At 42.8% G+C, this 71936-nt stretch overlaps 3 protein-coding genes and 1 long non-coding RNA gene across 10 annotated transcripts; 1 reads left to right on the top strand and 3 right to left on the bottom strand.

The window, feature by feature from the left end:
* Window positions 1-14979: 14979 nt before the first annotated feature.
* On the top strand, window positions 14980-17789 carry aqp10b (aquaporin 10b). Its single transcript, XM_014142217.2, has 6 exons — window positions 14980-15199; window positions 16120-16246; window positions 16357-16494; window positions 16585-16703; window positions 16918-17135; window positions 17343-17789. Exons 1-6 carry the CDS (start codon window positions 15062-15064, stop codon window positions 17560-17562), a joined length of 960 nt encoding a protein of 319 aa, XP_013997692.1. The 5' UTR covers window positions 14980-15061; the 3' UTR covers window positions 17563-17789.
* Window positions 17790-27316: 9527 nt separating this feature from the next.
* LOC106570115 (zinc finger protein 687b) lies at window positions 27317-39594 on the bottom strand. Of its 4 annotated transcripts, none has more exons than XM_014142140.2 (10): window positions 39295-39593; window positions 36235-38532; window positions 35707-36005; window positions 35090-35274; window positions 34481-34657; window positions 34017-34179; window positions 33505-33840; window positions 29406-29518; window positions 28994-29090; window positions 27317-28823 (listed from the first exon to the last, which is right to left on the bottom strand). In XM_014142140.2, the coding sequence occupies exons 2-10, from the start codon at window positions 38516-38518 to the stop codon at window positions 28248-28250; spliced, it is 4230 nt and encodes a 1409-aa protein (XP_013997615.1). In that variant the 5' UTR covers window positions 38519-38532; window positions 39295-39593; the 3' UTR covers window positions 27317-28247. The 4 variants fall into 4 exon arrangements, with proteins under 4 accessions (XP_013997615.1, XP_013997619.1, XP_013997616.1 ...); XM_014142144.2 differs by having other exon boundaries at window positions 35707-35969; XM_014142141.2 differs by lacking the exon at window positions 39295-39593 and adding an exon at window positions 39101-39204.
* Window positions 39595-39637: 43 nt separating this feature from the next.
* On the bottom strand, window positions 39638-57570 carry LOC106570116 (26S proteasome non-ATPase regulatory subunit 4). Of its 4 annotated transcripts, none has more exons than XM_045694605.1 (10): window positions 57501-57570; window positions 51700-51840; window positions 51354-51480; window positions 51126-51212; window positions 50785-50853; window positions 41610-41825; window positions 41340-41451; window positions 40908-41042; window positions 40567-40619; window positions 39638-40268 (listed from the first exon to the last, which is right to left on the bottom strand). In XM_045694605.1, the coding sequence occupies exons 1-10, from the start codon at window positions 57524-57526 to the stop codon at window positions 40095-40097; spliced, it is 1140 nt and encodes a 379-aa protein (XP_045550561.1). In that variant the 5' UTR covers window positions 57527-57570; the 3' UTR covers window positions 39638-40094. The 4 variants fall into 4 exon arrangements, with proteins under 4 accessions (XP_045550561.1, XP_045550562.1, XP_013997620.1 ...); XM_045694606.1 differs by having other exon boundaries at window positions 41355-41451; XM_014142145.1 differs by having other exon boundaries at window positions 51354-51468.
* An 854-nt stretch (window positions 57571-58424) lies between these two features.
* On the bottom strand, window positions 58425-61309 carry LOC123726737 (uncharacterized). The gene is made up of 4 exons (XR_006758858.1): window positions 61124-61309; window positions 60907-60969; window positions 60718-60818; window positions 58425-59881 (listed from the first exon to the last, which is right to left on the bottom strand). It is a non-coding gene; the product is annotated as an uncharacterized lncRNA (long non-coding RNA).
* Between the last annotated feature and the right edge of the window lie 10627 nt (window positions 61310-71936).

Genomic DNA, 71936 nt, shown 5'->3' with positions numbered 1-71936 from the left:
GAGGGCCATTACTACTATGACGCAGGCGCCCGTGGGTACCATTTCGTTCCGAAACATTTAGTAAGACAATGCAATCGTCCGCCTTGAATATTATTGAAGCTCTGATTGAAAAAGGCCCTAAAGATTTATGTTTGACATGTTTGAACGAACGTAAATATATTTTTTTTGCACATTCGTGACGACAAGTCCCGCGCGCCTCGTACATTATGAGTAGCCTTCGGAACGCGCTAACAAGAAGGAGCTATTGGGACATAAATTATTAACTTTTTAGAACAAAACTACATTTGCTGTGGACCTGGGATTCCTGGAAGTGCCTTCTGATGAAGATAATCAAAGGTAAGGGAATATTTACAATAGTATATTTGATTTTAGATGGTTCCAAGATGGCGCTAACCTGTATCGCCTAGGCTATTTTTCTGAGCATAGCACCTCGTTTATTGCAAAGTGTGATTTCCCAGTAAAGTTATTTTTAAATCTGGCAATGCGGTTGCATTCACGAGATGTTAATCTATAATTCTTTGAATGACAATATTACATTTGAACAATGTTTTCAAATAGTAATTTTGTAAATTGTAGCACTGATTCACCGGAAGCATTTCAGGGAAAATATTTTCTGAACGTCACGCGCCAATGTAAAATGCTGTTTTTATATATAAATATGAACTTTATCGAACAAAAAATGCATGTATTGTGTAACATGATGTCCTAGGAGTGTCATCTGATGAAGATTGTCAAAGGTTAGTGCTGCATTTAGCTGTGTTTTGGGTATTTGTGATGCATGCTAGTTGCTTTGAAAATGGCAGTGTGATTTTTTTGGCAGGGTACTCTCCTAACATAATCTAATGTTTTGCTTTTGCTGTAAAGCCTTTTTGAAATCGGACAACGTGGTTCGATTCAGGAGAGGTGTATCTATAAAATGGTGTAAAATAGAAGTTATAGCATTTATGAGGTATTTGTATTTCGCGCGACACGATTCCACTGGCTGTTGACTAGGGTGGGACGCAAGCGTCCCAGGTTCCCAGACAGGTTAAGGTGTTTGAGCCAATCAGTTGTGTTGTGTTAAGGTAGGGGTAGTATACAGAAGATAGCCCTGTTTGCTAAAATACCAAGTCCATATTATGGCAAGAACAGCTCAAATAAGCAAAGAGAAACGACAGTCCATTACTTGAAGACATGAAGGTCAGTCAATGCAGAAAGTTTCAAGAACTTTGAAAGTTTGTTCAAGTGCAGTCACAAAACCCATCAAGCACTATTGTAACAGTATAGCTTCTGTCCCTCTCCTCGCCCCTACCTGGGCTCCAACCAGGGACCATCTGCACGCATAGACAACAGCCACCCTCGAAGCATCGTTACCCATCGCTCCACAAAAGCCTCGGCCCTTGCAGAGCAAGGGGAATAACTACTTCAAGGTCTCAGAGCGAGTGACGTCACCGATTGAAACGCTATTAGCGCGCACCCCGCTAACTAGCTAGCCATTTCACATCGGTTACACTATGATAAAACTGACTCTCATGAGGACCGCCATAGGAAAGGAATACCCAGTTATCTCTGCTGCAGAGGATAAGTTCATTAGAGTTACCAGCTTCAGAAATTGCAGCCCAAATAAATGCTTCACAGAGTTCAAGTAACACACCTCAACTGTTCAGAGGAGACTTCGTGAATCAGGCCTTCATGGTTGAATTTCTGCAAATAAACCACTACTAAAGGACACCGATAAGAATAGACTTGCTTGGGCCAAGAACCATGAGCAATGGACATTAGACCGGTGGAAATCTGTCCTTTTGGTCAGACGAGTCCAAATTTGAGATATTTGGTTCCAACCGCCATGTCTTTGTGAGACGCAGATTAGGTGATCTCTGCATGTGTAGTTCCCACCGTGAAGCATGGAGGTGGTGTGGGGGGGCTTTGCTGGTGACACTGTCTGAATTATTTAGAATTCAAGGCACACATAACCAGAATGTTTACCACAGCATTCTGCAGCAATACGCCATCCCATCTGGTTTGGGCTTAGTGGGACTGTCATTTGTTTTTCAACAGGACAATGACCCACCACACTTCCAGGCTGTATAAGGGCTATTTGACCAAGAAGGAGAGTGATGGAGTGCTGCATCAGATTACCTGGCCTCCACAATCACCTGACCTCAACCCAATTGAAATAGTTTGGGATGAGTTGAACCGCAGAGTGAAGGAAAAGCAGCCAACAAGTGCTCAGCATATGTGGGAACACTTTCAAGACTGTTGGAAAAGCATTCCAGGTAAAGCTGGTTGAGAGAATGTCAAGACTGTGCAAAGCTGTCATCAAGGCAAAGGGTGGCTACTTTGAAGAATATATTTTGATTTGTTTAACCTCAATGGGATCGGTGTCCCTATAGCGGGACAGTTGAGCTAATGTGATTAGCATGACAGTTGGAAGTAACAGCAAACTTTCCAGGACATAGACATGTCTTATATGGGCAGAAAGCTTAAATTCTTGTTAATATAACTGCACTGTCAAATTTACAGTAGCTATTACAGTGAAAAAATACCATGCTATTGTTTGAGGAGAGTGCACAACAACAATAAAAATGATCATGGCAACTGGTTTGATACATTCACCTCTGATGGTAAATAATGTACTTACACTCAGTAATCTTGCTCTGATTTGTCATTCTGAGGGTACCAGAGATAAAATGTAGCATAGTTTAATAAAATCTATTTTTATATTGAAATGTAGGAACTGGCTTCTACAATTTGAACCCCTGCTGTCTCTGGCTCCACACCCACCCCGCCCAGCCATCTAGATGTGTGAAAGTTAGTGTATAAGTTAATGATCCATCATGTATGACATTCCTGAGAGTGTGTAAACTTCATTTTGTATTACCATATCATTTTTGTATGTTCTCTATAGTTATGTATAAACAATCCACCCAAGGTTTCTTGGTGGAGTGGCATGCCTTAGCTAACCGTTGTTTAATGGATTGGTTAGCTCTCTCGGTATCCCCATTACTCTGGGGCTGGTAGATGGACACAAACCTCTGGTCCACTCCCATCATTATGACTACCTGCTTCACCACATCACCAGTGAAGTGGGTACAATTGTCTGCAGTTAAACCTCAGGAACACCAAATCTAGGTATTATCTCCCTCACTAGGAGCTTTGCTACTGTCTTAGCATCACAGTGTGTGGTTGGAAATGCCTCCACCCACCTGGTGAACCTGTCAATAAGGACTAAACAGTACCTTTTCCTTTGCTTTCTTTTTGCAAGATCTATAAAATCCATGGCAAGATGGACAAATGGTCCTCTTGGCGCAGGGAAATTACCTGGTTTCAGGGGTGTTCCTTTGGCAATGTTAAATTGCATGCACATAGCACATCGAAACAGAAACTGTTTCACATGCTGAGTCAAATTTGGACAAAACCAATCCAAATAAATTGCCTCTATCATATCCCCCCTCAACAAATTGGCCATACCATGGGCCACTTGGCAAACAGAGGCGATAAGACAAGCTGGCAGACACGGTCTGCCAGACAGTCTGTCTCCAAATTTTAGAAACGGGGTCACGTTTACAACCCCGCTGTTGCCATGCCTAATGAGAACCAACATCCAAAGCCTGTTTAGATGCCAAATCATCAGTGTCTTTCCCAACAGTAGCAGAGAAGGACATGGAGTAGCTATGACACTTTGAGGCAGCCAATTTAGCAGCCTCATCTGCCATGGCGTTACCCATACTCACAAAATCTTTCCCCAAGTGTGAGCAGCAACCTTCACAATAGCCAAAGCAGAGGGCAGCATCATAGCCTCCAAGAGATCTAAAACCATAGTTCTAATACGAATAGGAATTCCACAAGCATTGTGAAAACCCATACTCCTCCAGACACCACACCAGGAGAGACTAACCCCTATTGCATAAGCAGAATCAGAGAAAATTGTAACCCTTTCCCTTTTCCCATTTTACAGGCAGTCGTTAGTGCCAAAAATTCAGAGTGTTGAGCTGAGAAATGATCTGGTAATGGTTGTTGTATGTGAGTGGTTCTATCAATTGTCACAATACCAAACCCTGCATGTTTCTTCCCTGTAGTTTGATCTATATATGCAGAACTGTCAACGAAAAGCTCCAAGTCAGCATTAGTCAGGGCAGTGTCAGAGAGGTCAGGCCCAGCCTTCATTGGTGTGGGAGCCACAGTCTCTGCACTGCCTTTGGTTGAATCTGTCACGGTGCCCCGTGATTTTGTTTTAATCAGGTTCTATGTAATGTGGACTGAGTGACTTATCTGTATGGTACTGTAGAAAAACCCAGTTCTATCCCCGTATACGGGTAGTAGAACGTAACATAGGATGATATACCCAACGCAGTTCTATTTTCTATAACCCCTCTTCTTTAGTTTCACTACATTTATTCACTAACCACGCTAATGGCTAAATGGTTCCACATATGTTTGGTAAATAAACACAATTGGTTTCAATTGTATTTTAACTTCAGTACAGGGGCTTCCCTGTCTCCTCTCTTGCGGATGTAATGGAAGAGTAAACTCACAACATGTCTTTCCCAATACACAATTCGCAAATGTATCCCTTCTTGTACTAGTCTTAAAGACTTGTTGTCTGTACTAGTCTAGATTTATTTCAGTACATAGAAATGCTTGATATTGACTAGCATATATCCATTCACTTTTATCAAATACACTCACCTCATACAACAATTGTCCCACATCAAATCTGTTACACATATATCAAAACAAAACCAATGCCTTCCCTCAGGTAAGGTCACCACACATAAATCCAGTGTCTTCCCTCAGGTAAGAACACTACACATAAATCCAGATACTTCCCTCAGGTAAGAACACTACACATAAATCCAGTGTCTTCCCTCAGGTAAGAACACTATACATAAATCCAGTGTCTTCCCTCAGGTAAGAACACTATACATAAATCCAGTGTCTTCCCTCAGGTAAGAACACTACACATAAATCCAGTGTCTTCCCTCAGGTAAGAACACCATACATAAAACCAGTGTATTCCCTCAGGTAAGAACACCAATCAAGCTAGTCATCTTGACTACTTTCTTGTCTCTTTCTCTCTTGCATCAAAGGTTAAAAAAGTTTTAATAGGAGACAGAATGCGATCGGATCATCATCTAATTGGCATTCACATAACTCTTATAGATTTTCCACGTGGATGGGGATATTGGAAATGTAATCAAAGTTTACTGGAAGACAACTTATTTTTAACTAAGACAAAATAATTTATAACTGAATTTTTACAGTATAATATAGGCTCAGCAAATCCCCTTATTGTTTGGGATACCTTTGCAAAATAGTTGGGAAGAGATTTTTGATGTACCGATTCCATGGTACAGGGTGTATGAGTTGATATATAAAACAACGCAAGATTCAAGACTTCATGCTTTTCAGCTAAAATTATTATATAGAATTCTTGCCACCAACAAAATGTTGAATATTTGGGGCATAAAATCATCGACGCTCTGCAGATTTTGTTATGAAGATACAGAATCAATAGACCATTTATTTTGGTATTGCCCTCAGGTACCCTGTTTCTGGTCTCAGGTTCAGGAATGGCTGAAAATGCATAGCATTAATCTAAAATTGACCCTAGAAATAGTACTGTTAGGAGATCTGGAGAGACCGGGTCAGTCAATTACTAATATACTAATACTCTTAGTAAAAGTATTTATCTTCAACACACAATCTGTAGATTCTATTCGATTAGATAGATTGAAATTGCACGTTAAACATCATAGGATAGTTGAAAGATATGTGTTGCGTAGAAACACGAAGTGGGTGGCCAGCAGAGATAGATGGGATGGGCTGAGGGAAGCTGAGGGTTGGTATATGGAATTGGAGACAAGTGGGATTGGAGTTGCTGTGTGAGAGAGAGAATGATTGTCACGTCCTGACCAGTATTAGGGATTATTTGTAATTGTAGTTTGGTCAGGACGTGGCAGAGGGTATTTTGTTTATGTGGTTCGGGGTGGTGGTTTATTTAGTAGGGTGTTTGGTTAGTTAGTTCCGGGTTTTGGGGTTATGTTCTGTGTTAGTATTTCTATGTTCTTTCTGGTTAGTTGTATATCTATGTCTAGTTAATTGGGGTTGGACTCTCAATTGGAGGCAGGTGTTTTCTAGTTGCCTCTGATTGAGAGTCCTATATATGGGTATGTGTTTGGTTTAGTGTTTGTGGGAGATTGTTTCTTGTTTTGCTGTGTGTGCCTGACAAGACTGTCTAGTTCGTTTGTGTTTTTTGTATACGTGTTTATTTTGGTTTTTCCTTCTTTGTCCTAATAAAGAAGATGAGTATACAATTCCCTGCTGCATTTTGGTCCTCTCCTTACGACAACCGTGACAATGATGGTCAAAAGATAAAGGAAAAAAAAGTCCAAATAAAACACAATAAAAAGTACATTTGAATAACACTAAGTGGCAGTGTTTTTACAACTAATGCCGGTTTGCCTTAGGCTGATGCCGTGCAGGTGTTTGTACACATGCATATACACACACTCTCATTCAAATAACACATACGAGAACACACACATACATGTAATAGTGCCAGACATGCACACAAACATATACAGTTGGCATTGCTGTTATGATTTCAGTTGTCCTTGATGTCCTTTGTTTTAAATGTATTATTATTATTTTTTGCATTGTTGTTTTCTGTTTTCTTTTCTCTTTAGTTCATTCTCTTGGTTGTTGGTGCATTGGGGGGTTCTTGGGGGTGGAGAATGGAATGAATTGTATTTTTCTTTTTTTTTCTTCCGGGGGGGACTGTGGGAGGTGTCTCGAATGGTTGAGGGACAGCTATTGGGGAACTGTGGGGGGATCTTGGAGGGTTCGGGTTTCACAAGGTTGTGATCATGAAAAAGGAAACTATGGCATCTATTTTATATCACTATCATGCACACGCACCCTCACACATAAGGATGGCTCTGTTGCGGAAAGACTGATACATGTTTGATAGTGTCTTGATGCTGAATTGTTTGTCCTTCATGTTCTAATACTTTAATGTTACCCCCTCCTTGTGTTTTTTGTAATAAATAATTATTTTTAAAAAAATGTAAAAAAAGAACCCCATACATAAATCCAGTGTCTTCCCTCAGGTAAGAACACCATACATAAATCCAGTGTCTTCCCTCAGGTAAGAACACAACCCCAACCATGAAGCACGGGGGTGGCAGCATTGTGTTGTGGGGTGCTTTGCAGCAGGAGGGACTGGTGCACTTCACAAAATAGATGGCATCATGTTGAAGGAAAATTATGTGGATATATTGAAGCAACATCTCAAGACATCAATCAGGAAGTTAAAGCTTGGTTGCAAATGGGTCTTCCAAATGGATAATGACCCCAAGCATACTTCCAAAGTTGTGGCAAAATGGATTAAGGACAACAAGGTCAAGGTATTGGAGTGGCCATCACAAAGCCCCAACCTCAATCCCATAGAAAATGTGTGGCCAGAACTTGAAAAGTGTGTGCAAGCAAGGAGGCCTACAAAACTGACTCAGTTACACCAGCTCTGTCAGAAGGAATGGGCCAAAATTCACCCAACTTATTGTGGGAAGCTTGTGGAAGGCTACCCGAAATGTTTGATCCAAGTTAAACAATTTAAAGGCAATGCTACCAAATACTAATTGAGTGTATGTAAACTTCTGATCCACTGGGAATGTGATGAAATAAATAATTATCTCTACTATTATTCTGACATTTCACATTCTTAAAATAAAGTGGTGATCCTAACTGACCTAAAACAGGGAATTTTAACTAGGATTAAATGTCAGGAGTTGTGAAAAACTGAGTTTAAATGTATTTGGCTAAGGTGTATGTAAACTTCTGACTCTATAGTAACCCTAGGTGTAAAATAATAAATAATGTTTACTTCTCAAAGTATTAAACTGTCAAGAGGAGTAAAACAATGTTTTCCACTATCGGCATATCTATTATTGCCATCGAAATGTTGGCTATTAAAATCACATCAAACTATAATATCAAGGGGCTAGAAATCCAGGGCTTAAAAACAAAGGTGTCATTGTACGCTGATGATACATGTTTTCTTTTGGATCCCTCCATAGCCTCAGAGGATCTAGATTTTTTTCATAACCGCTCTGGATTACAACCAAATTATGATAAGTGTACCATAATACCTATTGGATCACTAAAAAAATACAACTTTTACATTACCGTGTAGTTTACCAATACAATTGTCTGGCGGCGAAGTGGACATAACTCAGTATTCATATCCCAAAGAGAGAAATTCTCACAACAATACATTTTTATACAAAGTTAGATAAGATCTGGCTACCATGGTGTTGGGGTTCATTTCCTTGTTCATTGTCAATCATTGGCTGAAATTAGCATTATGACAATATCTTTAATTAAATAATTCAAAAACCTTTATTAATGCAATTGCAGACAGAAATTGACAACAGGAACATAACTCATTTTTCCGAGTAAGTTCTGCATAAAAGAAAAGGTCCCAAGTTATTTTATTAAACCCAAAGTCCAGCCCTAGTGATGTCACTGCCTACGTCATTATCTTCTACTTATGAGACCAAAACCATGCCTACTCAACACTAAAACTCTTGTTTATATAGCTATCTAAATGGTTAGCAGTAAATGTCCAAATTGATTTATAGTGGAATGTCTGACTTATCTCTTACTCTCCCCTGCAGAGTTCTGTCTTCACAGTCACACATTTCTCAGACAGTTTCTTCATAAGAAGCAGAGAGACTATAAAAGTACTGTGGAACAATATTAAACCGTAGTCTAGGACCCTATACATGTAAGGAGGGAGGGGTCTTATAACCCCTCCCCTTCTATTAATACAGTATAAGCATAATCAATTATTATAATACATCCAACATTTGGTACAGCCCCTATCATGACCCCCTAGGTGAACCCCTTTCATTTCCCCCTTTGAGACTAATTAGTCTCACAGCTTCAATCATAATATTCTCCTCTGAAATCAAACAAATTTGGCAAATCCCCCGGATCCATTTGATCACAGGGATGGCCTTCTAAAGGGAGAAACAACTCCTGAGGCTCCTGGAATGCTGGTGGGGGTGGGGTGAGTCTGGCTATACTCCCATTTCCTCTTGAGTCCTGGGAAGAACCACACAATTTGAAAAAACAATGGGATTAAGAGAAACCAGAAATGCACCAGTATCACCTTCAGCACAATTTGCATCAGCTTCCACCAATACCATCATTCCAGCATGTTCAAGAGCAGTTACTGTCATTTTCTTACAAATATAAACAGTAACCAAAATCACAAAACCTCCTACAAGCATAGGAGTAAACAATGAAAACAAAGTCAACATAACTTTTCCCATCACATTTCCAAAATTAGCATTAAACCAGTCACCAATTTTGTCAAAAACTGATTTTTCAGATTTTGAGAGCGTTTTACTAAGATCAGCAATCTTATCAATTATTGCAGTCATATTCTCAGAGGAGTCGGGGAGGAGCATAACAACATTTTCAGGATCAATAAAACCTAGTACGTTACAGTGTTCTCCTTCCTTCGCCAAAAGATCATCTAAAGCCAACTCATGGTTGCCGACGACAGCTTTCAAATTTTGGACATCTAATGAGAGTTGGCTAAATCCTCAGATCGTTAAACTCATATGGGCCTGTAAAGAATAGGTTCAATTATTCACCCACTTTCCTAGGACAGCCACACCCCAGGAGGGTATGACTGACATACTAAAAATATCACCCGGGTGTAGGACATGACCATAGGCTTCCTGATTGTCTGGTATGAGTCTTTTTGCACGCTTCAGTTCCCCAGAGTTGGTTTTACCTGTCTCATTGAAAAGATCGGTGACCAAAATTCTTAACATGTACATTTCTGTTCTCCCAAAATAACATCCCCCCCATCCAGGAGGTAAAGTGAGATACCCCTTGTCTCACTGCATACCCACATCCATCCAAAAGTTGCTCCCATGCCTTCCTCTATCCTGTAAATGTTTACACCTGTCACTGTAAGTCTAACACACTAAAATCCCCTTTAGCATAGTTTCTCCAATCACTATACTCTTCTCTCAGTTGACCCATATATTCATGACAAGCTCTAGTATCTCCCATATCTTCCCTCTGCCACATTAGGTAAGTTTGCTCCCTTCTTGTAACCACCCCAACATACATGTGTCCCATAATCCCCAAATGTTCAACAGTCCTTTTAGCAAAGCACTTTATTATACATAAAGCAACAGCATTGTTCCTACCAGAAGTGGAACAATCATGGCAGACAAGAACATCATTACCTTACCCATCATGTTTCCAAATACACCAGTAAACCAGTGTCCAATTTGCTCAAAGATGGTGTTGTCAACTTTTCACAGAGTACCTCCTAATTTATCCAGGTCATTTATAATAGCTGTCATGTTGTCAGAAGAGTCAGGAAGCAACATGACACAGTAATCCTCATCGTCTATTCCAAGGGACCTGTAAGCCCAAGGGACCTGGCCAATATGTGCCATTTCGTCTCTGGTCACTACTGCCTTCAAATTCTGCACATTTAGTGACAACTAAGTAAAACCCTGTACTTTAAAACTAGTAAGGGCCTGCATGGAGTATGTCAAATTGTTAACCCCCTTATCCTTTACTACAACTCCTACACCTAGAAAGATTACTAGGCCTGCCATCTCTACCTGAGACAGCACATGTCCATTAGCTTCATTATTTTGAGCCATTGCTCTTTTAGCTCTGCCATTCGATCTGAAACTAATTTGCAAAGAACTGTTCAACAACTCAGAAGCAGGTAATGTTGCTACTGTCAGTTCAGTTTTCCCCAGATAATAACACCCTTTCCATCCCATGGGGAGGAACATCCTGGTTCTCTGGAACATCCAGAGATGATCTGGAGGTGTCCCCATGCCTTTGCTTGACATATTTACCCTATTTAACAATTGTTGCCCATCCAGTACATCAAGTACATGTTTTTAGGCTTGTGTAAGACAGGCAATTAGTGGTGTTTCCTACATCCACATTCCCTGAGTTGCAGATACAAACAGGGGGAGTTATTGTGGGTTTTAGTCTTGCCAACACAACATCTCCTTTATCATTTAGGGGCTTTACACTACCAGTCAGATACTCTCCCCATTGTACTTTTGGAGGTCCTATGCGTTTAATCAGCTGGGAATTGTTACCTGGTTGTACGCTAGGAACCTTCTTCTACCTTGGCCATTTAGTCTCAATGGGCCCACCCTCCTTAAATTCCTTAGCTGCATCTGAACTATTGGATAATCCACATTCCCATGCTGCGTCTTTTCCCCTAGTGACCAACATCAGAATAGTATAATTGCTGTTTCTTTGTCTAACCCTGGTATTGTTCCTTTGCATAAAATGGAGTAATTAACATCCAAAATCATTCATTCCAATTGGGACTACCTGGGTTTCCCACAGAAAGGCTGTGGAGGTGGGTTTATGGAAAATCATTACCCGTGTGCCAGATGTGTTCCCCTTCCCCTGTAATCCTATGTATGTCACTGCTTTCACCCATTTATTATTCTCCACATCCCCTTCCACAAAGGGAACAGGTTGGATTTGGAGAGCAATAAATACCCTGCATGTGTGTTTCCATGTTTGCGATTTTCTTGTTTCACAACCATAGTGTGTATGTATGATGGTTTCCTCGACATCTGATGACTCTTCAGGTTCTGTGGCTGAACCGTCTTGTTGGTTCTTCTGACCTTTGGTCTTGGCCCTCTGGCTGTGGTCTTCCCCTTTTCTCCTCCGGCCCTCCTCATCGGTGGATCTCAGCCTCTTTCCTCCTCTGTGTCCTAAAGCAGGATGGTTGCCAACCTGGGAGAAACCTGGAATGGGAGAGATGGTGCCATCCGGACCTCTGGGATTGATTCTGCTACTTTCCTAGTGTGAGATTGGAGAAAATTTACAACAAAAGTTAGTTCCTTCGTGTAATCAAGATGGTCACACTATGTCTCAGTTATGTCTATCTGTCCGTCAGTCATAGGTCTCACCCCTGGGGTGTTCATTGGTTGTCTTGTTAACATTTCATAAGGTGTACACCCAATACCTTTGTTAAGGCTGCTGCGCATTTTCATAAGGACAAGAGGTAATCCAATGGAAACAAAAATGCCTGTCTATTTGTGGAAAAATCACTAAGCTAATGACTTGTTTTTAAAATTATATAAGCAAAAATTATTCAATTCTATTTGGATTGGCAAGCCTGACAAAATTAAATGGGCCTATTTATATAATGAATTTGAATTCAGAGGGCAGAAATTATTAAATACTAAAGCATTAGACCTCACTAAAGGCTTCAGTCATACAAAAGCTTTACTTAAATCCAAACTGGTTCTCTAGCAGATTAGTAAAGAATGGCCTTTTTCCCTTTATTCAGATTACAACCTCTGACTTTCGCTTATTTGAAAATGAAATAATCTCCAAAGTATTGCTATTTTTAAAACAACCCATAGAAAGTTGGTTGCAATTTCTGTTTAATCCACCAGAAAAGACAGAACTTAATATTACAACAAATATTATGGTGAAACTCAAATGCAAACTTAGCGCCGACAGATACGGCAGCTCTGCTTCTAGCTCCTAAGCAACTTTACAGTATTTTGTTTTTTATTAGCCCAGGAAATGTTTTGTGTTATTACATAAAGCCGGAAAGAACTTTTGGATATCAGAGCGGCAGTAACTCACCAGCAATATGACTTTCCCAAGTTGGATCCTTTGTTCGTACCCTCCAGGGCAATTGAACTGATTCCAGAGGCTTATCCAAAACACCCCCAGCGGAGAAGAGGTATTCGTAGTGGTCTTCTAGTCCGACTCAGCAGGCGCACACACCATCCACTGCTTCTGAGTATATTACTCGCTTATGTTCAGTCTCTGGATAATAAAGTAAACGAGCTCAGGGCGAGAATCCCCTTCCAGAGAAACATCAGGGATTGTAACATACTGTTTCACAGAAACATGGCACTCTCTGGATATACTGTCTTTGTCCATACAGCCAGCTGGGTTCTTAGTATATCGCACAGACAGGAAAAAAAAAACTCTCCGGGAAGAAAGGTGGGGGTTTATGTTTCGTGATAACATACAGAAACTCAAGTCCTTTTGTTCACCCAACCTAGAATACCTCACAATCAAATGCCAACCGTATTACCTCCCAAGAGAATTCTCTTCGGTTATAGTCACAGCCGTGTATATTCCCCCTCAAGCCGATACCACGGCGGCCCTCAAAGAACTTCACTGGACTTTATGCAAACTGGAAACCACATATCCTGAGGCTGCATTTATTGTAGCTGGGGATTTTAACAAAGCAAATTTGAGGAAAACGTTACCGAAGTTTTATCAACACATTGACTGTAGTGCTCGCGCTGCTAAAACACTCAACCACTCCATCTTCCAGGATGCCTACAAGGCCCTCCCCCACCTTCCCTTCGGCATATCAGATCGACTACATTTTGCTCCTCTCTTCCTATTGGCAGAAAATCAAAACAGGAAGTAACCGTGCTAAGGACTATTCAATGCTGGTCTGACCAATCGGAATGCACGCTTCAATATTGTTTTGATCACGCGGACTGGGATATGTTCTGGGTAGCCTCAGAATAACATTGACAAATACACTGTTACGGTGACTGAGTTTATCAGGAAGTGTATAGGGGATGCTGTACCCACTCTGACTATTAAAACCTAGCCTAACCAGAAACCGTGGATAGATAGCAGCATTCGCGCAAAACTGAAAGTGTGAACCACCGCAAGGTGACTGGGAATATGGCTGAATACAAAGTGTAGTTATCCCTTCCGTAAGGGAATCAAACAGGCAAAACGTCAGTATAGAGACAAAGTGGAGTTGCAATTCAATGGCTTCGACATGAGATGTACAGTGAGGGAAAAAAGTATTCGATCCCCTGCTGATTTTGTACGTTTGCCCACTGACAAAGAAATGATCAGTCTATAATTTGAATGGTAGGTTTATTTGAACAGTGAGACACAGAATAACAACAAAAAAATCCAGAAAAACACATGGCAAAAATGTTATAAATTGATTTGCATTTTAATGAGGGAAAGGCCAAAAAGATCATCAAGGACAACAACCACCCGAGCCACTGCCTGTTCAAACCACTATCATCCAGAAGGCGAGGTCAGTACAGGTGCATCAAAGGTGGGACCGAGAGACTGAAAAACAGCTTCTATCTCAAGGCCATCAGACTGTTAAATAGCCATCACTAGCACCTTAGAGGCTGCTGCCCCATATACATAGGCTTGAAATCACTGGCCACTTGAATAATGGAACACTAGTCATTCCAATAATGTTTACATATTTTTGCTTTACTCATCTCATATGTATATACTGTATTTTAGTCTATGCCACTCTGACATTGGTCATCCTAATATTTATATATTCCTTAGTTCCATTATTTTACTTGTGTGTATTGTTGGGAATGGTTAGATATTACTGCACTGTTGGAGCTAGACCAACAAATTTACAGCTGTGCCATACAGATTGCAAAATAGTCGGGAAAATATTTTCGATGTACCAATTCCAAGGAACTGATATACAAAACAGCGCTGGATTCAAAACGTAGAGTTTTTCTACTTAAATTATGCAAAATTCTTGCAACCAATAGAATGTTAGGGGAAAGTGTTAGGGAAAAATATATTTCAAATAATATATATTTATACAATAAATATGGGGGATTGGAAATGATGCAGACAATTACATTGATAGAAGCCACAATCTAGTTGCAATATTAAAGCTGATTCTTTCCCCCCCCCAAAAAAATAAAAAAAATATTGGGGTTTCCTAAAAACAACTTGACGAGGGACATCAAGATTTATTGAATTTACCATGTGTTCTATATTAAAGGGCTCTTCATTTAATATAACAAACAAATATAATATTGGTGCACAATTCCTACTTAAAAAGGACACAGAAACTACTCTATTCGTTGAACGACCCACAGAGTGATAACCCTTCTACATACACAAGCCTCAGTCATGCCATAAAACAAGTGACGCAGAGGATTGCGTGCAAGCCTTCTCAGTCTGTGTGAACTTGTTAATAGTCAGCCGGAGAGTTCACTGTCCAAGTTACGTAGTACTACTGATGAGGACATTACATAAGCTTCCTTTTTGGTGTCCAAAACACGCTACAGGGATGGACCGACTGCTGAATAAATTTCGAATCAGGAGTAGTCTTGTCAGAGAGTGTTTGGCTGAGTGCCTGGGGGTCTACATCATGATTGTGAGTGCCTTTCTGATACTGGGCAGAATAGTACATGGTGCTCTGTAGGAATGGTTGGAGAGACTTGTCCTTCTGTACCTCAGTTGTAAGAATTGAGGTTAGGCAGAGGGAGATGATTGTAGTATTTCAAGGATTGTAAATGAGTGTTGGTGTGCATCCTTCAGGTTAGGCAGAGCCTTATCCCTTAAGACATCTGTCCATTGGTCGGTCTGTCAAAGTACAGTGAATGGTGGACGGGACAGCGCAGGTGATATCCAACTAAGGATAACTTTGGCATTTAATGTTATTATTCTAATTTGAATCTCCAGTTCTTCCACACGCTATCTCGCTCTCATCTTGTTTTAAATTGTAAGTGCTTGCAAAACCCCATTTGTGCCATTGGTGGATCGTCACAATGGCTAACCAAGGACTTTGACCCCTGAGAGAGAGCAAAAGAGAGCATGAGTGGAAGGAGAGGTGTGGGAGGGAATTCCTAAATCAGTAGAGTGTGAGTCATTTGGAAAAGAGAAAGTTTTCAATATTATAAACGTTCTGCCATATTGAACATGCCCCAAGCCTTGAGATTAATGCCTTGTTGCTCTTGCCCAGGTCAATAAAAATTATAGCGCACAACAAAATCATAAAGCAATACACTTCCTCAGAACAGAGGACTGTAAAGACTGTCCTTGGCTTATCAGCCAAACATGCCTAATCTTGAATGGTACTCTGAAGTTACCCCACTATTTGAGTAGACGACAATGGGGAACCACTTTCAACTGATATTTGATATAGGCCTTCCTGGTTACCTGATTTATTACCCATGACAGTAAATTCTGAGATTATTTGACATCTCAATTCAAGCAGTAGTTAAAAAAAATGGGGATATGATGCATTAGGGATGTAACTCCCCTGATACAGGCCTTGTTTTGTTGTGACTGCAGCTGTTTGGATGTGGCTCCGTTGCCCAGGTAACGACATCTGAAAACAGTAATGGTCACTACCTGTCAATCAATCTGGGATTCGCTCTGGGAACCACCTTTGGAGTCTATGTTTCCCGTGGGGTGTCAGGTAAAGTCTATGAGTGTAAATCTATACATGTGGATGAGGACAGAGAGAGGCCATATCTTGATAAAATAGTTGATACATTATCAAATAATGGTTGTTTTGTTCTCTCAAAGGTGCTCACCTAAACCCTGCAGTGTCTCTCAGCCTCTGCTTTCTGGGCAGGCATCCTTGGACACGCCTGCCTTTCTACGTCTTGTTCCAGATTCTGGGGGCCTTTATGGCTGCTGCCACCGTAGCCCTGCAGTACTATGGTAAGGGGAAAATGTAGAATATCAATCTTGAATACTAGAATCAAAAGTTATGGCTGGAGCATGATAGTGTGTGTGTGTTTTTATTCACAGATGCTATACAGTTCTACAGTGGTGGTCACCTGACCGTGAGCGGTCCCAAAGCCACAGCAGGCATCTTCTCCACATACCCTGCTGACTACCTGAGCCTGTGGGGTGGCATCATGGACCAGGTCGGAACCCCCTTCTTGGTTTACATGAATATAAGATAACTAACATAAACACATTGGAAATGTATTTGTACCTGGAAGACTCAATCAGGTCTTTTTACTAAGGGCTGTTTTCTAATCAATAATTTGGGAGAGGTTGAATGGCGCCTCAGCCTTCATAGTTAGTCTTATCATGGTGTCACTGCTCTGTAGTGGTTAACCGGCTCACCACCTCCAGGTGGTGGGCACGGCTGCTCTCATGGTGTGTATCCTGGCTCTGGGGGACAGCAGGAACAGCCCGGCGCCTGCAGGTCTGCAGCCGGTGCTGGTGGGGGCTGTGGTGTTGGTGATCGGAGTCTCCATGGGCTCCAACAGCGGCTACGCCCTGAACCCAGCCAGAGACATTGGGCCTAGACTGTTCACATACATTGCTGGCTGGGGGGATGAGGTGTTTAGGTAAGTCAGTTCTGCTACATATTTTGACACTCTTAATGCCCTTGTTTAAGTAAACCAAACAAGTACTTTAATATGTTAGGCATTTTTAGGGGGATCTTGAAATTCACATGAGGATCTTAAGCGGAACGCAAAGTATTGTACTTTGACATTGTGTATACGCTGATACAGATAGCAGGTAAGAGATGTTACTGTTTCTTTCCCTCTCAGGGCGGGACGTAGTTGGTGGTGGGTGCCTTTAGTGGCCACTTGTGCCGGTGCTCTGGTAGGCACACTGATCTACGAGCTCCTCATTGAGGTCCACCATCCAGAGAAGGGGCTCATCTCGGAGTCCTCAGCCCAAGGACAGGCCACTGAGAACAGGCAGGCAGTGGAGCTACATCCAGAAAAAAACGACCCTAAGGATGGACTGGATGGGACCCTCATGTGAAATGGGAGAATCTAATAGTGGGATTTTAAACGGTTATATCCTAAAGGGCTATATGATTACACTCTTTGCAAGACACTAGTGTATGTGTCACAATTATAAACAGAGGAATGATTATCAATCTGTATAAAATACTGTAGTTGTACATAATGTAAATGTGCCTAAATTAAAAATGTCATATAATGCTTCTTCAATGACTGGACAGAAGTAAAGACTTGATAAAAAGTAAAGTTCTCCCTTACACATTTATTTTGAAACGGCACATAAAATGTATGGCAATTCAGCACACAGACCACAATACAGATGGAAAATAAAAGCGGAATCATTATTTATCTATAGTACCTTCGGAAAGTATTCAGACCCCTTCCTTTTTCCACATTTTATGTTACAGCCTTATTCTAAAATGGATTAAATAAAAACTTTTCCTCAATCTACACACATTTTTGCTAATATATAAAAAATAAACATACCTTAGTTACATAAGTATTCAGACCCTTTGCTATGAGACTTGAAATTGAGCTCAGGTGCATCCTGTTTCCAATGGTCATCCTTGATGTTTCTACAACTTGGAGTCCATCTGTGGTCAATTAAATTGATTGGACATGATTTTGAAAGGAACACACCTGTCTATATAATGGTCCCACAGCTGACAGTGCATGTCAGAGCAAAAACCAAGCCATGAGGCCGAATGAATTGTCCGTAGAGCCTTGGTCAGGGAGGTGACCAAGAACCCGGTGGTCACCCTGACAGAGCTCCAGAGTTCCTCTGTGGAAATGGGAAAACCTTCCAGAAGGACAACCATCTCTGCAGCACCCCACCAATTAGGGCTTTATGGTAGTAGCCAGATGGAAGCCACTCCTCAGTAAAAGGCACATGACAGCCTGCATGGAGTTTGCCAAAAGGAACCTAAAGGACTCTGACCATGAGAAACAAAATGATGTGGTGTTATGAAACCACCATTGAACTCTGCAGTCTGAATACCAAGCGTCACATCTGAAGGAAACCTGCCACCATCCATACGGTGAAGCCTGGTGGTGGCGTTTTTTAGCGGCAGGGACTGGGAGACTAGTCAGGATCAAGGGAAAGATGAACAGAGCAAAGTACAGAGATCCTTAATGAAAATCTGCTTGCTTCAGAGCACTCAGGACCTCAGACTGGGGCGAAGTTCACCTTCCAACAGGACAACGACCCTAAGCACACAGCCAAGACAATGCAGGAGTGGCTTCGGGACAAGTCTCTGAATGTACTTGAGCCTGGCCTGAACCCGATCGAACATCTCTGGAGAGACCTGAAAATAGCAGTGCAGCAATGCTCCCCATCCAACCCGACAGACCTTGAGGATCTGCAGAGAAGAATGGGAGAAACTCGCTAAAATATATATATATTTTTTATTTAACCTATATTTGACTAGGTAAGTCAGTTAAGAACAAATTCTTATTTTACAATGACGGCCTACCCGGGCTAAATACAGGTGTGCCAAGCTTGTAGCGTGATACCCAAGAATACTTGAGGCTGTAATCACTGCCAAAGGTGCTTCAACAAAGTACTGAGTAAAGGGTCTGAATACTTAAATTAAATGTTTTTAATTTGTCATTATGGGTTATTATGTGTAGATTGATACATTTTAGAATACGGCTACAACGTAACAAAATGTAGAAAAATCAAGGGGTCTGAATACTTTATGAATACAGTACCAGTCAAAAGCTGACACCTACTATTTTCTACATTGTAGAATAATAGTTAAGACATCAAAACTACTGTATGAAATAACCCATATGGAATCATGTAGTGACCCAAAAAGTGTCAAACAAATCAAAATATATTTGCGATTCTTCAAAGTAGCCACCCTTTGCCTTGATAACAGCTTTGCACACTCTTGGCATTCTCTCAACCAGCTTCATGAGGTAGTCACCTGGAGGTGTTAAAAGTTAATTTGTGGAATTTCTTTCCTCGATGTATTTGTGACAAGGTAGGGGTGGTATACAGAAGATGGTCTTTTACCAAATAGGGATAAGTCCATATTGGCAAGAACAGCTCAAATAAGCAAAGAGAAATGACAGTCCATCATTACTTTAAGACATGGTCAGTCAATGTGGAAAATATATTTTAAAGTTTCTTCAAGTGCAGTCGCAAAAACCATCAAGCGCTATGATGAAACTGGCTCATGAGAACCGGCACTGGAAAGGAAGACCGAGTTACCTCTGTTGCAGAGGACAAGTTCATTTGACTTACCACCCTCAGAAATTGCAGCCCAAATAAATGCTTCAGTTAGATATTACTTGTTTGGTATTACTACACTGTTGGAGCTAGAAACAAGGATTTCACTACACCTGCAATAACATCTGCTAGACATGTATGTTACCAATAAAATTTGATTTGAAGATAAGTTCATTAGAGTAATAGACAACTCAACATCACCTGTTCAGAGACTCGGTGAACCAGACCTTCATGGTCGAATTGCTGCAAAGAAACCACTACTAAAGGACACCAATAAGAAGAAGAGACTTGCTTGGGTCAAGAAGCACAAGCAATGGACATTAGACCGGTGGAAATCTGTCCTTTGGTCGGGTGAGTCCAAATTTGAGATTTTTGGTTCCAACGCAGTGTCTTTGTGACGCAGAGTAGGTGAACGGATGATCTCCGCATGTGTGGTTCTCACCGTGAAGCATGGAGGAGTTGTGATGGTGTTAGAATTCAAGGCACACTTAACCAGCATGGCTACCACAGCATTTTGCAGCGATACGCCATCCAATCATTTGTTTTCAACAGGACAATGACCCAACAACTCCCAGACTGTGGAAGGGCTATTTGACCAAGAAGGAGAGTGATGGGAGTGCTGTATCAGTTGAACTGGCTTCCACAATCACCTGACCTCAACCCAATTAAGAAGGTTTGGGATGAGTTGAACCGCAGAGTGAAGGAAAAGCAGCCAACAAGTGCTCAGCCTTAGTGGGAACTCCTTCAAGACTGTTGGAAAAGCATTCCAGGTGAAGCTGGTTGAGAGAATACCAACAGGGTGCAAAGCTGTCAAGGCGAAGGGTGGCTACTTTGAAGAATCAAATATATTGTGATTTGTTTAACACTTTGGTTTACTACATTATTCCATGTGTTATTTCATAGTTTGTCTACACTATTATTCTACAATGTAGAAAATAGTAAAAGAAAAACCCTGGAATGAGGTGTGTCCAAACTTGACTGGTACTGTATATACAGTGCATTCGGAAAGTATTCAGACCCCTTGACTTTGTTACGTTACATCCTTATTCTAAAATTGAATAAATTGTTTTTTCCCCCCTTCAAATATACACACAATACCCCATAATGACAAAGAAAATACATGTTTTTATAAATGACAAATAAACTTAAGACATTTACATAAGTATTCAGACCCTTTACTCAGTACTTTGTTGAAGCACCTTTGGCAGCGATTACAGCCTCACGTCTTCTTGGGTATGATGCTACAAGCTTGGCACACCTGTATGAGGAGTTTCTCCCATTCCTCTCTGCAAATCGTCTCAAGAGCTGTCAGGTTGAATGGGGAGCCTCGCTGCACACATTTTCAAGTTTCTCCAGAGATGTTCGATCGGGTTCAAGTCCGGGCTCTGACAGGGCCAACCTAGACATTGAGACTCCTGTGTTGTCTCGGCTGTGTGCTTAGGGTCATTGTCCTGTTGGAAGGGGAACCTTCATCCCAGTCTGAGGTCCTGAGCACTCCACAGCAGGTTTTCATCAAGGACCTCTCTGTACTTTGCTATGTTCATCTTTCCCTCGATCCTGACTAGTCTCCCAGTCCGTGCCGCTGTAAAACAACCCCACAGCATGATGCTGCCACCACCATGCTTCACCATAGGGATGGTGCCAGGTTTCCTCCAGACCTGGCGCTTGGCATTCAGGCCAAAGAGGTCAATCTTGGTTTCATCAGACCAGAGAATGTTGTTTCTTATGATCTGAGAGTCCGTTAGGAGCCTTTAGGCAAACTCCAAGCGGGCTGTTATGTGCCTTCTACTGAGGAGTGGCTTCCGTCTGGCCGCTCTACCATAAAGACCTGATTGGTTGAGTGCTGCAGAGATGGTTGTCCTACCATCTCCACAGAGGAACTCTGGATCTTTTTTCAGTGACCATCAGGTTCTTGGTCACCTCCCTGACCAAAGCCCTTCTCCTGCGATTGCTCAGTTTGGCTGGACGGCCAGCTCTAGGAAGAGTCTTGGTGGTTAAGAAAAATGGAGGCCACTGTGTTCGTGGGGACCTTCCATGCTGCAGAAATGTTTTGGTACCCCCTCCCCAAATTTGTGCCTCGACACAATCCTGTCTGGAACCTCTACGGATAATTTATTCGACCTCATTGGTTTGTGCTCTGACATGCACTGTCAACTGTGGGACCTTATATAGACAGGTGTGCCTTTCCTAATCTTGTCCAATCAATTGAATTTACCACAGGTGGACTCCAAGTTGTAGTAACAGAATGCACCTGAGCTCAATTTTGAGTTTCATAGCAAAGCATCTAAATACTTATGTATAAGTACTAAGGTATGATTAATTTTTTATAAATTTGTTAACCTGTTTTCGCTTTGTCATTATGGGATATTGACCGTAGATTTATTTAATCCATTTTAGAATAAGGCTAAATATAAAATGTGGAAAAAGGGTAGGGGTCTGAATATTTTCCATATATATATAGTATTTCATAGCAGGTGACAAAAGGAAACCAAAAAAACAAATAGGTCAAGCACTGATTCTGCAGTTAGAAAACAATTCAGAGAAATTTCCATACACATTAAAAACACAAATACAACCCCTCGCACTCTCCCTCTGCTTAGTTGAGAGTGACAATCTATAGCTAGCCTACCTACCATACAAATCCAGTTCTTTTTGATTCAAATTGGTAGAACAAAACATTTGAGTACAAATATTATACTTAAATTCACATTTTCATAACAAGTAACAAAACCCGAACGCTTTCTTTTAGTATATGATATGGTCTGTGCAACATATACCCATGTGCACCACTGGTAAAATCTTGGAACTCACTTATCTTGGCTAAAAGTTATGACAATGTACCACTCGAAACAAGACGGGTTACAATAATCTACACTGAACTAATATATAAACTAAATAAACTAAACTAATATATAATCGGTTCCGGAACTCCAATTTGAGCAGCAGCAGCTGAAAAATGAGCTCCTACAAATATTGAAATTTACATGGTTTTTAGAGTGAAGTACATCGGAAAAAAGCAAAAGAAAACTGCAAGACTGAAGAGGAGAAAAAACAAGCAACAAACAAAGAAGATAGGCTTTTGAAAAATAACTATTTTTCATAAAATTGTAGTTATCTTAGCTAGCTGAATTGTTTACCAGTTGCTAAGCAGTTGCTAGGGACTCTTTTGGAAGAAGCTAGCTAGCTAACGAAGAACAACAAAGAATATCTAGTTAACAGAAGAAAAGAAAGAGAAAATCAGGACAGAAGAAAAAGGATATCAAAGTGAAACAGTTCTCTAAAGACACAAGAGACAATAATACAAGAAACAACACTTCTGTAGCTTGTCAACTATGTGTCTGTCTATCCCTGTTCTCTCCCCTCTGCACAGGCCATACAAACGCTTCACACCGCGTGGCCGCTGCCACTCTAACCTGGTGGTCCCAGCGCGCACGACCCACGTGGAGTTCCAGGTCTCCGGCAGCCTCTGGAACTGCCGGTCTGCAGCCAACAAGGCTGAGTTCATCTCAGCCTATGCTACCCTCCAGTCCCTCGACTTCCTGGCGCTGACGGAAACATGGATTACCACACATAACACTGCTATTCCTACTGCTCTCTCTTCGTCTGCCCACGTGTTCTCGCATACCCCTAGAGCATCGAGCCAGCGGGGTGGTGGCACTGGAATCCTCATCTCTCCCAAGTGGACATTCTCTCTTTCTCCCCTGACCCATCTGTCTATCTCCTCATTTGAATTCCATGCTGTCACAGTTACCAGCCCTTTCAAGCTTAACATCCTTATCATTTATCGCCCTCCAGGTTCCCTTGGAGAGTTCATCAATGAGCTTGACGCCTTGATAAGTTCCTTTCCTGAAGATGGCTCACCTCTCACAGTTCTGGGTGACTTTAACCTCCCCACGTCTACCTTTGACTCATTCCTCTCTGCCTCCTTCTTTCCACTCCTCTCCTCTTTTGACCTCACCCTCTCACCTTCCCCCCCTACTCACAAGGCAGGCAATACGCTTGACCTCATCTTTACTAGATGCTGTTCTTCCACTAATCTCATTGCAACTCCCCTCCAAATCTCCGACCACTACCTTGTATCCTTTTCCCTCTTGCTCTCATCCAACACTTCTCACTCTGCCCCTACTCGGATGGTATTGCGCCGTCCCAACCTTCGCTCTCTCTCTCCCGCTACTCTCTCCTCTTCCATCCTATCATCTCTTCCCTCTGCTCAAACCTTCTCCAACCTATCTCCTGATTCTGCCTCCTCAACCCTCCTCTCCTCCCTTTCTGCATCCTTTGATTTTCTCTGTCCCCTATCCTCCAGGCCAGCTCGGTCCTCCCCTCCTGCTCCGTGGCTCGACGACTCACTACGAGCTCACAGAACAGGGCTCCGGGCAGCCGAGCGGAAATGGAGGAAAACTCGCCTCCCCTGCGGACCTGGCATCCTTTCACTCCCTCCTCTCTACATTCTCCTATTCTGTCTCTGCTGCTAAAGCCACTTTCTACCACTCTAAATTGCAAGCATCTGCCTCTAACCCTAGGAAGCTCTTTGCTACCTTCTCCTCCCTCCTGAATCCTCCTCCCCCTCCCCCCCTCCTCCCTCTCTGCGGATGACTTCGTCAACCATTTTGAAAAGAAGGTTGACGATATCCGATCCTCGTTTGCTAAGTCAAACGACACCGCTGGTCCTGCTCACACTGCCCTACCCTGTGCTTTGACCTCTTTCTCCCCTCTCTCTCCAGATGAAATCTCGCGTCTTGTGACGGCCGGCCACCCAACAACCTGCCCACTTGACCCTATCCCCTCCTCTCTTCTCCAGACCATTTCCGGAGACCTTCTCCCCTACCTCACCTCGCTCATCAACTCATCCTTGACCGCTGGCTACGTCCCTTCCGTCTTCAAGAGAGCGAGAGTTGCACCCCTTCTGAAAAAACCTACACTCGATCCCTCCGATGTCAACAACTACAGACCAGTATCCCTTCTTTCTTTTCTCTCCAAAACTATTGAACGTGCCGTCCTTGGCCAGCTCTCCTGCTATCTCTCTCAGAATGACCTTCTTGATCCTAATCAGTCAGGTTTCAAGACTGGGCATTCAACTGAGACTGCTCTTCTCTGTGTCACGGAGGCTCTCCGCACTGCTAAAGCTAACTCTCTCTCCTCTGCTCTCATCCTTCTAGACCTATCTGCTGCCTTTGATACTGTGAACCATCAGATCCTCCTCTCCACCCTCTCCGAGTTGGGCATCTCCGGCGCGGCCCACGCTTGGATTGCGTCCTACCTGACAGGTCGCTCCTACCAGGTGGCGTGGCGAGAATCTGTCTCCGCACCATGCGCTCTCACCACTGGTGTCCCCCAGGGCTCTGTTCTAGGCCCTCTCCTATTCTCGCTATACACCAAGTCACTTGGCTCTGTCATATCCTCACATGGTCTCTCCTATCATTGCTATGCAGACGACACACAATTAATCTTCTCCTTTCCCCCTTCTGATAACCAGGCGGCGAATCGCATCTCTGCATGTCTGTCAGACATATCAGTGTGGATGACGGATCACCACCTCAAGCTGAACCTCGGCAAGACGGAGCTGCTCTTCCTCCCGGGGAAGGACTGCCCGTTCCATGATCTCGCCATCACGGTTGACAACTCCCTTGTGTCCTCCTCCCAGAGTGCTAAGAACCTTGGCGTGATCCTGGACAACACCCTGTCGTTCTCCACTAACATCAAGGCGGTGACCCGATCCTGTAGGTTCATGCTCTACAACATTCGCAGAGTACGACCCTGCCTCACACAGGAAGCGGCGCAGGTCCTAATCCAGGCACTTGTCATCTCCCGTCTGGATTACTGCAACTCGCTGTTGGCTGGGCTCCCTGCCAGTGCCATTAAACCCCTACAACTCATCCAGAACGCCGCAGCCCGTCTGGTGTTCAACCTTCCCAAGTTCTCTCACGTCACCCCGCTCCTCCGCTCTCTCCACTGGCTTCCAGTTGATGCTCGCATCCGCTACAAGACCATGGTGATTGCCTACGGAGCTGTGAAGGGAACGGCACCTCCATACCTTCAGGCTCTGATCAGGCCCTACACCCAAACAAGGGCACTGCGTTCATCCACCTCTGGCCTGCTGGCCCCCTACCTCTGAGGAAGCACAGTTCCCGCTCAGCCCAGTCAAAACTGTTCGCTGCTCTGGCACCCCAATGGTGGAACAAGCTCCCTCACGACGCCAGGACAGCGGAGTCAATCACCACCTTCCGGAGACACCTGAAACCCCACCTCTTTAAGGAATACCTAGGATAGGATAAAGTAATCCTTCTAACCCCCCCCTTAAAAGATTTAGATGCACTATTGTAAAGTGGTTGTTCCACTGGATATCATAAGGTGAATGCACCAATTTGTAAGTCGCTCTGGATAAGAGCGTCTGCTAAATGACTTAAATGTAAATGTAAATAAACGCAACAATTTCGAAGATTTTCCAGTTCATTTAAATAAATTCATCTGGCCCTAATCTATGGATTTCACGACTGGGAATACCAATATGCATGTGTTGGTTACATACCTTAATAAAAAAGGTAGGGGCGTGGATCTGAAAACCAGTCAGTATTTGGTGTGGCCTCATACAGCGCGACACATCTTCCCATAGAGTTCATCAGGCTGTTGCCTGTGGAATGTTGTCCCACTCATCAACGGCTGTGCGATGTTTCTGGATATTGGCGGCAACTGGAGCACGCTTTTGTACACGTCGATCCCAAACATGCTCAATTGGCGACTGGAGTATGCAGGCCATGAAAGAACTGGGACATTGAGCTTCCAGCAATTGTGTACAGATCCATGGGGCGTTGCTTTATCATGCTGAAACATGAGGTAATGGCGGCGGATGAATGACATGACTGTGGGCCTCAGGATCTCAACACAATATCTTTGTGCGCTCAAATTGCCATTGATAAAATGTGTTCGTTGTCCGTAGTTTATGCCTGCCCATACCATAACTCCATGGGGCACTCTGTTCCCCATGTTGACATCAGCAAATCGCTCATCCACACAACACCATCTGCCTAGTATAGTTTAAACGGATTCATCCGTGAAGAGAACTTCTCCAGCGTGCCAGTGGCCATCGAAGGTGAGCAACTGCCAACTGACACAGTTGACACCAAACTGCAGTCAGGTGAAGACGACGAGCACGCAGATTAGCTTCCCTGAGATGGTTTCTGACAGTTTGTGTTGAGGTCCTAGGCTGGCGTGGTTGTGAGGCCGTACTTGCCAAATACTCAAAAACAACAGAGGCAGTTTATGGTAGAGAAATGAACATTACATTCTCTGGCAACAGTTCTTTTGGGCATTCCTGCAGTCAGTATGCCAATTGCATTCTCCCTCAATAGTTTAGACATCTGTAGCATTGTTGTGACAACAGCACATTTTAGTGGCCTTTTATTGTCCCCAGCACAAGGTGCACCTGTGTAATGATTATGCTGTTTAATTAGCTTCTTGATATGCCACACCTGTTTGGTGGATTATCTTGGCAAAGGAGCAATGCTCACTAAAAGGGACATGCACAAAATTTGAGAGAAGCTTTTTGTGCGTCTGGGATATTTTATTTCAGTTCATGAAACCAACACTTTATATGTTGTGTTCATATTTTTGTTCAGCGTATCAAACAGAGAAAAATCTCACCTGTCTGTGTCATACATTTCAAGTTCCCTTTACCATTGAATCTTGCTATAAGATTGGCTGCAGATAACTCAAACGATGACAATGTGTTTCATATAAATAAATAGAACAATGTCATTAGTACTTAAAATCAGTGTTACTCTCAAAACTTTTTTGCTTCAGATACCAAATTAAATTGGACACTGATTTGAGTACAGTTTTATCAAACCCTCACTACAGAGGTGGACCCATAGAAACTGATGACCAACAAGAGTGCTTTCTTTGTACAGTGGGTTGGTGTGGATGCAAGTTTAACGATGTAATGCAAGACAGAATACCTTTCGAGACACATAGCTCGGAAAAGGAAATTAGTAAGAAAATACAGAAGGAAATGCATGTAGAAATGATAGACAAACCATATTAATGGCAGAAAAACGTACACAATCATGGAAAGGTTGGACACATATGGCTGATGTCGATGCTATGATCAGGTGGTCTTCACCCTCAGAACTCCCATCCTCATGCGTTTCCAGTCCACTGCTCAGTATGATGATCAGCATGCGAGTGTGACAAAGAAACACAGAGCTCAAGTGGCTCAAAACGGCACAGAAGTACATCTGGGTCAGCTCTCATCTATCCACATTCAGTTCCCCTAAAGTCAAAACCCCTCATCTCCCAGGCCTGTCCGTCAACCCGAGGCCTCACCCCTCCTTTCCATACTGGGGCTTGTCCGGCTCTGGAGTGAAGTTTCCCCGAGTTACAGATCTAGGATCTGCTTCTTTTCCCCCAATCCTAACCATTAGTGGGGGAAATGAAAAACTGACCCAGGATCAGCATCTAGGGGCAACGTCACCCTACTGGGGCTTGTCAGTTTTGTGGGCGGCAATGAAGGCCATGCCGTGGGTCCTCAAGTGGGTGTTAAGGTCGGAGGCCCTGTCGAAACGCCGGCTGCACACCCTGCAGCTCATTTTCCCCTTACCGTCCTCTCCGTCCTGTGGGGATGAGGGTAAGCCGTCCGGGGAGGAGGGGGTGCGGGGTGGCCTGTGGTTGGACTCCCCCTGGGGATATCTCACACGGTGGGTGATGAAACGGTGGCGTCCCAGGGAGCCAGCCGAGGCGAAGCACACGCCACACTGCAGGCACTGGAAGGAGGCGGCGTCAGCGCGATGCTGCGGGATGTGGCGCTGGAATTCGACGCCGTCCTCCGTGGCAAAGCCGCACGGCACGCAGCGGAACACGTTGTCGTCCTCCTCGGGCTCGGGAAGCGCCAACGCTCGTGTTTTCTTCACGGGAATGCTGCTCTCCTCGCCCCCCTCTGTGGCCTCTCTGCTGTCAGTGCCGCCCCCTTCCTCGTCCCCTGGTGGCCCCCCTTCCCCGTCAAGTTCAGATGAGCTGCCTGGGCCCTTACCCGGGACTGAACGCTTCCTGGTCTGTGGAGAACCATGCATGGGGACAGAGGGGTGATGGAGGGAAAGAGAGAACGTCAAAGCATTATTGATTTTTGGTTTAACATACTCAGATCCAAGTCACCACACCATGGGTAACATTACTGAAATGTACCCCCACCAAGTGATGGAAAGAAGAATGGATTCTAACTGACCTGTCCTTCAGTGGCTCTGACCCTGTGATGATGGACCTGGATATGCTTCTCTAGTATGAGCCGACTGCTGAAGGTCCGCTTGCCCTCTGTGCAATATCTGCAAACACACAAGTATTCTCTGAGGATGCTGCACACTTTTCCTAGGTGGGCTGATATTCGACTGAACTTAACATTCTAAATATCCCTGCTAATTGTCTTGTCATATCAACTCTAGACATTTTCAAATATAATATATATCCTACTTAGCAGACACTTTTTCCCCCAAAGTGAGTTAGTTTATGCATACAGTATTTGTTTTTACGTACGAGTAGCCCTGGGAATCAAGCCCACTATCCGTGCTCTACCAATTGAGCTACAGGGGACAAAATATGGTGCTTTTGTGGATGTTTAGATGAGTATGGGGTTCACTCACTGGCAGTGGAAGACTCTCTTGTTGCCCTCGTGGATGACGCGTACATGGCGCCGCAGGCTGGAAGAGGTGGAGAAGGAGCTCTCACACACACAACACGGGAACTTCTTCTTAGCCTACAGAGGCAGATTCAAGGAGAAAAGAGAGGGTGAGTACACACGCACAGAGGACACACACACATTACACTAAGGTCATACAAATACTAAACAACCTTGGTACAACACCTAGTGACCTCAGCAAGAGATCTTTTGGTTTTGGGATGACAGTCACAGGGACCAGGGTTTTAGTCCCAGTCAGGGTACCCTCCTAAATAACTACATTGGTGTCAGATAACCTGGTTAGAGATGTTTCCATCCAACCATTTAATGAGGATGAATTACCTGATGCATGAAAAAAGGAATGAACGGGCTGATGGAAATAGGATATGCCGGTTATATTCTATAAACGCAGACAAAAATATATAATTCGACATGGTGGGATCTTTTTGTAACGGGAAAATTAATTCTGCGATTAATTGTGGTGGAAATGTCTCAATGCGCAAATATTTATATAATAACCATCATAACAAAGTAAACTTGGAGTTACGCGATATGTTGTGTGGTCCTCCCACAACGACTTGGGAAACCATGCAGTTTATTAGGCTACAGATGAAATAAATTATGACCTTCACAGGGGGGTGAAAGTGCACATGAGCCTAATGCTCCGTTCCAATAAATATCGAGGCTCTTATTTTTGTGACGTGATGATCGATGCTTGGCTGCAGTTTGACAAATAAAAATATCCATAATAATCTCTTAATGTAAGTTGATTTCATCGGCAAGCTGTTGGCTAGAACGCACGTGCCAAGACCAGAGTAGGCACATTTGCTATTTAACGCAACAGTTTGTGTGACAAAACCATCAGTAGAGTTCAATGCAATGGAAAGCTATTTTACTTGTATTTTTCTATTCAGGTACCTGGGAATTTAACCAACCCTTTTTATGTGCACGACGTCATCACGCACAGACTTTTATCCGCAATAAGTCAATTTGATGGCAACATATCTCGTGGGAAAATGTGCATATATTATTTTATGCAGATTTTCGAATATTCACATGAAAATCTAGCTACAGCAAGCATGTCCCAGCCAAATGAGTTCATTTTTCAGAGGCATGGTTCTGCCATATTTCAATGGAAACAGGATCCACTGGAGCTCAGTCGAGTCTCATAGCAAAGGGTCTAAATACTTATGTTTTTTATATTTAATAGTTGCATAAATTTCCAAAAACCTGTTTTTGCTTTGTCATTCTGGGGTATTGTGTGGAGATTGGTGAGAAAATATATATTTAATCCATTTTAGAATAAGTCTAACGTATCAAAATGTGCAAAAAGTCATTTGGTCTCAATACTTTCCAAATGCACTGTATATTCTAGGTTAGTCAGATTTATTTTTCATTAGAAGTGTTCTCTGCAAGTTGACTGGCAGCAACCGGTGTACATTATCCAATATAAGCTATCAACTGCTTTTCTCTCATGTTTCTCTCAGGAGTGTGAGAGGAGTCCACGTGGAGTGAGCATGGGGAAAGGTGCTGTTCTAACTTTTCTTATGTTGCTGGTATATTGGTTGACGAATGGACAAGACATAATGGGCATCTAAAGTGAAACATTGACATTGGGACATTATAATGGGTCATTCACTTTGAATTTTAAAGCTATCTGAAGAAGAACGAAGAGGACACCAGAAGAATCAGTGCCTGGAGAGAGGGGTTTGGTCAACTGTGCCCATAACTGTTTAGACTTTTGGGGTTTCAGGTTGATTGTAGAGGTCTACACCACGTAAAATTATAGTCATTTAGATTAAGAATGCATTGAGATACTGATCTGTAGAATAATCGTGATAAAATTGTTAATAGTAGAAATGATGGTATAATTATACTGGATGTTAAAATGAATGTGCATTCTGCTAATATTGATGTTTGTTTAAATTGAGTTTTTACTTTGAGTGATAAGACAATTTGAATAACTGAGCAATGTCATTTTAAAATTTTGGTTGGATAATTAACTGAGTTCTAATTATGATTTTATTTGGAAATTGAATGAATTATGAACTAAAGACGTTGACGCTATTATAAGCATGCCATGGGTGAATGCCCTGGGTAAACTCTGATCTAGAGAGTGAAACTGATCCTAATCTATTTGATCTATAGGCATTGCCTTATAAATAGTGGAATCATGATGCTTGTCTTGGGTCATGTTTATTAGGCACCAACAGAATACATTTTACTTTAACTAGGAGTCACTACCTGGATTTGTCCAACAAGATATGCTAATTTTAGTTTTTGGGATGGAAATAGTTAATTCCACCATGCTGATCCATTGGAGTGTGAGATACCTAAAGCTTATTTTATTAAGCTCCATTGTTGCATGCACTGCATTATGCATTACACGTGCTTTTTACTGTCTATGGAAAATATAGCTTGGAATATCAAACTGTATGCATTTTTTGTTTTTCTTCGTGGGTTCGTGCAGGTGACTGTGTATCATGGCCTTCCCAGACAAATTGCTAGAGTGTTTAGTAAATGTTGGGGGATGGTAATAAGAGACAGTGCTGAGTTTCTTGGGATGTCATGTGCAGGAACCCCATGCAATGAGTTTTGGTTTATATAGAATATGTATGTTCTATGTGAATGAATGTTCTTAAATCTTGTGAATTTCTTTTAAGTTGAGAGGGGATGACTGTCTTTTCTGTTGTGATGATGTCTGTGTTTAGACACTGGTTCTCCTGTAACGTTACTGTTCTGATTCTCTAGAAGGGACGGAGTCCCTTGAGAGGGGCATGTGGTGGATGAATCAGAATTAGTTGGGTAACATAGATAATTAAGATGTTTTATTAGTATAATATGCTTATGTGAGATACTTGTCATCAGAAAGTGTCCTTTGGACTCTGGTGTCTTTCAGTTGCACGTTTCCCTTAGCTGGGGCCTAGTCACTTGGGGCCTAGAGAGGGGAGAGGTCAGACTTGTCTTTTATATGGGAATGTGTCTTTACCTATTCTTAAACCATGTGAAGGGATGGCGTGATTAATGGGGAACCAATGACTTGTCTGTGAGCAAGTTACTCTCTCCTTTTCTTTATTGTGGGGAGGTTTATGGCAGTAACTGGACCCTTGTATGTCCTCTCTTAGATCTCGCACTTATCCTGTGATAGTATATGACCTAGAGGCTCACTCCCCCCAGTGAGCCTGTCCAGGAGTGGGGTCAAGAGGGGGTTTGCTTGAGATGGGAGTATCTAGAGTTGACAATTGATATAGGAGACACCTGAAACCCCACCTCTTTAAGGAATACCTGGGATAGGATAAAGTAATCCTTCTAACCCCCCCCCTTAAAAGATTTAGATGCACTATTGTAAAGTGGTTGTTCCACTGGATATCATAAGGTGAATGCACCAATTTGTAAGTCGCTCTGGATAAGAGCGTCTGCTAAATGACGTAAATGTAAAAATGAAATGGTGTTTTTGTTCTATGAAGTACCAGGGAGGGACGGTTCTAGGTAGACCAGACACCGGTCTATATAATGAACCCTGTTGACATAGCAGTTACTGTCTGCTGTGTTTTATGGATATCTGTCATACAAAACGTAACCTTTGTGAACTGTTACTAAGATCTGTCGTTTGTCAATGTACGTTGAAGGGGGTGTATCTTTGCTATAAAATATCTCTGTAGCCATTGTGTAATCACCTTCCTGGTTCATTCGAGAGAGTGCATTATTGAAGGTAAAGTGCTTTTGCAAAAGTATTAAAGATGTAGTTAACTCGGACTGGTGTGTTTAACTCTCCTCATTTGGTAATGCAGAAATTAGCCAGCACAGTTGCAATGCCCAAATCTTAAAGTATCTACAAAACAAGTTTTACAGCAACATAATCCAAACGGAAGCCTACAATTTATTTTACGTTTTGCAATTCACAAATTATCATTTGATTCAATTCACCGCGATCTAACCGAATCCCAAATACTACAATGGCAAAGTGAATCATTCGATTTGTTAAAAATAATCGATTCACATCTTTATTTTTTATGTGAAGTGGGGCATCGGTTATACAGATAATTACATTTGTACGACCTTACCTTTCCGTGCTCTGTCTTCATGTGAGAGATGTAGTCGTCGCTCTGTGTGAATGGCTTCTGACATTGCTGGCAGCTCCATTCTGAGATGGTCCCACGATGGCTGCCTACCTCCATAGAACTAGACTGATTCTCAGGTTCCTCATAGTCCTCACCCCCCTCTTCCTCTCCTTCCTCCTCCTCCTCCTCTTGGTCTCGGCCCCAGTCCTCCCCATCTGAGCTGTCCTTTTTTGCAGAGGGCTTGGGTTTTGGGAGGGCGGGGGCTGAGGGATTGGTGGCGGCAGGGGCAGAGGCATTGGATTGGCCCTCCTGTTTGACTGACAGCCTTCTGTGAGCAGTCTGGATAAGAGGAAGAAAGGAATAACCAAATCAGACAAGAGAAAAAGGAAGACAATATTGACAAATTAGCTCCTATAAATTACTACTTACCATCCAGGGGATTGATCAACTAACATATCACTTTCCTTTACTACAATCATATGTTTACCTGTGAGTTAGAATTTAACTAAACAAACCTTTATGTGTTCCATCATGGAACCTTTCTGTGCGTAGAGTTTGGTGCAGTCAGGACACTTGAACACATGCACTTTCTGCTTGGACAGGTGGGTGTCGAAATGCATGTACAGTAAGGGTTTCTGGGTAAAAACTGTATCACACATCACACACTTGTAGATCAATCTGCAAATACAGAGAAAGAGGGAATTTAGGAGTGAATTAAGCTTTTTTTCAGGGCTCAAATTGTGACAAAAACAGACAGACATGCTTTACAATCAACTAAAAACCAGTGTTTCCCAATTCTGGAGACCCAAAGAGGTGCACATTTTTGTTCTAACACACATGAACACAGTTGAATTAAGTGTGTTAGTGCTAGAGCACTAGGACAAAAACGTGCACCCCTCTGAGTCTTCAGGACCAGGATTGCAAAACACTGCTCTAAACCTAGAGACATAACATGGTTCAGTAACTGTGGGGTACTTACTTGGCCTGTCCCCCGGTGAGGGTGGGGTGCTGGGTGCTGGTGTGTCCCTGTGCACTAGGGGCAGACTTAAAGGCCATAGGGCAGCTGGGGCACTTATGGAACACCTCGCAGTGGGCCGTCTGGATGTGGGACTTGATGGAGTTCAGACCCCCGAAGACCACCTGGCAACTGGAGCACCTGGGGAACAGATATGAACAAAAACAAAATGTTAAACACATAGGTTTAGTCACTGATGCTAATATAGAGTGGCCGTTGACAATTGGGTGGCTTGATTGTGATGCAACTACGGAAAGAATCTTCAGCCACATATCTTTGAGTTAGAGGGCGTGTATTTGCATTTCATTACTGTATGTATCCCTCTCATACATCCACCTGACAATGGAGTGTCATAATAATACATAATGCTGCTACTAAGCAGTAGTTTGTGGTATGTACACTTGCACGTATTTGTAGCACAATTGTCTATCAGTGCAGGTGACCTACACACTGAATAAGGCTGCTAAGCCGAAACATCTGTTTAAGCTAGTGAAAATACTTTTGCGACATCCTTTTGTGTGCGGACTTATTACATTTGTTGCCGACTTGTAAGTGCAGACACTATCTCTTCACCTGTATCCAATGCGGCGGGCGAAGTGCAGACAGGCCTCCTCCAGGTGGGTCTGGAAGCTGGCCTGCCGGGCGATGCCCCCACACTCTGGACAGACGTGGGGTGCCCGGTGCTTATGAATCCTCTGGTGAGCCGACACACTGCACCAGTTAGGCAGCATCATGGGAGGGGAGCACAGCATACAGGTCTGGGCAGGGAGGAGAGAGTGGGAGAAAATGTTTAAAAAGTTGAATAAGGCATAACACTATGAATACACTACTACTTCTAATACTGTAAAACTAATACTAGTACTGTGTAATAAGCCAGTCATCAATGCACACCCACAGGTCTGGCCAAGGAAGAGAGAGAACATGTTTTAAAGTTAATTAAGTCATATTGAGGCATTACAAATGCCTTGTTTTCATAGTAACACACTAATATTGCGTAATAGTATTGACCAATACATAAAGTAAAGCAATACATAATGTAAAGCAGTCCATTGAGTAAAGCAGTCCACAATCCGTGTCTGGGAAACTGCCTTATTCAGTCATTACGTATGACTAAGCTTGACACTAGTAGTTCGTCATTAGCCTGTGGGTAATGCACACCTATACTTCAGGCTCTGTATCAAAGGACTCACCGAGTTGGGGGTAGCTCTGATCTGCTGGAAGTGGGCAACCAGCTCAGCCTTGCCAGAGAACTGGGCCTGGCACTCGGGACACTTGAAGTTGTGGTACTGCAGCACCTCTCCCTTCTTGCTGGGGAGGGGCATCAGCACCTGGGGGATCTGGGGCGCACGGCGGACCGGTCTCAGCTGGGCTGCAGATTGAGACTGTGTGTCCTTCAGTGGGCTGGAACTGGATGACACGGCGGGGGCTCCAGACGTGGTGGAGGGGGAGGAGACTGGAGGAGGAGAGGAGATTGAAGGGGAACACATGCCTGGTCAACAAAGCAAGAAAGCGAAGCAAGAATACAAAGAAGTTGGAAGTCAATTGCATGATGGTATCTCTCTCTTGTATTTCATAAAATAACATGGACCACATCCTGACAGAAATAAAGCTTTGTTTATATAGCCACATTGTATGTGTCCAAAATTGCTTAAACTTTTTTGCTGCGTCCTATGGGACGAAGCCATTTTCACTAAACTCTTCCGAAAGTCCAGCCTTACCAATGGGTGTGGTGTCCTGCTGGCCAATCATCTGCTCCACGGTGACGGGCCTCATGACGAGGTGAGAGCACTGCATTACCAGCCCTCGTTCCTTATGCTCCCTGGCGTGGAGCAGCAGGCTGCACTTGTTGAAAAAGGCCAGCCGCTTGGCACAGTGGTTGCAGGTCACCTCGATGCGCAGCGAGCGCCTGTCATAGTGGCGGGCCAGGCTGCGCTCCAGGGCGAAGGCATCGCCACATTCTAGACAGCGGTAGCCCATGGCAGGCAGAGGGAGCCCCCATTCTGGGGGCGGAGCTGCCGAGAGGTCGGGCTTATAACTGGGCAGCAGGTTCTTGCTGTTGAGGATCTTGTTGAAGGCCTCCACCAGGCTAGACTGGCTGCGGGAAATGACGGCGCCCGTGCTGTTCACAATGGAGGCAGGCTTATTTGGCTGGTGAGTGCCGGCTAGGACGCTGGCGCTGCCTCCGTTAGACGTTTTAGCACCAACAGGACGTACGCTCATCCCACCAGTGGCTACTGAGAACTTCGGAGAGGAGGCGACCGAGGGAGTGGCAGGCAGGGCGGCAGATTTAGTGATGCTAACAGCAGTGGCAGATACCTTGGCCTTGTCCGAGGAGGCAGCCATCTTGTTCTGAGCCTTGGTTGCAGCAGCTAGCATAGCACTACTGGCTGGTAGTGTAGACACAGGTAGTGTGTTGAGGCTCTTTGCTTTCTGTGGCTGGGAGGCTGCCATACGACCAGAGGGAGTGTCAGCTTTCCAGGCCCTGTTGACTGGGGTCTTCCGAACCACTGGTGGAGCTTTGCTGGGCTCCAAACCCTTGGCTCCAGCAGCACCTGCTTTGGGTGCGACCCTAGTAACAGTTCTGGTGATTCCACCAGTGGAGGTTTTGATGGTCTTTATCCGCACTTTGAGGGGCCGGGCAGGAGCAGCAGGCCCTCCTGGAGTTGAGGTGCAACCTTCAGTGGTTGGAGGTGTAGACTTGCCATCATCCACCTCCATTTTCTTCTCTCCTGTTCTTGCACCCTCTTCCTCCTTGCCATTCATAGCCTTCTCTATTCCATTTCCCACCTCCATCTCCTCCTCCTCCTCAGGCTCCTGAAGGTCTGAGGGGGGTGGTGTGGAGGCTACTGCAGGGCTGGAGCACCTCTTGTCGGTTACTGGTGCTGCTGATTTGGGTATCTCTGGCTCAGGACTTTCAGGTGAGTCTCGCTCTTCTATAACATGCTCCTGTGGTAGACTCTTGGTGGAGCCTGACTGGGCAGTTGAGGTCACTCTACAGCCCGAGGGAGTGTCCCCTGGTTTGGGATGAGCTGCTGATGAGGCCATGGGATGGGTGGAGTCAGAGCTGCCAGCAGAGGACCTAAAACGACGGGTCAGTTTGGGAGGGGTGCGGGAGGGGGAGTCAGGAGGTTCCTGGATCAGCAGCGGGGGCCCTAGGTCCGGATCGGAATCATCCCCCTCTGAGTCTCTGGGACACAATGCCGGGCCGGCTTTAGGTGCCCCGTTAAACGGCTGAGATGAGTGCAACGGGTTTGAGGAGAGGGCAGATGGCAGGGACGGGAGCAGAGGCTTGGAAGGTGGGAAGAAAGGAGAGGACAGTCCTACTGATACTCCTGAGACAAGAGACGCAGACACAACAGATGAAGAGGAGGATAACGAAGCTTCTTTGCCGGTCTCTTGCCGTGTGTGCTGCTGCTGTAGGAGCTGCATCTTCCTCGCCCTCCCTACAGGGTCTCCCGACCCTTGCGCCATAAGAGGCTTCAGTCTGTTGAATATATTGCCAACCTGCTTGACTGATTTAGTTGATCCAGCACCGCCTCCTCCACCCTCTGTTTTGGGGGTAGACACTGACCACGGCTCCCCATTAGATTGGGCCTGAGCCTGGGTTAGGGGGGTAGTTATACCTGCAGCCCCAAACCCATTGTGGTTGAGTGGTTCAGATTCCGCCATGCCTGGGGCACAGACACCGAGCCGTGGACCCATAGCGACCCCGGCAATGCTGTCCATAGTGTTCTGGTCTGTGTCCTCATCCCCTCCATCGATGTCAGGTCGTACACAGTTCTTTACGATAACGCTGACAATAGGGGTGTCAGCCTGGGGGTCCGTGGGGCTAGGTGGTGTCAGAGATGGCCCTACACCAACCCCACCGTCCGGCTTTCCCAGAGGTGCACCGCCTGGTCCGTCAGCCTCATCAGCAGACTGGATGGCCTCTTTAGCATCGATGTCAGGAATGTCAAATGCTGCCAATAGGTCATCGAAATCTGGGGTCTTCATGTCCCCCATGCCGGGACCAAATCCTGCAAGAGAGGACACACCAAGAGGACAGAAAATGAGTGATATGATTCCAAGTTTAAAACATCCTGTGTTTCTAATTTCTCATTGAAATTGCTAAATTGATAGCCAGTTGGCTGTCCTTATATGTTGCAGTTCAGTAAAGGTAGCTAGCTAGTTAGTAGCTAAGCAAGTTATTAACACAGATCCAAGTCGAACAGGATTTATTTGACCCGAGCAGTTGTAGCGACTGTTAGCCAGCTTCTCAAAACATTGCATACAGTAAACATTGCGAAAGGGGTGCTGTGCTGTTATTACCTAGCCAGCTAGCATAAACACAATGCAGTTTGACAGACAGCCCGTCTCGCTACGATTGTCAACAAATAGCTAACGCTAGTTAGCTGAGATCTACGACAGACTAGCAACAACATATTTAGCTAACTAGCCAAGAAATAAATCCAATTGTTTTATCTGTTCAATAGATGAATTCACTGAGTGTGGACGTTACATTCGATATACTTTACATATGGATTAACCTGCAATGGTTTCACAATTAATCAATCATTTAAAACCACAAACGTCTCGCAGCTGTACGTTTATTTCGGCTTCCCCCGCCAGGCTAGATGGCCCGGCCGCGCTGAGCCCAAGCAAAGCGAGGGGTCCTTTAGTGGAGGCCATTCCATGCATTCATAACGAGTTACTGGGAAATAACCATAGATCACTGTCACTGTGGACAATTGATGGGAACGGTATTTTGATTCTCAATTGCACATATTTTTATAGTTTACCTGGATCTGTGATTCCACTATTGTCGCCCGCTCCAGATGACGTGCCTTTACTTCCTGCCACACGATGAAGAGGTCCTATCAGATCATTGTATTAATGCAATTTTTTCTTGCCGAAGCTACAAAAATAAATTGTCATGGGAATGGTGCCACATACGGACAAATGTCATTTGTTAATTCTAAATGTGAACACAAAAGATAACACAATAAAAACAGATATGTTAATTCTTTCCACAATAGTTCACACACCTCTCTCTAATTAAGCTTTCCTGTTCTAGCTATAAGGGGTTGAGAGGAGTGGGGACTGGGCAAGCAATCAATCAGACAGATATACATACCACCAAGCTTCATCCATCTTATTTATTGCAATAGAAAAATAACAAAAATAAAAGGAGGATATTGTTTAGTTTACAAGCTTGGTGACCTGTCATTAAATATAACGTATAATGCCAGTCAGTCTGCGAGTCAGTCAGTTAAGATGGGGTAAATCAGTGAGAAACCAGAAAAGATGGATATTCCATTTTTAGATTGTATGCCGATATGACAATCCTGGTGGCATTCCGGTTTGGTCTTATTGTCTGGTCTGTTTGTGTGTGCCTGTGGGTTTCTTCTGAATGTTGTTGACTGTCCGTCATATCATGCATTAGTGTCCGTCCAACTGTCTTCCTGTCTGTAGCCTTGCATAATTCTGTCGGTGTCAACTACCCTACCAGAGCCATGTCAAAAGTAGTGCACTATTTAAGGAAAAGGGTGCCATTTCTGACACAACCCATGTGTATCGTCAATTTGTCTGTCCCCATGCCTCATTTCTTCTTATCCTCGTCTTTCTTGCGGTTAGGCTTGGGTGGGCCTGTCTGGGAGGCCAGGGAGCCCATGGCGTTTCGGATGGCCTCATTGTTAGAGTCGACACCTGGCAGGTTCTGCAGGACGCTTTGGAGGAACTCTGGGTCCTGCATCACATCATAGTCATCCTCCTCCTGAGGAAGGACCACAAGGCACGTCATTAATAAGGGCACTGATTATATATTCTGTTTGTTGTCAGCACCATTTCAGCAGGTCAAATTCCTGGTACATGTACTTGCAAATAGAGGTGATTCTGATTGGAAGGGAGATGGAGAACTTACACATGAATGAGACAAAACATCAGTGACTAAATCGAGAAAGGGCGTGTTTCATAAACTGCAACTGGGACATTTTTGCGGACCGACATCACACGACTGTATTGAAAAACAAACTATGAGGTTTCTGATTTCATTGATCATGCGAGTTACCTACCTTGGCCGTTTCAGTGTCGATGAGGGCACCTGTGTCCATAGCATCTCCATACTCTAATCACAGGGACGGGTTGGTAGGGAATGGAGGGAGAGTCAAAATCAAATAAAATGTATATCATATGGAAACTATGTATCTGGAAATGTCAAGTGGCCACATCTGTCCCTTTGTTTTGGTTTGCGGTGTTAGAGTCCAGATCATTGCTAAGTACCAAGCTTTAAAACGTAAAAAAAAAACCTACCTAGGGTCCATTTTTAATCATCCACACCGCAAAGTGTGTGTGTGTGTGTGTGTCAGTGGGTGCTATTCTGAAAGCATGAGTGTGGATGGTTATTATAACGCACCCTCTCCGGCCAGAGACATCCGCATGGCGTATGCAATCTGCTCCTCCTCTGTCATATTGCTGAAGTCGGGCAGCACTGCAGCACCACCCGTCTCTGGCTGAGACACCGACATCTTTAGCAGGGCCTCCTCGGATTCTGAGAGCGAGTCAATTAAACCATTATAGTACAAACATCTATTCTCCTTTATACCTAACATGCGTAAGAAATTAGAATGGTTATGCATAAATAATACAGCAGACAAAAGCGATACACTGTGGCTCAGTTGGTAGAGCATGGTGTTTGCAACGCCAGCATGGTGGGTTCGATTCCCACGGGGGGCCAGTACAAACATTTTTTTTTTTTAAATGCATGCATTCACTACTGTAAGTCGCTCTGGATAAGAGCGTCTGCTAAATGACTAAAACATTTTTATGCACACATATCTATCCCTACCCTCCCTTTCTTTACTGTCTGCTGTGGTGACATCGGCTGCAGAAGCAACGGCCACCTGGCGAGCCTCCTCCTCCTGCCTTTGTCTCTGCTCCTCCATGGACACACGCAGAGCCTGAGTAGAGGGACACACAGTTAGATAAAGGCCAGAAAAACTGTATGCTGGTAACTCTGGTTCACTGATTAAGGTCACTCTGGATAAGAGCATCTGCTAAATGACCGAAATGTAAATGCAAAAATGGCACTTTAAAAGGAATCCTATTGCATTTTTACCAGAGCAAGCTCAGGGTCGGCGCTGGGGTCCACGCCAAACTCAAAGTCGCTGGCGCCCAGGCCCATTATGGAGCCTCCTTCCCCAGCCAGGATGGGGGAGGAGAGCAGGGCGTCAGCCAGGCTAGGCCCTGGGGGTACAGTCACGAGGTGGGAACCCGTACCCTCCTTCCCATTCAGAGTATTGATGAAGGCAGTCAGCTTCTCCGTATTAAACTCCTGGAGTACAATGGAGGAAGAGACACACAATAGAGAATATGGGAGAAGGGGAGAGAGAGAATGAACCATTCAAGAGTTAATACTGTGTTATCTATGAAAATGTATGAAATAAATGTATTTAGCTTGGAATGGAAACAAGCAGGAGTTAAAACCAAGGAATTGTGTTAATCACACCCCCCCCCCCCCAGAAAGTATTCAGATCCCTTGACCTTTCCCACATTTTGTTAGGTTACTGCCTTATTCTAAAATGTATTAAATGGCCCCCTCTCAATCCACCCCCCCCCCCCATAATGACAAAGCAAAAACAGATTTTTACACATTTTTGCTAATATTAAAAAAAAATTAAAAACATACCTTAGTTACCTAAGTATTCAGACCTTTTGCTAGGAGACTTGAAATTGAGCTCAGGTGCATCCTGTTTCCATTGATCATCCTTGAGATGTTTCCACAACTTGGGAGTCCACCTGTGGTAAATTCAATTGATTGGACATGATTTGGAAAGGCACACACCTGTCTATATAAGGTCCCAAGGTTGACTGCATGTCAGAGCAAAAAACCAAGCAATGAGGTCAAGGGAATTGTCCGTAGAGCTCCAAAAAAAAAGGATTGTGGCAAGGCACAGATCTGGGGAAGGGTATCAAATAAAATTCTGCAACAATGAAAGGCCCCCAAGAACAGAGTTGCCTCCATCATTCTTAAATGGAAGAAGTTTGGAACCACCAAGACTCATCCTAGAGCTGGCTGCCCGGCCAAATTGTGCAATCGGGGGAGAAGGGTCTTGGGCAGGGAGGTGACCAAGAACCCAATGGTCATTCTGACAGAGCTCCAGACTTCCTCTGTGGAGATGGGAGAACCTTCCAGAAGGACAACCATCTCTACAGCCCTCCACCAATAAGGCCTTCACAGTTGAATGGCCAGACAGACGCCACTCCTCAGTAAAAAGGCACGACCTCCTGCTTGGAGTTTCACAAAAGGAACCTAAAAGGACACTCAGACCATGAGAAACATTTTCTGATCTGATGAAACCAACATTGAACTCTTTGGCCTGAATGCCAAGTGTCACATCTGAGGAAACCTGGCAAAATCCCTACAGTGAAACATTGTGGTGGCAGCATCGTGCTGTGGGGATGTTTTTTCAGCGGCAGAGACTGGGAGACCAGTCAGGATCGAGGCAAAGATGAACAGAGCAAGTACAGAGTACAGAGAAACCCTTGATGAAAACCTGCTTCAGAGCGCTCAGGACCTCAGAATGGGGAAAAGATTCACCTTCAAACAGGACAACGACACTAAGCACACAGCCAAGATAACGCAGGAGTGGCTTCGGGGCAAGTCTCTGAATGGCCTTGAGTGGCCCAGCAAGAGCCTAGACCCCGATCAAACATCTGTGGATAGACCTGAAAATAGCTGTGCAGCAACGCTCCCCATCCAACCTGACAGAGCTTGAGAGGATCTGGTGTGCCAAGCTTGTAGCGTCACACCCAAGAAGATTCGAGGCTGTAATCGTTGCTTAAGGTGCTTCAACAAAGTACTGAGTAAAAAAAATGAGCAAAAACATCTAAAAACCTGTTTTTGCTTTATCATTACGGGGTATTGTGTGTAGTTTGAGTGAAAAAAATAAAACCTTTTTAAAATAAGGCTGTAACCTAACAAAATGTGGAAAAAGTAAGGGGGTCTGAATACTTTCTGTATATATAAACAGTACCAGTCAAAAGTTTGGACACACCAACTCATTCCAGGGTTTTTCTTTATGTTGACTATTTTCTACATTGTAGAATAATAGTTGAGACATCGAAACTATGATATAACACATATGGAATCATGTAGTAGCATCCTTTGCCTTGATAGCTTTGCACTCTTGGCATTCTCTCAACCAGCTTCACCTGGAATGCTTTTCCAACAGTCGAAGGAGTTCCCACATATGTTGAGCACTTATTGGCTGCTTTTCCATCACTCTGCGGTCCAACTCATCCCAAACCATCTCAATTGGGTTGAGGTTGGGTGATTGTGGAGGCCAGGTCATCTGATGCATCACTCCATCATTCTCCTTACTGGTCAAATAGCCCTTACACAGCCTGGAGGTGTGTGGGTCATTGTCCTGTTGAAAAACAAATGATAGTCCCACTAAACACAAACCATAACCAAATGGGATGGCGTACCGCTGCAGAATGCTGTGGTAGCCATGCTGGTTACGTGTGCCTTGAATTCTAAATAAGTGAACGACAGTGTCACCAGAAAAGCACCCCCACACCTCCTCCTCCTCCATGCTTCACAATGAGAACCACACACGCAGAGATCATCTGTTCACCTACTCTGCGTCTCACAATCAGACGGCGGTTGGAACCAAAAATCTCAAATTTGTACTCATTGGACCAAAAGGTCAGATTAACATCAGTCTAACGTCCATTGTTCCTGTTTCTTGGACCAAGCAAGTCTCTTCTTCTGATTGGTGTCCTTTAGTAGTGGTTTCTTTGCAGCAATTCGACCATGAAGGCATGATTCATGCAGTCCCCTCTGAACAGTTGATGTTGAGATGTGTCGGTTACTTGAACTCTGTGAAGCATTTATTTGGGCTGCAATTTCTGAGGCTGTTAACTCTAATGAACTTATCCTCTGCAAATCAAATCACATTTTATTGGCAACATACGTGTCCAGCCGATGTTACTGCGGATGTAGTGAAATGCTTGTGTTTCTAGCTCCAACAGTACAGTAATATCTAACAAGTAATATCTAACAATACACACAAATCTAAAGCAAAGGAATTAAGAATGTATAAATACTTGGACAAGCAATGTCAGAGCGGCATAGACTAAGATACAGCAGAATAGAATACAGTATATACATATGAGATGAGTAATACAAAATATGTGAACATTATTAAAGTGACTAGTGTTCTACTATTAAAGTGGCCAGTGATTTCAAGTCTATGTATAATGTGCTAGTGATGGCTATTTAACAGTCTGATGGCCTTGAGATAGAAGCTGTTTTTCAGTCTCTCGGTCCCAGCTTTGATGCACCTGTACTGACTTTGCCTTCTGGATGATAGCGGGGTGAACAAGCAGTGGCACGGGTGGTGGTTGTCTTTGATGATCTTTTTGGCCTTCCTGTGACATCGGGTGCTGTAGGTGTCCTGGAGGGAAGGTAGTTTGCCCCGGGTGATGCGTTGTGCAGATTGCACCACCCTCTGGAGAGCCCTGCGGTTGTGGGCGGAACAGTTTCCATACCAGGAGGTGATACAGTCCGACAGGATGCTCTCAATTGTGCATCTTTAAAAGTTTGAGGGTTTTAGGTGCCAAGCCAAATTTCTTCAGCCTCCTGAGGCACTGTTGCGCCTTCTTCACCACACTGTCTGTGTGGGTGGACCATTTTAGTTTGTCGGTGATGGATATGCCGAAGAACTTGAAGCTTTCCACCTTATCCACTGCGGTCCCGTTGATCTGGATATGGGGGTGCTCCCTCTGATTTTCCTGAAGTCCATGATCAGCTCCTGTGTTTTGTTGACGTTGAGTGAGAGGTTATTTTCCTGGCACCACACTCCCAGGGCCCTCACTTCCTTCCTGTAGGCTGTCCTGTCATTGTTGGAAATCAAGCCTACTACTGTTGTGTCGTCTGCAAACTTGATGACTGAGTTGGAGGCGTGCGTGGCCACGCAGTCATGGGTGAACAGGGAGTACAAGAGAGGGCTGAGCACACAGCCTTGTGGGGCCCCAGTGTTGAGGATCAGCAAAGCGGAGGTGTTGTTTTCTACCTTTACCACCTGGGGGCGGCCTGTCAGGAAGTTGCACAGGGCAGAGTTCAGAGCCAGGGCCCTCAAGCGTCATGATACGCTTGGAAGGTACTACGGTGTTGAATGCTGAGCTAAAGTCAATGAACAGCATTTTTACATAGGTATTCCTCTTGTCCAGATGGGACAGGGCGGTGTGCAGTGAGATATCATCGTCTGTAGATCTTTTGGGGAGGTAAGCAAATTGAAGTGGGTCTAGGGTGTCAGGTAAGGTAGAGGTGATATGATCCTTGACTAGTCTCTCAAAGCACTTCATGATGACAGAAGTGAGTGCTACGGGGCAATAGTAATTTAGTTCAGTTACCTTTGCCTTCTTGGGTACAGGAACAATGGTGGACACTCCAGCCAGCTGGTCTGCGCATGCTCAGAGGACGTGGCTAGGGATGCAAATCTGGGCCAGCAGCCTTGCGAGGGTTGACTCGCTTAAATTACTTACTCACGTCGGCCACTGAGAATTTGAACCCACAGTCCTTGGTAGAAGGCTGCGTCGGTGGCACTGTGTTATCCTCAAAGTGGGTGAAGGTGTTTAGCTTGTCCGGATGCAAGACAGTGTCCGCGATGTGGCTGGTTTTCCCTTTGTAGTCCGTGATTGTCTTTAGACCCTGTCACATACGTCTCGTGTCTGAGCCGTTGAATTGCGACTCCACTTTGTCTTTATACTGATGTTTTGCCTGTTTGATTGCCTTACGGAGGGAATAACTACACTGTTTGTGTAGTTATAACTACACCATATTACCAGTCACTTTAAATGCGGTGGTTCGCGCTTTCAGTTGTGCGACTTTCTGGTTAGTGTAGGTTTTAATAGTCCGTGGGTACAACATCTCCTATACACTTCCTGATAAACTAGGTTACCGTAACAGTGTATTAGTCAATGTTATTCTCGGAGGCTACCCAGAACATATCCCAGTCTGCTTGATCAAAACAATATTGAAGCGTGGATTCCGATTGGTCCGACCAGCATTGAATAGTCCTTAGCACGGGTAATTCCTGTTTGAGTTTCTGCCAATAGGAAGGCAGAAGCAAAATGGAGTCGTGATCAGATTTGACGAAGGGAGGGCCTTATAGGCATCCCGGAAGTTGGAGTAGCAGTGGTCAAGTGTTTTAGCAGTGCGAGTACTACAGTCAATATGTTGATAGAACTTCGGTAGCATTTTCCTCAAATTTTCTTTGCTAAAATCCCCAGCTACAATAAACGCGGCCTCAGGATGTGACTTTCAGTTTGCATAAAGTCCAGTGAAGTTCTTTGAAGGCCGTCGTGGTATCGGCTTAAGGGTGAATATACACGGCTGTGACTATAACCGAAGATAATTTTCTTGGGAGGTAATACGGTCGGCATTTCATTGCGACATATTCTAGGTCGGGTGAACAAAAGGACTTGAGTTCCTGTATGTTATCACAATCACATCAGAGTAGTTAATAATGAAACATACACCCCTGCCCTTCACCCCCTGCAGTAGAGGTAACTCTGGGTTTTCCTTTCCTGTGGCTGTCCTCATGAGAGCCAATTTATCATAGCGCTTGATGGGTTTTGCGACTGCACTTGAAGTAACTTTCAAAGTTCTTGACAATTTCCGGATTGACTGACCTTCATGTCTTAAAGTAATGATGGACTGTCGTTTCTCTTTGCTTATTTGAGCTGTTCTTACCATAATATGGACATAGTATTTTACCAAAGAGGGCTGTGTTCTGTATACTACCCCTACCTTGTCACAACACAAATGATTGGCTCAAACACAATAAGGAAATAAAATCCACAAAAATCTTTTAACAAGGCACACCTGTTAATTGAAATGCATTCCAGGTGACTACCTCATGAAGCTGGTTGAGAAAATGCCAAGAGTGTACAAAGCTGTCATCAAGGCAAAGGGTGGATACTTTGAAGAATCTCAATATAAAATAGAACACTATTTGGTTACCACATGATTCCATGTGATATTTCATTTGCTGTCTTCTCTATTATTCTACAATGTAGAAAATAGTAAAAATAAAAAACCCTAGGTGTGTCCAAACTTTTGACTGGTGTATGTATGTATGTATGTATGTATGTATGTATGTATGTATGTATGTATGTATGTATGTATGTATGTACAGTGAGCGCCATAATTCATTGGACAGTGACAATTTTGGGGTTATTTTGGTTCTGTACTCTAGCACTTTGAGTTTGAAATGATACAATGACAATGAGGGTGAAGTGCAGACTGTCAGCTTTGAGGGTATTTTCATACATATTGGATGAACCGTTTAGAAATTATAGAAGCTTTTGTACATAGTCCCCCCCCATTTTCGGGCATCAAAAAACACTGGACAGTTTAACATAATGTAGAATAAAGTAATCATTGTTAATATTTGGTCACATATCCTTTGCATGCAATGACTGCATCGCAGACTTCAAGCATCGACATCACCAGACGCTGGGTATCTTCCCTGGTGATGCTCCTCCAGGCCTGTACTGCAGCCATCTTCAGTTCCTGCTTTTTTTGGGGACTTATTGTCTTCAGTCTCCTCTTCAGCATGTAAAATGCATGTTCAATTGGATTCAAATCCGGTGATTGACACGGCCAGTCAAGGATTTTCCACTTTTTGGCCATCAAAAACCCCTTCTTTGCTCTAGCAGTATGTTTAGGGTCATTGTCTTGTTGCATGATGAAGTGCCGTCCAATGAGTTTGGAGGGATTTGGTTTTATCTGAGCAGATAAAATATTTCTGTAGACTTCAGAATTCATTGTTCTACTTCTGTCTGCAGTCACATCATCGATGAAGACAAGTGAGCCTGTTCCACTGGCAGCCATACAGGCCCAAGACATAACACCCCCTCCACCATGTTTCATGGATGAGGTGGTATGCTTTGTCTCATCTGTCCACAATACTTTTTTCCCAGAACTCTTGTGGTTCTTTTAGGTGCTTTTTAGCAAACTGTAATCTCTCCTTTCTGTTCTTCAGGCTTATCAGTGGTTTGCATCTTGTAGTGTACCCTCTACCCACTACAGTGGTCTTCCTCAGTCTACCGGGTCTTTTGACATAATTGAGTTCACCGGTTGTTTTTTTCTTGTTAATGATGAACCAAACTGTTGACATGGACATGCTCAGGGTTTTTGCAATGTTCCTGATTGATTTTAATTTCTGAGCCTTATGACGGCCAGCTTCATTTGCATCGACACTGCTGTCTTCCTCGTGTTGTCACACCCCAACAACAACCTCCAAAGGCAATAGCAGTCTAGAATCAATACATTCATCAACAGCTCTCCTACCTGCCTAACAACACACATCTGTGAAGCCAATTCAACAAATACTTGTAGTACCTTAAAATGGGGGGACCATGTACAAAAGGTGCTATCATTTCTAAACGGTTCATCCGATATGTATGAAAATACCCTAAAATTAAAGCTGACAGTCTGCACTCACCCTCATTGTATCCTTTCAAACTCGAAGTGCTAGAGTACAGAATCAAAATAACAAAAAAGTTGTCACTGTCCAATGAATTATGGTGCTCACTGTATGTATGTACGTACAGTTGAAGTCGGAGGTTTACAAACACCTTAGTCAAATACATTTAAACTCAGTTTCACAATTCCTGACGTTTAATCCTAGTAAAAATTCCCTGTCTTAGGTCAGTTAGGATCACCACTTTATTTTAAGAATGTGAAATGTCAGAATAATAGTAGAGAGAAGGATTTATTTCAGCTTTTATTTCTTTCATCACATTCCTAGTGGGTCAGAAGTGTACATACACTCAATAAGTATTTGGTAGCATTGCCTTTAAATTGTTTAACTTGGGTCAAGCGTTTCGGGTAGCCTTCCACAAGCTTCACACAATAAGTTGGGTGAATGTTGGCTCATTCCTCCTGACAGAGTTGGTGTAACTTAGTCAGGTTTGTAGGCCTCCTTGCTCACACACACATTTTCAGTTCTGCCCACAACTTTTCTATAGGATTGGCCACTCCAATACCTTGACTTGTCCTTAAGCCATTTTGCCACAACTTTGGAAGTATGCTTGGGGTCATTATCCATTTGGAAGACCCATTTGCGACCAAGCTTTAACTTCCTGACTGATGTCTTGAGATGTTGCTTCAATATATCCACATCATTTTCCTTCCTAATAATGCCATCTATTTTGTGAAGTGCACCAGTCCCTCCTGCAGCAAAGCACCCCCACAACATGATGCTCCCACCCCTGTGCTTCACAGTTGGGATGGTGTTCTTTGGCTTGCAAGCCTCCCCCTTTTTCCTCCAAACATAACAATGGTCATTATGGCCAAACAGTTCTATTTTTGTTTCATCAGACCAGAGGACATTTCTCCAAAAAGTACGATCTTTGTCCCCATGTGCAGTTGCAAACCATAGTTTGGCTATTTTATGGCGGTTTTGGAGCAGTGGCTTCTTCCTTGCTGAGCGGCCTTTCAGGTTATGTCGACATAGGACTCGTTTTACTGTGGATATAGATACTTTTGTACGTGTTTCCTCCAGCATCTTCACAAGGTCCTTTGCTGTTGTTCTGGGATTGATTTGCACTTTTCGCACCAAAGTACATTCATCTCTTCATCGCATCTCCTTCCTGAGCGGTATGATGGCTGCGTGGTCCCATGGTATTTATACTTGTGTACTATTGTTTGTACAGATGAATGTGGTACCTTCAGGCGCTTGGAAATTGCTCCCAAGGATGAACCAGACTTGTGGAGGTCTACAATTTTGTTCTGAGGTCTTGGCTGATTTCTTTTGATTTTCCCATGATGTCAAGCAAAGAGGCACTGAGTTTGAAGGTAGGACTTGAAATACATCCACAGGTACACCTCCAATTGACTCAAATTATGTCAATTAGCCTATCAGAAGCTTCTAAATCCATGACATCATTTTCTGGAAGTTTCCAAGCTATTTAAAGGCACAGTCAACTTAGCGTATGTAAACTTCTGACCCACCGGAATTGTAATACAGTAATACACAATATAAGTGAAATAATCTGTCTGTAAACAATTGTTGGAAAAATTACTTGTGTCATGCACAAAGTTGATATCCTAACTGACTTGCCAAAACTATAGTTTGTAAACAAGAAATTTGTGGAGAGGTTGAAAAACTAGTTTTAATGACTCCAACCTAAGTGTATGTAAACTTCCGACTTCAACTGTATACATAAAAAAATAACAGGGCTAATTAAAAATACTGGCACAAGGAAACAATTCTTACCTCTTCCCCAAAATTAATAATATCCACATTGACCTTCTCTTTCTTTAAGCGCTTGGCCATTTTAACAAGCTGTGGGGGCCATAGATTGGGAGGAACGGAAGCAATAGAAGCAGAGGGGGAGAGAAAGACCAGTAAACATGGTGACAAGCTGCATGTCTATTGTTGAAAACACACCTTCTGTGGAACCAGCTATAATGTACATTCATTTTATACAAAAATTGTATGTGCCAGAGAATAGTACCATTGTGAGAAAAATTACATAATACTCTGTTAGGCTAGTTGCTATATCAAAGTAAGAGAAATATATGTTTAGATAAGACACTGGTAGGTGGCAAACTCACATCCTTGTCACTGTCTTCCACAGGGCTGCCCACAAAGGCAATTATTCTCATCTTGTGGTTCTTCCCCTGTCTGTGCTTTAGGGCCAGCTACATAGACACGGAGAAAAACACATTATGCATGAACACACACACACACAACACTAGCCTGCTCAATTGTAACCTTTGTAACTCAGTGTAAAATAATTATTTGGCTTATATGACATTTTCTGCAGAGGCAATGACACTCACATGGGCCACCCGGATGCCAGTGCAGAAGCAGATCTTGCCTTTGGGCTGGATAGCGTGCAGTTTGGACAGAATGCGGCCAGTGTCTGGGGTCAGTGTGGTCAAGACCTCACAGTTACTGCAGTCAAACATAAAAAATCCAACCAAACAGCATTAAAACTGGGAATGTCTGTCAGTCAAGGCATCAGTTTTCCACCTAAACACCACTATTTGATATCAGAGGCCTCCATTTTATTTTGTCTCAGACTCACATGTTCATATGAAACACTAGTTTCAGAATAGTTGTTTGTTCTCCTAGTTCTCAGTCAGACAACTCACATTTTGAACACACAAAAAAACACAAGCTTACTTAGCCATCGAGATTAGGCCGACATTGTTCTCGGGGTTTGCCCGAGTTTTGGAGTGACAGACGATGTTGACGGCATCTTGCTGGGCTTGTAGTCTAGTGGGCAGGAAGTCTCCATTGCGCATATACTCACTATTGTCCACACTGGAGATGAGAGGGACATAAATGAGTCGGACTGGAGAACAATAGGATTATCAGAATGGTTAATGCTGCTAAGCAGAGCTGGGACGATAAACTGAAACTTATCGACACCGATCATACAAATCATTTATTGCAGGCCTTTTGCTGACAACGTTCATTATGATAAGTAGCCTATACTAGAGAAATGTGAAGTTTGAAATTAAACAAGTGTACTAATATGGGTGATCGTTAATGGGCCAATTGATGGCTACTACTCGGGCCCAGAGTCAAATATTTGCATAGTATTAGTAGATTTGGATAGAAAACACTCTGAAGTTTCTAAAACTGTTTGAATGATGTCTGTGAGTATAACAGAACTCATATGGCAGGCAAAAACCTGAGAAAAAAATCCAACCAGGAAGTGTGGAAATCTGAGGTTTGTAGTTTTTCAAGTGATTCCCTATCCAGTATACAGTGTCTGTGGGGTCATTTTGCACTTCCTAAGGCTTCCACTAGATGTCAACAGTCTTTAGAACATTGTTTCATGCTTCTACTGTGAATGGGGAGAGAATAAGAGGTCCTGGAGTCAGATGACTGAGAAAATGACATGAGCTCAGTGGCACGCACTCCCGTGAGAGTTAGCTGTGTTCCTTTTCTTTTCTGAAGACAAAGGAATCGTCCGGTTGGAATATTATGGAAGATTTATGATAAAAACATCCTAAAGATTGATTCTATACATCGTTTGACATGTTTCTACGAACTCTAATATAACTTTTTTGACTATTCGTCTGAACTACTGTGCGAGCACAGTGGATTTGGATTACTCGACGGAACACGCTAACAAAAACGAGGTATTTGGACATAAAGTATTGTCGTGTCTTTGGGGGTACCATTAAACTGAAGATATGTTTATCAATTAGCTCCCTATAATTATTATCACGCGATTAAACTGATTAATCGTTTAATTGTAATTAACTAGGAGGTCGGGGCACCAAGGAGAATATTCAGATTACAAAGCTATAATTTTCCTAATATAACTTTCCTATACTATAATATTATATTCTATTATAGTATAGGCCGATTATCTCCTAGTTTAAATGGTGTATTTACCTCTAGTCCAGTCTCATTCCAAAACGTCGTAAATTGTTGTATCTGCACGAACCCAGTCTTTACTAAAATCATCCATACATCAATTGTCTTAAAATCATTTATTTACTACACTAAGTAATTAACAGAAAAACATACAAACAGTAATTATTGTCACAAAGGATTGGTATCGGAATGTGCCCTTGTGGGCTAAACAGGCTGGTCGGCCTGTTGAACAATGGGTCATAAATGGTCAGCTGAGAAGTTTACACAGAGTTCATTAATATTACAATTGAAGGCTCACTCATTCGGGAACAATTGCAATCAATATGTATTTACGTTCAGTGTGTCGTCGTTCTTTGTTGGAGAGTTCGGTTCTGTTGGAGAGTTTTGTCCGCGTTCTCTCTCTCTCTCTCTCTCTCTCTCTCTCGGTTAGAATGGATCTTTCAGAGCGACATTCATTAATGTCGTCATAGAATGGTTGTTTCGTTGGTCTTCGCGTTCGATGATATTAATTATTAGTCTGCAGCTAAGTAAATTATATCAAAGACTTGTTCTTATTCTGTCGGTATCAATAGTCTAAAAGTTAACCACGTGGTATGGTTCACTTTCAGTAGAGTACTTGGATGGTCAAACCTCTGGCCATAGAGTGTAGGCCTGGTCTGGAGAAATGTAAATCAGGGAGTGTTTTATAGTGCCCATCGAACAGGCTGGTCAAATGACGCCTGGTCCTGTGTGTGTCCCTGGGGCGTGCCTATGACTGAGTTAGATTTGGTTACAGAAATACAATTCTATCACATTACATCAGTACATAGCATCTCAATGTCTTACAAAAGCTTTATCCTTATTAATACATTCCATACACCCATATGAGGCAAGTCTTAAACTGAGTCTATTAAATAAACAGTTATATGGTAATATGGCTATATTGTCTCTTCTGAGTATCACAAAATGGTACCGAGCGGATCAGTTCGTAGCTGGATTCTTCAACAATCTTCCATACCTTCTCCAGCACACACGTCGCTCGGTTCTCCAATTCTATGAGTTGGAAGAATTTCCTTTGTCTCTCTATGAAACATGGGGTAGGAGATTCTCCTCAGAGGGTTTTTTACAACCCTGGGTTGGGGGGAAGGTAGGTTGGGTGATGGTACGAAGGGGAGGAGGTCAACTGTCCTTCCTGTACCCAAAGAGGCCAACGTCATGACAGGATGGACTTTATCAAACAAAACAAACATTTATTGTGGAACTGGGATGCCTGGGAGTGCATTCTGATGAAGGTAAGTGAATATTTATAATGTTATTTGTGTCTTCTGTTGACTCCAAAGTGGCGGGTATCTGTATGGCTTGTTTTGATATCTGAGCCCTGTACTCAGATTACTGCAAAGTTTGCTTTCGCCATAAGAATTTGTTTAAATCTGACACAGCGGTTGCATTAAGGAGAAGTGTATCTTTAATTCTGTGCATAACACGTGTATATTTTGTCAAAGTTTATGATAAGTATTTCTGTAAATTGATGTGGCTCTCTGCAAAGTCACCAGTGGTTTTGGAGGCAAAACATTACTGAACATAACGCAATGTAAACTGAGATTTTTACATTGCGTTGGACTTAATTGGACTTGCCTAGTTAACTTCTTGGGGCTATGTGGGACGCTATCTTGCCACCCGTGGTGCACCCTATCAACAGCAGGTGCATTTCAAGAGCGGCAAATTTGAAACCAAATAAATGTCAAAATTCAAATTTTTCAAACATACAACTATCTTACACCCTTTGAAAGATAAACATCTCCTTAATCTAACCACGTTGTCCGATTTCAAAAAGGTTTTACGGCGAAAGCATAAAGTTAGATTATGTTAGGAGAGTACATTGACAATAGCTGTGTGTAATGTTTTGTCAATTCAAAGACAGGCGTCACCAAAACCATAAAACCACCTAAAATGATGCACTAACCTTTTACAATCTCCATCAGATGACACTCCTAGGACATTATGTTAGACAATGCATGCATTTTTTGTTCTATCAAGTTCATATTTATATCCAAAAACAGCGTTTTACTATGGCATTGATGTTGAGGAAATCGTTTCCCTCCAATAACCGGCAGTCAAGTCAGCACCACAAATTAAATAATTAAAATTAGAAAACATTGGTAAAATATTATATTGTCATTTAAAGAATTATAGATTTACATCTCTTGAACGCAATCAACTTGCCAGATTTAAAAATAACCTTACTGGGAAATCACACTTTGCAATAATCTGAGCACTGCGCCCAGAAAAATATGCTTTGCTATACAGACAAACGGCCATGTTGGAGAGATCTAAAATCGAAAATACTATGTAAATAATCCATTACCTTTGATTCTCTTCATCAGATGTCACTTCCAGTAATCCCAGGTCCATAACGAATGTAGTTTTGTTCAAAAAAGCTCATCATTTATATCCAAAAATCTCTGTGTTGTTAGCACATGATCTAAGCCAGCCGGACTTCTCGTCATGAACGAGGGGAAAAAATATATTTACGTTCGTTCAAACATGTCAAACGTTGTATAGCATAAATCATTAGTGCCTTTTTTAACCAGAACATGAATAATATTCAAGGTGGACGAATGCATTCTCTTTTATAACGTATTGGAACGAGGGTACCCAACATGAACTCGCGCGCCAGAGTCTAATCGGCCATCACCGTTCCATGGCTCTTGTTCGGTCAGATCTCACAGTAAAAGACTCAAAACACTTTGTAAAGGCTGGTGACATCTAGTGGAAGCAATAGGAAGTGCCAAAACATTAATCAACCCCTGTGTGTTTCAATGGCATAGGCTTAAAGGTAATTCAACACATAAGGTATCCACTTCCTGTCAGAAAATGTCTCAGGGTTTTGCCTGCCAAATGAGTTCTGTTATACTCACAGACACCATTCAAACAGTTTTAGAAACTTTAGGGTGTTTTCTATCCATATATAATAAGTATATGCATATTCTAGTTACTGGGTAGGATTAGTAACCAGATTAAAATCGGGTACGTTTTTTTATCCAGCCGTGAAAATACTGCCCCCTAGCCCCAACAGGTTAAATAAAGGTGTACTTAAAAAAAAAATTTTTTATTAAAATCGGCAGCCAAAAATACCGATTACCGATTGTTATGAAAACTTGAAATCGGCCCTAATTAATCGGCCATTCCGATTAATCGGTCGACCTCTAGAACAAAACATACATGTATTGTGTAACATGAAGTCCTATGAGTGCCATCTGATGAAGATCAAAGGTTAGTGATTAATTTTCTTTATTTCTGCTTTTTGTGACTTCTCTCTTTGGCTGGAAAATGGCTGTATGTTTTTTTGTGACTAGGTGCTGACCTAACATAATCGTTTGGTGTGCTTTCGCTGTAAAGCCTTTTTGAAATCGGACATTGTGATTGGATTAATGAGAATCTTATCTTTGAAATGGCGTATAATACTGCACATTAATGTTTTAGACTTATCGTTCCATTTATCATCATCACATCAATTCAGGCAATGTATAGCGGCATGGATTTTTGTCCATATTGCACAGCTCTATAAACACCTGCTTTCAGAATAGTGACACTGCAAAATGTAAAAGGTTAGCTAATGAAAGATATTGTAAACAGCTAGATAAAAATCAACATATGCCATTCTTATGCCTATCTGGACTCTGAAGACTAGAATAGTTTGGAAGACAGTTGAAACATTCAAAATAAACTGGTTTAAAAATCGTCCCAACCCGGAACATGTAGCATAGGAATGGGCAACGCCCGCCCCCCTTTAGAAGGCTGGCGTAACAGTGTAGGTTCCGTCCCAACCCGGGCTCGAACCAGGGACCCTTGCACACATCGACAGTCACCCACGAAGCATCGTTACCCATCGCGCCACAAAAGCCGCGGCCTTTGCAACGCAAGGGGAAACCCTACTTCAAGTCTCAGAGCGAGTGACGTCACTGATTGAAACGCTATTAGCGCGCACCACCGCTAACTAACTAGCCATTTCACATCGGTTACACTGGCCTCATTAATAAATACTCACAGGGCTAGGGGACTCCAGACAAGTAGCTAGAGTACCCAGGAATATTACATATGTAAAGAAGCCAATTGATACACCCGGAAACATGAACAACAACTAGGCTGAATAAATTGCAATCGAAGACAAACTGTTAGCTACAGTTAATGTCTGTCTAGCCAGCTAACTAGCAATTAACGTTAGACAACCTCTTGTGATTAGCATACAAGCTAAGCTAACGTTTAGCTAAATGGCAGGCAAAGCTAGTTTATAACATTATATGCTAGTAGGCAAACGGGTGCCATTGGTTTGTTATGCATTTGTTCAAAGTGACAAGTAACGTATATGATAATGAAAAGCGTTGACGAATTTTGCCCCTTGATGTTCCCTGACACCGATAACGTTAGCTAGCTAGCTAATGACTCAGCCAGTCAGTATTAGTAATCCCCCTATTTCACTGGTTTAGCTAGCATAAACAATTTTACCCCAAGAAGTATACAATTGCGTCGGCGTTTCCTTCCCTTCATTGTAACCTATAAAGAAATCCTTAATGAAACAGATATAAATCAAACAAGATGTGTGTTATTCTTACCACACCATAGTACTTTCGAGTCCCATTTTGAAAACTTTCTGGTCGCTCTCTGACAATGTAAGAACGTCACTGTCTATTGGAGAGAAGAAACGAGACATGTGATTGGCTAATAGATGTTTTAGCTGACAATGTGCAGCTAAAATGAGTTAGCGAGATGTTTTGATTCTGGATGGCCAAATAGCTACCAACAATGACAAGAAACTGCCATGCGTGAATAAGTGATTCGTTTCAGTTAGTTTCATTCTTGTTCTTGATACCATGTCTTGTTTTGACTGATTTCATGTCAATGCTCATATGGCTAAAATGAACTAGCTACATAACCAACAACTGTAATATAGTTTACATGTTGTCAATAATCTAAGCCAAGTCTGTTTTGCCCCAAAGTTGCGCACACGTCGGTTTTGTTACGAAACAACCAACCCATCTATGGCACCTCATATCAAAGACACTTGCTTTTTTTTCTGATACCCAAATGTGTAATCATTCCTCCAAGCATATTCATAATACAATTGTAAATAATATAAACAGCACATCATGTAAATTATGCAAACATTTTTTTTAGGGTTAGGGTTCTTTCAAGACAGAATGATTGCATTATTTCTCTTTAATGAATTCAGGGAGCAATACAGTATGAAAACATGCCAGTTCTCCAAGAACAGAAATACAAATTTGCAATTGACAGCATATGAAAAGGCATTTCTGTGATTCCAATATACAGTACCAGTCAAAAGTTTGGACACACCTACTAATTCAAGGGTTATTCTTTCTACATTGTAGAATAATATTGAATACATCAAAACTATGAAATGACACATGGAATCATGTAGTAACCAAAAAAGTGTTAAACAAATAAAAATATATTTAGCTTATGTAACCTTCCTGGTCCCGTCCCTCAAGTCAGTGAGTCAACACAGGATGGAGCAATGGATGGATAGTATATTTATTTCCAAAGCTGTAATGATGGGACACACACAGTATGGATGAACGATCATTAGTCGACAGGATAATAATAGCACTCCCCCAGCAATTCTCCATAAATCTGCTGTATAATATACTAACAAAAAAACGATCAAAATGTCTATCAAGGTCATCGTGATCATATAGTGGATTTAACCATTTCTAATAATTCCTATAATAAAAATAAATACATTGTTTCCATGTGTAATCTCATATTTACAGCATCATCCATTTTACTATTCAAAATATATAAAAAAATAACTTGAAATTACTCAATGTCACACTTGTGGCAAAGAAATATAATACACCTAGAATGTGATACATATTTGCCTCAACTAACAAAACCAGGCTAATACGCTGGCTGGTGCTTATGAGTTTATAAAACATATACATTTGTCATAAATGACCTGCAATGATGGGACACACAGTATGGATGAATGATCATTAGTCGATGGGATATAAATAGCACTCCTAAAGAAGATGCATTTTCGAGTTAGCTACCAATTTCAAAGAGGGAATTTTAGCTAGCATAAAACCCACAAGGAAAACTGAGATTCGGCAAATAACAGAGTGGTTTATTTGAAGCCAAAACAACAACAGTAGTTACTAATAACATACATTTCTAATGTACAATGTAAAAGGTGGATTTTACAAATTTCTCTCCCGGGACCATTCAATTTTCAACTCAACCATAGCAATTCTGCATAAATCTGCTGTGGATTACCCAGAATCCCATAATTTTATCACTGAGTGTATTAGACAATGTAAACACACTAATCTACCAGGAGTTGGCATAATACCCATTTTATGCAGGAATTTAAAATGTAATTACACTGTTACACTTACAAACCATAACGCAAAAATATTGCTGATTACAAAGCTGATTGTCACCAAAAATTTAGTCACTTAGTCTCCCCCACCTCACTTCTCTCCCAGTCAATATCATCTTTGCTCGAGCCTTGAATTGACTGTGTGTGAATGATGTCATGGGTCTTAGAGACAGCACACACTTCTATAAAAGAGATTGCTTCTTCTAGGCAAATGTTGTAATGTTTCCCTATATTGGCATCACTCCGCGGCGGAGGGATACATCCAAGGTGAGAATTTACAGATTTACTCCCGTGTACATCTATGTCACGGCTGGTGTCCGCCCCTATATATAGACCCCATGGCCGCGACACACATTGTCTTTCATTTTCTCGGTGGACGTCCGTATGGTTTGAACTCTCCCAGGGCGTCGGAACCCAGCTCCGTGGCCTTGCTGGCTTGGCTGAGCTTATGGCTTCCCTTTTTGACAGGTGTGATGGTGGCACCCCCCTGGAGAGCCGCATACCTCGTGTATGCACTGCCTGGGTTTGAGCCACGCGGAGAGGGCGGTGGAGCGCCCTACTGGATGCCTGGTCCAACACTACCGTGGGCAGCATCTTGAATATATTGTTTGACATGACAACAAATGAATATGCCAGGAAGGAATTGACAGTGTTGGACAGTGTTTCCAGAGGACCCTAATTAGATGTTACATTACATGTTTTCTTACCTCATGTATCAAGCTAACATATTCATGCTTCGCCTATTCCTCTCCGATTTACAAGATACCGTTGCACAAACATGCTTATCTAGGCCTACACCAGCACTGGCACTATTAGCTAGCTTCGTTTGCTCTGACTCTTAGTACATTTTAGAAAGCTACCGAACTAGTGATTTAGAATTGGTAGCTAACAATTCATTTGAGCTAGAACTTGCTAAGAAAAGACAAACTATCAGACAGTAGTTTGCAGACAGTAAGACAAACTAATAGTGTAGTTATAGAACACTTGTAGAAAGCAGCATCTTTCTCACCAACATCTTTCTGCATCTATCTGACTATGCAGAGTGAACCGCAATAAAGTGCTTGTGACTCCGTGGTCGAGCATCTACGCTCTCCTTGAGTGATGGCAGGATTGATGTGGTAAGCGGCATGCAGAAGGAGGAGGGGGAGAAAGGCTACTCAAGTGGCAAACTGAGTAAACTATAAAAACTGAGTTGCGTATCACATTTAACAAACCAAACATTTTAAATACCGTTATAGAAGGTAAAGTAAAAACACAAACCGGTCCGTGCATCAATACCAGTGTATAGTAAAATACGGTATACCGCCCAGCCCTATCTGGTTGTCTAGGGCTTACTTGAAAGGAAAAAAACATAATCCAGCAGACACTAGGCCCTCCATGGAATTAGTTTTATTGTTAGGTACTAATAGGTTGAGGTATCGAATACTTACATAACAGCTGCATGTCTGAGGAAGTATGCCACTAAGTGAGATGACATTATCTCCACAGAAACACTCGTCAACTGATGACACTGATGTCAGTGCTTCAACACCTGAGGACAAGAGAGAAGTTGTTTGTGTGTGTCTGTGAAACTAAGAGCTTATAGTGGAAAGGTCTGAGAATGCATTTCCGTTCCTCACCTCTTGGGGGTGCTAGCGTCCTGCTCTGTGCTGGCTGCCTTGTGCTCCTCCTTTCCCACTGACCTGTGAGAGGACCGATGAATGAAAGCATGATTAATTAAAGCATTATACAACCGTATTAACATGACGCAGATGTGATGTAGTGACGAGACAATGGGAAATTACTCGATATAACTGGACAGCTTAGCGAAAGACACACTCGTTCACAGACACAAACCTGATGGGAGGAGCCGTGGTAGTGAGCCCTGAGCTTCCCAACGAGGAGTTGGAGGGTTGTTTCACCAGAATTACTGGTGACATCATTGAGTGTGGGGGTCTTGGGGAGTAGGTCAGGGCATCCTGACTGCATGCCAGAGTGTAGGGGGGAACATTAATAATTTGTTTTATAAAAGGCGTCAACCACTGATATGTGCTCTCAACTGCAACTTCCAATGACCACAAACCAGACATAATTTCTCATCATCCACATACATCTCTTCCCAAAACTCCCCTCCCTTTCCTAAACCCTCCCACCTAACATCGATCACCGCTGTCTCCCTCAGTCTCGGTCTGTGTGCTTTGGGAGTGTGGAACTCCTAGGCAGCTGCCACTGCAGGGTTGGGGGAACGGAGAGGGTCCGGAGCCTGCGTTGTTGACCTCCCTGTGCTCCAATTCTGCACCCTTCTCAAGAAGTGTGCACTCGTTCACACCCCATTATGCATTTAAAAGCATTGTATTGGTGCAAGCATGGCTGGAAGGAGTTTTCACCATATTCCTTTTAAATACATGACAGGGAGTGCACACTTCCATAAATAATTCCATAAAAAATGGAGAACACCATTGTGTTCGTCATAGTCTCAGCTTTCCACAGAGGGGTCATATTAGTGTGTAGCCCAAACCTTTTGGATGCTACAGACGTTTTTGTGAGAAGACCTATGTGGAAGACTTCGATATCGGTGGATTGAGATTCACCATTATAGGCCAAGGGTTAAACTCCTGAAACAAAAGAAAATGCATAATACAAACTGGTTCTCAGTGTCCAGTGCTTCCTTGCCGTGCGCTTCTCCTCGGATGGCCTCTATGGCGGTGCAGTAGAGGGACTTCTGACCCTGTGATGGTGGGGGCCTCTGGTTGGCCGCCCGCACTGCCTCCTCTCCAGTCTGCTCCCGGGCCGCCTGCTTCAGGTTGTGGATCCACAACAGTTTGCTGTAGTGCATGATCTCAAAAAGCTCTGCAGCAACTACACGGGACGAAGGGATAAAGGAGTCAGGAGACAAACGGCGAGTACCAATTTAGGATTAGTTTAGCCTTTTAGATTACAAGAAATAAGATTACATGGACGGGGGGGCCTGATTCTAGATCTGCACTCCTACTCTGAGACGCTTGATACATATGGCACCTGGATAAACAGTCAAGTGTAGATGGAGTGAAGTTGATAAAAATGCAGTAGCTTGATATAGCATATATAACAGTTGCTGACCAAGTTGAAGTCAGTTCCTCGCTACAATGTTGAGATGCAAAATGATACATGATAGAACAATGTTAACATAATCATTACAAACATATGACACATCTCAGCAACATTTTCATCCCACAAACGTACAAAGGCTGTGACGATACCAGTATCACAATATTTTTTTCCATGGCCAAAATGAAAACACGAAGCGACAAGTCTGGTCCTTTAAAAACCTGCTGTATGTAAAATATTATGAGCTATAGCTTTGAAAATAATCAAATGTGACTGGATGAAGACAATGATATTGGTTAACAACATTAGGGCTGTTTTCCTATAGAAGTTATCCTGTTAAACTCTGAGTGGTTGTTTTGGACCCTGTACAGTATGTGTCAAACTCATTCCACGGAGGGCCAAGTGTCTGCGGGTTCTCTCCACCCTTGTACTTGATTGATGAATTAAGGTCACTAATTAGTAAGGAACTCCCCTCACCTGGTTACCTAGGTCTTAAGTGAAAGACCACCTTCCGGAGACACCTGAAACCCCACCTCTTTATGGAATACCTAGGATAGGATAAAGTAATCCTTCTAACCCCCCCCCCCAAAAGATTTAGATGCACTATTGTAAAGTGGTTGTTCCACTGGATATCATAAGTTGAATGCACCAATTTGTAAGTCGCTCTGGATAAGAGCGTCTGCTAAATGACTTAAATGTAAATGTAAAGAAAAAGAAAAACCTGCAGACACTGCCCTCTGTGGAATGAGTTTGATAGCCATGCTGTACAGGGTCTGGCGAGTTGGGGGTGGGTTCCCCCCTATTTCTGTCAGAAAATAGAAAGCGACATGTCATTTGAAAGCTACAGCCCTCGTCTTTTTGGAAATCAACCTCATCTTACTGAACCAAAATATAAATGCAGCATTCAACAATTTTACTGAGTTACAGTTCATATATGGAAAGCAGACAATTGAAATAAATTCATTACGCCCTAATCTATGGATTTCACATGACTGGGCATGGGCCCACCAACTGGGGAGCCAGGCCCAGTCAATCAGAATTAGTTTTTCCCCACAAAAGGGCTTTATTACAGACAGAAATACTCCTCAGTTTCATCAGCTGTCCGGGTGGCTGGTCTAAGCCAGATATGGAGGTCCTGGGCTAGTGTGGTTACATGTGGTCTGCGGTTGTGAGGCCGGTTGGACATACTGCTAAATTCTCTAAAACAAAGTTGGAGGCGGCTTATGGTAGTTGAATGCTCCCTCACCACTTGAGACATCTGTGGCATTGTGTTGTGTGACAAAACTGCACATTTTAGATTGGCCTTTTATTGTCCCCAGTAGAAGGTGCACCTGTGTAATGATCATGCTGTTTAATCAACTTCTTGATATGCCACACCTGCCAGGTGGATTAATTAATTATTTTGGCAAAGGAGAAATGCTCACTAACAGGGATGTCAACAAGTGTGTGCACAAAATTTGAAAGAAATTTGCCTTTTGTGCATATGGATTTAAAAAAAATTAAAAAATATTTCAGCTCATGAAACACTTTACATGTTACATTTTTATTTTTGTTTAGTATAGGTCAAGTTACCAAAAGTGCAAACATGTAGTATGCATGGAACGAGTACACCATGATAGTCATTGTAAAGCAATGCATTTCCCTCTCCATGCACATTACCTTGAATGTACTGCTGAACTAGCTCATCATTTACAATAAAAAAAGTGAATGGGAAAAGAAGTTTGAAGTTCTCACCTCCCTATCCATCTCATTCCAAAATCATGGGGATTAATATGGATTTGGTCCCCCCCCCCCCTTTGCTGCTATAACAGCCTCCACTCTTCTGGAGTGGCTTTCCACTAGATGGTGGAACATTGCTGTGGTGACTTCCTTTTCATCCACAAGAGCATTAGTGAGGTCAGGCACTGATGTTGAGCGATTAGGCCTGGCTCGCACTCGGCATCCCAATTCATCCCAAAGGTGTTCATTGGGGTTGAAGTCAGGGCTCTGTGCAGGCCAGTCAAGTTCTTTTACACCGATCTCGACAAACCATTTCTGTATGGACCTCGCTTTGTCCACGGGGGCATTGTCATGCTGAAACAAGGAAAGGGCCTTCCCCAAAATGTTGCCACAAAATTGGAAGCACAGAATTGTCTAGAATGTCATTGTATGCTGTAGCATTAAGATTTCCCTTTCACTGGAACTAAGGGACCTAACCCGAACCATGAAAAACAGTCCCAGACCATTATTCCTCCTCCACCAAACTTTACAGTTGGCACTATGCATTGGGGCAGGTAGCGTTCTCCTGGCATCCGCCAAACCCAGATTCGCCCGTCAGGCTGCCATATGGTGAAGCGTGATTCATCACTCTCAAACACGTTTCCACTGCTCTAGAGTCCAATGGCGGCAAGCTTTAAACCACTCCAGCTGACGCTTGGCATTGCGCATGGTGATCTTAGGCTTGTGTGCTGCTGCTCGGCCATGGAAATCATGGAGCTCCCGATGAACAGTTCTTGTGCTGACGTTGGTTCCAGAGGCAGTTTGGAACTGGGTAGTGAGTGTTGCAACTGAGGACAGACTATTTTTTTCACTCGGTGGTCCTGTTCTGTGAGCTTGTGCATCCTACCACTTCGCGGCTGAGCCGTTGTTCCTCCTAGACGTTTCCACTTCACAATAACAACACTTACAGTTGACCGGGGCAGCTCTAGCAGGGCATACATTTTACGAACTGACTTGTTGGAAAGGTGGCATGCTATGACGGTACCACGTTGAAAGTTACTGAGCACTTCAGTAAGGCCATTCTACTGCCAATGTTTGTCTATGGAGATTGCATGGCTATGTGCTTGATTTTATACACCTGTCAGCAACAGGTGTGGTGAAAATAGCTAAATCCACTCATTTGAAGGGGTGTCCACATACTTTTGTGTATATAAAGTGCATGTATATAATTGCTGTAAGACAAAAAATGAAGCAATGACACATTACACAAGGCCTGCGTTTTTAAAATGGCTGCGTTCCTATGGGAATTTGCACGTTTAGAGCGCCACCATTCGGTAAAAGATCTGACAAAATGTTTTTTTTGTTTTTTTTTATCCTTTTGGAAAAGTAATTGGTGATCTTTTTTTCAAATCTTGACTTTAGAATCTCTTATTCCCCAACATCGGAATAAAATAATAAGAAAAAAAACAGTACATTTCAGGGGTTTTTGGCCTGCTGCATTTCGGGCTCTGTAGTAGTCACATTGATTCTTGTCACCTTTTATCAGAATCCCACAGTTCTTAAATTTTGGACATTATGTGTTACTTATAGTTTTGAAACCGAAATTCGGATGTTCTCCCCCCCTCCTGGACGCAGTAGAGAACGATTTGGGTGTAAGTGTATCAATCAAATCCACTTTGGTACCATTCTATTAGCATAGAATACAACACAGAATAAATTGGGAAACATTCAGGACAAAGCTTGAATTGTATAGCAACTACTAGGTCAGCTTGATAACTCAAAAGACAAAACATAACGTACACAATGGATCATCACATGGACACACACTCTTGCATGCACATGCATGCCCACACGTACTCTTACCATGAAGTAGCGAGGCAATCGTTTCTGTAAGAACTCGACCTCTGTGCTGCAGTACTGGTTGCAGTACTCGTTACACAGCGAGTGCTGCAACCAAAACAGTGATTCATTACTTGTTAGTTAAATAGACTATTGCACTTCCTGTATTGACTTTACCATCTATGATATCCTGTTGATCTCCTACATAATCTGTTGTTTAACTGCCCTACTTTCAGGATTCTTTCCCCTCCTTTGCTCTCTCATTTAGATTCCAGTAACAGAAGCAGGACAGCAAGGTGGGTTGAGAGAGTGTAGTACCAGGTAATCGTCTGGTCGGATACCAAACATCTCCATGAAGTAGCGGAAGGCAATGGGAGCGTAGGTCACTGTAGTGGTGGGCTTGGGTCAGGTTATTGCCCTCACTGAGGACAAATAGAGGAGTGTGATTAATAAGGGTGTCGTGACGTTGAATTGATTTAATGTGACAACTGCTGCTCGTCAAATGATTAACGGTTTATAATTACGTGATTAGATGAATCAGGAAATTATTAAGTCATTAACCTGGGGCACCATGGGAAAGTTTTAGCTTTGAGTTTCTATTTCCCAAATGAACTCACAGAATATCAGAATATCGATTTTACAACAGTCGCTAATTAATCAACAACATTAATTAACCTATTCCTTAATGTCACATGAGGTTGGGCGGTATCCAGATTTTCATACCATCACATAATTTCTGTACCATATCGGGGTATACAGTATTACCGAATGTGCACACAAGGGGGGCTATTTATAAAAAATACTCAAAAAAATGTTTTGGGGGGGACGCACAAAACTATTTAGGAAACAGGGATCATGATCTAGGAGGGGATTGATTGTCTCTGCTGTAACCAAGAAGCTTGATCTTGACATCTAGTCACCTAGCTAGAAAGTTAGCAAACCAAATGCATAGCTGGAGCCCTGAGCTTTATATAATTCATTTGACACATCTTAGATTTCTTATAGTTATACTTAACTTTAAGTTATGGCATAGCACTTTTTTTACGGTATTGAAAGTCATACCATCTGGATTTCGAAATACCAAGGTATTCTTTATAAACCTTATCACCTAAACTTGCAATTTTGACATAAAAACTTTACAGAAAGCCATACTAGTTCCTACTCCCTCTATATCTTCCTCTCTATAAACAACACACACACACACACACACTTGGGGGAAAAAGATGCTCTCCACCACTTTAAAGTCCTGCATGAGTACATCACTCTCAGGCTTCTAGCTCAGGCTACCCACTGTGTGGGTGATGCCCAATTGGATGGCACCGTTCAGGGCAGACAAGGTAATCTGGAGGCGGGCAGAGCAGAGCGTGAGATTGAAGATGTGAATAGAAATGTTGAACATATCCACATGTTAAACTCAGCAGAGGAGTGCTCTTTGAGTTTGAAGTGCATGCCTGGGGTGCACACCCTAGAAAACTGCAGTAAAATACCACAGAATTATTATTATTTTTTTAATGAAAACTTGTGTCTTTATCAGACAAATTCAGGTATGTCCCTCCCTGTTTTGTCCCATTTGGTTCCTAGTGAATATCAGATCACATAAACATTCCTGACAGAGTGCTCACTGCTTTCTAATCAGCTGTGACAGAACCATACACACATTGTCCGTTGTTAGCTCAGGACCTTCTTGTAGGTGGTCTCAAGCCCATGGTGGCCAATAGTCTTCTTTATAGTTTGGGATGAGCTTGAGGACCCTAGACCCTACGAGTGGAAGAGTGGGAGAAGAGGTTAGTCACAGGGAGAGACAAAGGACATAACGTAACCTTTGAGTTAGCCTACTTTATATACATGAGTGTGATTACTGAAGGCATAAAATATTGGGGTGAAAACCACACTGTACATCTTCATCTTCTCACCTCTAAAGAAGCCATCTTCCAAGTCCCAGTTGAGCCTACAGAAAAAGAGATGAAAAGTGCGGGACAGAAAGAATGAAAAGACAACAAGCAAAAAGATTTAGAGCGGTTGGTTACTGCACACACAGCACTGTGCAATAGATCATAGAGCTGCCGTTGTGAATTGTTGCTGTTGATCATGCCAATCTTAACCAGTCTAAAAACACACCCAAAAACATACGTAGACCCAGTTTTCATGAAGGTGTTTGCCATGAATACAATTAATGGTCTCAAGATATCACATTCTGTAGCCTAAATCTCTGAATGAATAGGAATGCAAAACGCCATAGCCCAAGGAGTAGGATACGTACATGTGATGTCATCAGTGACCAATTGTCCCAGCTTTGGGCAGCTGAATTAGTTCCCAAGGCAACAAGGCGTGTAAACATTCACAGGACTAAATTGACAGAACCTGAATATTTCATGAATATTTCATGTCAACCAGTGAATTTATCTTTGGCTTGCAAGCTCACACACTACTATTTAGTAATTTCCTGTTGACAGTAAAAGACGTGATGTAAATAAAACTATGTACATGTGTTTGCCTGTGTGGCAGTATCAACCAAAAACATAATCACACACTACTGCATGCATCATGAACACCCAAGTTTCAGTTATTTGATACCTCTGAAAAACTAATTAAAAGGCAGGGTTTCATACATCACCACAAATATGGGAGAAGACAGTAGCTGTGTTTTCACACAGACACACTTCGGTACCTCTGAGGATAGTCTCATCCAGAACTGGGTCTGCCCATCTGTGGGATGGCATGGGGGGGTTAAACGGTTATGGTCACTTTTTGTTAGTTAGTAGCTATGTTGTGTACTTGGCAAAGGTGGGTTCTGTCACCAGGCTGTCTTTAAAGCTCAATCCACATACTACAGGATCGACTCTCAAAGACATTTTATCTCCAAAACGGGTAGTTACCAGGTGGTGTAGGGAGAGAATTTACACTTACCAGTGGAACTCGCAGGACTTGAGGAAACTGTTCCGGCTGTGGCCATTTCTAAAACGTGCACTGTTCTTGCTAAGTGTCAACAAACTAGCTGCCTAGATTGCATGGTATATTTTTGTCAAAGCGATTGCTCTGGTGCGCTTCTACACAACTCTGATCCAGGGTCATCACCTGTTGGGGCTAGGGGTCAGTATTTGCACGGCCGGATAAAAAACGTACCCGATTTAATCTGGTTACTACTCCTGCCCAGTAACTAGAATATGCATATAATTTGTACATTTGGATAGAAAACGCTCTTAGGTTTCTAAAACTGTTTGAATGGTGTCTGTGAGTATAACAGAACTCATATGGCAGGCAAAAACCTGAGAAGATTCCATGCAGGAAGTGGAAATCTGATTTGTGGAATCACCTTCAACACTTTGCCTATGAAACACACCGTGAGTTAGGATTCATTTAGCACTTCCTAAGGCTTCCACTAGATGTCAACAGTCTTTACAAAGTGGTTTGAGTCTTCTCCGGTAAAAACTGACCGAACGAGAGACCTGGAAAGTTGGTCATAGGGGGAGGACCATTACTACTATGATGCGGGCGCCCGTGGGTACCCTTTCGTTCCGAAACGTTTAGTAAGACAATACAATCGTCCGCCTTGAATATTATTGAAGCTCTGATTGAAAAAGGCCCTAAAGATTTATGTTATACAACGTTTGACATGTTTGAATGAACGTAAATATATATTTTTTGCACATTCGTGATGACAAGTCCCGCGCGCCTCGTACATTATGAGTAGCCTTCAGAACGCGCTAACAAGAAGGAGCTATTGGGACATAAATTATTAACCGAGTGACTTCACCAAATTCTGTCTACCCCACATTGGCAAAAGTCTCTCAGCTTGTTTCGCAGGGGTGAGCTCAAGAGTTGGGTTACTCCCCTGAAAAGAAAACCTAGTTAGCTAGCAAGATGGGTCCCCTGACATTGACAAACTCAATGCAAATTGTAGATGTGTTGTTGTTAGATTCACCGGTCCTGGCTGGTCATTATTAGCCAATATCAACTAGCTAGCTAGCAACTTGGCTAGCTAACATTTACAATACATTTACATTTTAGTCATTAGCTGACGCTCTTATCCAGAACCACTTACAGCTAGTTTAATTTAGCTAGTTGGTTCAAATTTGCAAGCCATGTTGGCTTCCTAATCCTAGCAATGAAAATGGCTATTTCTGATATCACTAGCTAACTAGCTGAGCAATATATGCTTTGTTTTATAATGACTAGCTAGTTGCACTTACTGAAGCCATCTACCATCTCACCTTTTTTGGAATAGTTTTCAAACAGCTAACCTTGCCTAGTTAGTTAACGTTAGCCGAGATTAACATTAGTCTGGTAGTGCTAGCAACTAATCTTGATAACAATGGATTTCTCTACTTAGCTATCAAGTTAACGTATACATTAGTGGATGCCTATCTGGGCATCATCTCAGATTGATTCGATGGTGTTTCTGTTAGTTTCCCCGGAGATTGTAAAGCTAGCTATTGCTGCCAAACCCCGCTTCAAAAAACACACTGCCCAGACATGCACTGCCTGCTGGGGTGTTTTATTATCACCGCACCAACCGAACCGGGAAAAACAAAAGACCAAGGAACAAGTGCAGGGAACGAGAGACGGTTAAGGGCCGGTTCACGACCTTAAGGGCCAAACAGGACCTTCGGCAAGAATGAGGAGTTAAGATGGAGGATGACACTCCTCTTGTCTGGACCCATTCTGAAAAAGTTCACTCACCCTCTTAGTGGAGGTAATTGCCAACAGGAATGCCACTTTCATGGATAGGTGCTTCAAAGTCATCGACTCTAGGGGCTCGAGGGCGGCTTAGCAATTGCTAACAGTACCAAGTCAACGTTCCAGTTTGGCACTGAGCGGGCCAAACTGAGCTCGTTACCTGTATAAAAGACACCTGGGAGCCAGAAATCTTTCTGATTGAGAGGGGGTCAAATACTTATTTCCCTCATTAAAATGCAAATCAATTTAGAACATTTTTGACATGCGTTTTTCAGGATTTTTTTGTTATTCTGTCTCTCACTGTTCAAATAAACCTACTATTAAAATTATAGACTGATCATTTCTTTGTCAGTAGGTATACGTACAAAATCGGCATGGGATCAAATACGTTTTTTCCCTCATTGTAGCTGGCAAATTCACTTTGGCTATCTACTCCGATTTCAGAGGACTCTCGTCTGAGTGTGCCAGATCGCAGAATAACTGACAAATTTACGAACGCTCAACACCCGTTGAATATGGCCGTGTCAGTAAAAAAAAAGCGTATTTAAATTGTTGCCATCAGCGCAGTTGCAGTCACCAACGCTCTGGATAACAAAAAACAGCCTAACCAGCTCTGCTAGGGCAAGTAAAATGGTCAGTGAGCTGTTCTTTCATTTGTGTCTGGAAGTAGCTAGCAAGCTAGCCAACGTCATCCAGTTAGCTTGGGTGCTTGACTGCTGTTATTAGGTCAGAACGTTCAAATCAACCCTACTCCTCGGGCCAGAACGTCCAGTGTGTGCTCTGTACACTCCAAGAGCGAAACATTCTGAATTTACAAATGGACAATCTGACAACTCAGAGTTTTTGAATGCCCAGAAAACACTCTGGCACTCCAGATTAAATTTACGAACACGGCCGTAGTAGACTTCAAATCTTTGGTTATTTATTACATGACCTCACATGTGAATCCTTAAAGAGATGGGTGAGGCTAAAGCTTAAGAGGGTGTAAACGGGTGTCGATAAGGAAGAACTCTCCAGTATGTGTACCAAAACATTCAAGGGACATTTTCTCAAAAGTGATTTTACAAGTTTATCAACTTTCAAAGCAGAATTCCTTTCCCATTGTTCCTCAACTGTAGTGTATTATATACCATTTTCTAGCTCTGAGTCTCTACTTTTATCCAATGTAAAAACACCAATCGAGCCGGTCGGTCACATATGGCTCTCAAACCAGGTACAGAATATGCCGCACCACATTTGATATGACGCATTGGTGGAAGAAACCATGGCGCTCCACAACGTGTTCACCACATTGTCCTGTAGGCCTAGACTGGTCCACTAACGCTCTTCAGAGGCCAAGCCCGAAGCGGTTTTGGATGCCACAGTGTCC

This window comes from Salmo salar, chromosome ssa14 (genome assembly GCF_905237065.1).
Source record: "Salmo salar chromosome ssa14, Ssal_v3.1, whole genome shotgun sequence".
Lineage (NCBI taxonomy): Eukaryota > Metazoa > Chordata > Actinopteri > Salmoniformes > Salmonidae > Salmo > Salmo salar.
This window is presented reverse-complemented; position numbering and strand designations above follow the sequence as displayed.

Coding starts and splice junctions, on each gene's coding strand:
- aqp10b (XM_014142217.2), top strand. CDS start 15,062: ATGAGGACATTACATAAGCTTCCTTTTTGGTGTCCAAAACACGCTACA. Junction 16,247..16,356: donor TGTTTCCCGTGGGGTGTCAG/GTAAAGTCTATG, acceptor GTTCTCTCAAAG/GTGCTCACCTAAACCCTGCA. Junction 16,495..16,584: donor CGTAGCCCTGCAGTACTATG/GTAAGGGGAAAA, acceptor TTTTATTCACAG/ATGCTATACAGTTCTACAGT.
- LOC106570115 (XM_014142140.2), bottom strand. CDS start 38,518: ATGGGGGACATGAAGACCCCAGATTTCGATGACCTATTGGCAGCATTT. Junction 36,006..36,234: donor GCAGGACACCACACCCATTG/GTAAGGCTGGAC, acceptor TTTGTTGACCAG/GCATGTGTTCCCCTTCAATC. Junction 34,180..34,480: donor CTCACCGGGGGACAGGCCAA/GTAAGTACCCCA, acceptor CTGTATTTGCAG/ATTGATCTACAAGTGTGTGA.
- LOC106570116 (XM_045694605.1), bottom strand. CDS start 57,526: ATGGGACTCGAAAGTACTATGGTGTG. Junction 51,841..57,500: donor CTCGAAAGTACTATGGTGTG/GTAAGAATAACA, acceptor TCTCATCTCCAG/TGTGGACAATAGTGAGTATA. Junction 40,620..40,907: donor GATGTCTCTGGCCGGAGAGG/GTGCGTTATAAT, acceptor CCCTGTGATTAG/AGTATGGAGATGCTATGGAC.